The sequence below is a fragment of the Etheostoma spectabile genome, unplaced genomic scaffold, assembly GCF_008692095.1.
Source record: "Etheostoma spectabile isolate EspeVRDwgs_2016 unplaced genomic scaffold, UIUC_Espe_1.0 scaffold00018611, whole genome shotgun sequence".
Classification (NCBI taxonomy): domain Eukaryota; kingdom Metazoa; phylum Chordata; class Actinopteri; order Perciformes; family Percidae; genus Etheostoma; species Etheostoma spectabile.
In genome coordinates this window covers 1-56405 of record NW_022604349.1, presented here as the reverse complement: position 1 = coordinate 56405, position 56405 = coordinate 1, and the positions used below count along the sequence as shown (strand labels likewise).

At 41.4% G+C, this 56405-nt stretch overlaps 2 protein-coding genes, 2 long non-coding RNA genes and 7 other non-coding genes across 11 annotated transcripts; 6 read left to right on the top strand and 5 right to left on the bottom strand.

Annotated features, from left to right (window-relative positions):
• The first annotated feature begins 1708 nt into the window (after positions 1–1708).
• Positions 1709–3047, top strand: LOC116681317 (trace amine-associated receptor 13c-like). Its single transcript, XM_032509604.1, has 2 exons — positions 1709–1881; positions 2231–3047. Exons 1-2 carry the CDS (start codon positions 1709–1711, stop codon positions 3045–3047), a joined length of 990 nt encoding a protein of 329 aa, XP_032365495.1.
• Positions 3048–6024: 2977 nt separating this feature from the next.
• trnas-aga (transfer RNA serine (anticodon AGA)) lies at positions 6025–6106 on the top strand. The gene has a single exon. It is a non-coding gene; the product is annotated as a tRNA-Ser (tRNA).
• A 528-nt stretch (positions 6107–6634) lies between these two features.
• On the top strand, positions 6635–6716 carry trnal-aag (transfer RNA leucine (anticodon AAG)). Its single transcript has one exon. It is a non-coding gene; the product is annotated as a tRNA-Leu (tRNA).
• A 1514-nt stretch (positions 6717–8230) lies between these two features.
• Positions 8231–8302, bottom strand: trnae-cuc (transfer RNA glutamic acid (anticodon CUC)). The gene has a single exon. It is a non-coding gene; the product is annotated as a tRNA-Glu (tRNA).
• A 3575-nt stretch (positions 8303–11877) lies between these two features.
• Positions 11878–11949, top strand: trnam-cau (transfer RNA methionine (anticodon CAU)). The gene has a single exon. It is a non-coding gene; the product is annotated as a tRNA-Met (tRNA).
• A 684-nt stretch (positions 11950–12633) lies between these two features.
• trnaa-ugc (transfer RNA alanine (anticodon UGC)) lies at positions 12634–12705 on the bottom strand. Its single transcript has one exon. It is a non-coding gene; the product is annotated as a tRNA-Ala (tRNA).
• A 534-nt stretch (positions 12706–13239) lies between these two features.
• trnaa-ugc (transfer RNA alanine (anticodon UGC)) lies at positions 13240–13310 on the bottom strand. The gene has a single exon. It is a non-coding gene; the product is annotated as a tRNA-Ala (tRNA).
• Positions 13311–27850: 14540 nt separating this feature from the next.
• LOC116681305 (uncharacterized) lies at positions 27851–28706 on the top strand. The gene is made up of 5 exons (XR_004329994.1): positions 27851–27933; positions 28043–28177; positions 28268–28346; positions 28456–28488; positions 28632–28706. It is a non-coding gene; the product is annotated as an uncharacterized LOC116681305 (long non-coding RNA).
• Positions 28707–31126: 2420 nt separating this feature from the next.
• trnaq-cug (transfer RNA glutamine (anticodon CUG)) lies at positions 31127–31198 on the top strand. The gene has a single exon. It is a non-coding gene; the product is annotated as a tRNA-Gln (tRNA).
• A 1005-nt stretch (positions 31199–32203) lies between these two features.
• LOC116681314 (complement C1q-like protein 2) lies at positions 32204–36277 on the bottom strand. The gene is made up of 5 exons (XM_032509600.1): positions 36265–36277; positions 34280–34393; positions 33947–34018; positions 33240–33328; positions 32204–32517 (listed from the first exon to the last, which is right to left on the bottom strand). Exons 1-5 carry the CDS (start codon positions 36275–36277, stop codon positions 32242–32244), a joined length of 564 nt encoding a protein of 187 aa, XP_032365491.1. The 3' UTR covers positions 32204–32241.
• A 3848-nt stretch (positions 36278–40125) lies between these two features.
• Positions 40126–42473, bottom strand: LOC116681306 (uncharacterized). Its single transcript, XR_004329995.1, has 3 exons — positions 42379–42473; positions 42131–42241; positions 40126–40140 (listed from the first exon to the last, which is right to left on the bottom strand). It is a non-coding gene; the product is annotated as an uncharacterized LOC116681306 (long non-coding RNA).
• Between the last annotated feature and the right edge of the window lie 13932 nt (positions 42474–56405).

The window sequence follows — 56405 nt, the reverse complement described above, 5'->3', positions numbered from 1 at the left end:
CACATGGCGGAGGCCCAGCAGTACCAGAAAGAATGGGATGATAAGTCGGCACGGCAGAGGACCTTTGTTCCAGGTCAGAAGATCCTAGTCATGCTGCCTACCAGTGGCCGCAAACTTCTGGCAAAATGGCAGGGACCCTTTGAGGTGGAGAAGCAACTTGGACCCACCACCTACCAAGTTTCTACTGTCAGCCAACCACGTTCCAGCAGGGTGCTGCATGTGAACCTCCTAAAGGAGTTAAAGGATGAGGAAGGCAGAGGTATTAATGATCAGAGCTGTGGAGGAGGAAGAGGTGGTGGATGACCAGTTTCTGTCCTTAGCAATTCCAGGAACCTGACCTGGACCATCTGCCAGCTGATGGATAAAACTAGGTAAAAGCTTTATGTAATTGTCAAATATTTCAAGAGTACCCAGGTTGCACAAATATGGTGGAGCATGATATTGTGTTGAAGGAGGAGGCTCCAGTTAAACGAATGAGTTACAGGATCCCAGAGCGCCTCCTGGTGTCCTTGAAAAAAGAAGTGGACCTGATGCTGTCTCTGGGGTTCATTGAGCGCTGCAAAAGTGATCCAGTGGTGTTGGTTCCAAAACAGGATGCCACATTACGGTTTTGTATTAATTTCCGATACCTGAACTCTGTGTCAAAGTTTGATTGCTATCCAACGGCACATAGTGATGACACGATTGAGCACCTGGGAAAGCAAGATAACTGGCCCGGCACACACACCTATACCATGTCCTTAGCTTCCAGTAGCTCTGCACTAGACGCTGATTGGCTGATATAGTGGACGGAGCGTCAGCGAATTCACCCTTGGGTTTGACTGCTGTTTTGAAGCTAGCAGTTTGCCTTTTGGCCAACACTATCTTGGTATTTTGAAGACAGAAGTCACCATACTTGGTCAGCTGTGGAGAACGACACAGTTTAGCCACCTTCGTGAATTGTTTCACTGCTGCTTCACTCAGCTAAATGCTAGAGAGGAAACATTGTTGGTCTTTAACTGGCTGATTCGAGTCATTCAGACGAGTTTTCTGGGCCTATTGGTGAGATTGCTATGGAAAAAGTACACATGGTGGTACTATGGTAAGACCAAATGATGTTTAACCGTGTGTCCAGCTTATTTAAATAGCTCAAGTCACTGTATTGTGGGATTTAACTTGATTGTTTATTGTGTGTGGCGTTTTCATTAGCCAGATGCAAATGTTTCACCAAACCAAGGTCCTACTCAAGACTATTTAGCAGAGCCACCGTCTCTACATCCAGATCTTAGCTTCTCCTGAGTTAATTGTGATTGGGTGAAAGAAGTGCAAACAACTCAGAGTGTTGTTTTCTCCTATCCCAGAATGCATCTGTTCTGTAGCCAGACCTTACCCCACATGGTTGTAGAGACAGAGCTGGAAATGCAAAACTTCTGTTTCAGAAACTTGAAAAGATTTAAATAATAGGACAAAGGAAAGAAAACAAGGGTAGAAAATGACAGAAGAGAAACAGTGAAAAAAGGCAGGGTTACAGATGATGTAACCCTGTAATCATCTGATGATGTAACAGATGATGGTGGGATGTGCAGAGTCAGGGAGGAGGGGCATCAGAGTCAAACAGGGACTGAGAAAGAGGAGGGGATGAAGAGAATGAGAGAGAGATAAATCAGTTACATGACTCAGGTTTGTTCAGAAAGCTACCAGAGCTGCAGCTGTCTGCAGACCTCTGCAGATGGAGGTTGAGGACGGAGCCGAGCTCTGCTTTCCCCAGTTCCCAAACACCTCCTGCAGGAAGCCCTCGTCTCCTTGGCCCCAAACACTGCTCATTTACATTGTGTGCTACTCCATCTCTCTGACCACTGTGACTCTCAACCTGCTCATCATCATCTCAATCTCCCACTTCAGGCAGATATTAACTTCTTTGCTTCTCTCTACAGGATGTGTAACGTTAAAATGGGAACAGCTGCTGTATATTTGGAAGAATTGTCTTTGAGTTAGGTCTGAATATTGTTGCTCCAAATGTCTGACTTTGATGCCAAAGACTGTTGTTCATGTCTACTCTCTTACCAATATTATTCATTGCTTTCTTTCCACCGTGACCTCAACCAAGTGATTTTAACTGTCTACTCTTACTGATGTAGGGGATTGAAAAATATTTAACCTAATATGGATTTTATATTTTTAATTTTGAGAACTGGTTAGGGTTGTTCTGTCAGTGTTGTTGGTTTAATGATACTTTTCTCTTTCCATGCAGGCAGCTCCACACCCCCACCAACATCCTCCTCCGCTCTCTGGCTGTCTCAGACCTTCTAGTGGGCCTCGTGTTGATGCCGGGAGAAATCCTCAAAAAAACATCCTGCTGGTTTCTTGGTGACTTTGTGTGTTTTCTTTATAATTATCTTTCAATCATCATTTCTGTATCCTCACTAGGTGACATAGTGCTCATATCAGTTGACCGTTATGTGGCTATTTGTGACCCTCTGCATTACAACACCAGAATCACTGTGAACAGAGTTAAACTCAGTGTTTGTCTGTGTTGGCTCTATTCTGCTTCCTACAGCTTTCTCTTTGTGAAGGATGACCTGACTCAACCCAGGAGGTATATTTCCTGCTACGGAGAATATCTTTTGTTCATTGACTATTTCACAGGACTAATAGATCTTGTTTTGTCCTTTATTGTTCCAGTTACTGTCATCGTAGCTCTGTATCTGAGAGTATTTGCCGTGGCTGTGTCTCAGGCCCGTGCCATGTGCGCTCACATTACAGCTGTCACACACCAACTGTCAGTGACTTCAAAGGCAAAGAAATCAGAGCTGAAAGCAGCCAGGACTCTTGGTGTTCTGGTAGTTGTGTTCCTAATATGTTACTGTCCATATTACTGTGTCTCTCTTCTGGGTGACAGCTTTGTTAATGTTTCATCTGCATCCCATGTTCTCTTTGTGTTCCTTTGTAACTCTTGTCTAAACCCTGTGATCTATGCCTTCCTTTACCCCTGGTTTAAAAAAGCAGTTAAACTCATAGTCACTCTTCAGATACTGCAGCCTGGCTCTTGTGAGACCAGCATGCTGTAGAGAGGCTGTGGAGGGACTGAGATCAGACTCGCCTAAACAGTAAATGAATGAATATGTTCAGTGTGTGACTTATGAAATAGAGAATTGAAGATATACTTTCCTGTCTTTAAGTCTAAACTGTGTATGATCCACTGTTATTCAGCTTTCTCTTGTTGTGTATTGTGTCTCTCTTATGCTGCTGCATTTAAAGAAAGAGTCATAAGCACCATATACTAGTTAATTTGTTTGTGGTCTTGTGTGTATTTTTTTTAGTTTTACACATTTGAGTGCCTTTTTATGTGTGTGACATGTTAGTTATGGTTCTAATGGTTGATAACGGTTCGTTAATATAATATATATTTTTTAATGTTTTTGCCTATTATGTTTAATTTATCACCAATAAAGACGGATTTTTGTTTACAAAATGTTTTTCTGAACACCAATGACATTCAAAACGGTGATAACTGAAACAGATATACAACACATCATGTATGCAGAGTGTACATGTATGTTTACATGATACATGTGTATACACATATGTATTGCAAACAGACCTAAGTACTACACAGATAAGAACATCTGCCTCTGCAACACCAAAGTGAACATAAAATAACTATAAAATATATAAATATGTACATGCATATGTCACTGTTGTCAAAACCTACACAGTCAACAGACAGAGACGACATCTTGGAAGTTTGTGATTAATACTGTATGATGATGTAACCAAGTGGTGTCCCATTGTATAGGGGTATGTTTTCACCCCTACCCTACCCCCTACCTAGCTCAGTGGTAGAGCTCATGCTTTACATGTATGAGGACCTGGCATCTCCAGCAGGTATTATGGTAGAGTCTTTAAAAGAGCTGCAGAAGATATTACCTCCTGTGGTAATCTGCCTGGTAGGGTTATAGAACGTAGTGGTAGACTAAGACCTCCTGTGGTAATCTGACTGGTAGACAGCACAATAAGCACGTTAAACATACATGTTTTACTTGCTATTTTACAGTGTTTATGTACTTGTACTGTGGTATATGTATTGTGTTATGCTGCAGTTTTTATGGGTGTTACATATTATGAGCACTGTAGTTTCCATTTTTATGGAAGAAATAAACTTGACATGCCATTAAGTTTACTCTTCAACAGGTGGAGACATTTCACTTCAGACACTTAACAGATGCTTGTTAACAGCCTGGATATAGACTTAATGCAAATACAAAGCATAGGAACTAGCAGAGGATGGTTTCGGTCCATCGACCTCTGGGTTATGGGCCCAGCACGCTTCCGCTGCGCCACTCTGCTCTGCATGGCTCAAACAAAAGAAATAGTAATTAACTATGATTTTACACGCGCCGAAAGCGGGACTAATGTGCGACGCAAAGTTCTACACAATTCAGTGTAATAATAATCTAATTCAGAGCAAAATACCGTAGGGTGCCTGCCACGTCCACACGTGGTGCTGCTCCTCGGTGAATGAGACACTACTCTCTGAGAGAGAAGCTCCGATTTCTCCTGTTGCCAGAGTCTTAGGTAAGCAAAACAATTTTATCTCGTAAGAGACTTGTTGTTCTTGCACATAACCGTGTTCCTGTTGCTCCTCACACAGAGAGTGAAATCACGTTAGTAAATGTCTGGTCTTGACATGTTTACAACTTCATCGTGTTTTTCAGCATATTATTTAGGTAGTTTGTTTCCCCATCCTGTATATATTCAAATATTTGTTCTTTTAATTATTATTATTATTTTTTCATGTATATTGTACGTATATTTCATTTATATTTTTAGTCTGTGCTGTGTGACTGTTGTACGCTGCTGTAACACTATAATTTCCCTTTTTTTGGATCAATAATATCTATCTATCTATCTATCTATCTATCAAACTCATCGAAGCAGAAGCGAAAATCCAAATGTCACATTCCTTGCTAGGTCTACACAATGTTGTGATGTTAAAACGTAATTTCATTCCTCTTTGGTGTTGCATTGCAATAACAAATAACTACATTTGTGTAAAGTAATCAACAGGCTTCATGTCCGTGTTGAGTAGGGAGGGAAATGTAACGCATACCCCATACCATCTTCTTCTAATATTTATCATGAACGAGGAAGCGGTATAGTGCCCTAGTAAACAAAAAGGGAGAAAAACAGCAGTGAGAGAAACAAATCAAGGGACTGAAGAGCAGGAAGAGGGAGAGCCAGAGGAGTTTGGGAGAGGGCATGTGATGAAAGGGAGGGCTCTGACACAGAGAGGGATATTCCCGAGGGTGAGGAGGATGAAGAAGAGAGTGAAGAGGATGAAGAAGAGGGTGAAGAGCATGAAAAAGAGAGTGATGTGGAAGAAAACATAAATGGGACAGAGAGAGGAACAGCCAGAGGACAGCAAGTGGATCCATGTGGATCAAGTACTGCACCATCAGTTTGTGATGAAGAAGGTTCTTACTATTTTCAAAGCAGTTCAATTACAATTTCATTGTAGGTCTGCTGTGTGTCCTTAAATGGTGCTTTCTGCTGTCAAATTCTTTTTTTTGTGTCAATACGGCTCTGTTTCTTTTTTTTAGTACATACATGGCCTACATTTTGAAATGCATGCAGGTATACATGCATACAGTGGTAAGCATGCGTTTAGGAACCCCATGCTGAAGTTGACTTAAAAGAGGAATTAAAAAAATCATCTTTTAGAAGATCTTAATGCCTTAATTTATAAAAGGAAAAAGCCAACCTTTAAGTATACCAAATGCATTGTCCAGCGATGGTGGTATAGTGGTGAGCATAGAAGTAGTTTTCGTTGTGTGGTTACTTGCTTTATTTGTCACAAAGTAACCAGAAAGGTTACTTGCCCAACCCAATTGGAAAAAATATTAGATCTCTGTCATGGTACAAATAATAGAGCATATCAATCAAGCTGCCTCCACAAGGATCCACAGACACAGGGAGCGCACTACGATTTGCAATTTGTTTAAAGTTTATGAACATTTGAGCAACATATATAGTGCTGCTTTTCAGGTTGTTGTGGCCGAGTGGTTAAGGCGATGGACTAGAAATCCATTGGGGTCTCCCCGCGCAGGTTCAAGTCCTGCCAACAACGAGAGGCATTCTTTAAGAGTGGCAGCAAACAAATGACACCTCACGGTTTACCAAATCACAGATGTGCCTTCACAAACAATTTTGTGTTATCTCATAGGTACTGTGGAGTACTGTGTTACAAGATTTGCAGTGAACGTTGTATTGTCCACTAGAAAGACAGCAGGTGTTTTACTTTTTGACTATGATTCATACCATAGCAGTGCAATTATTTTGCCCAGTTTGATTTCCATCCACCGCAGTTGTATTTACAGGTTTTGAAGCCGTATACAACATTAACATTACAACGTTTTACCCAGGTTTCTTCTTTTATTCAGTGATATTTCAATTTCCTTGCGGGAGTCATCCCAAAAGGATTAATAAAGATAAGTCTAAGTCTATCTCAGAAAAAAGAAAAAAAAAATCGGAAAATCTTCAGGGGATGTAGCTATTGGCTTTTTCCTTGGAACGTTTTTTTTTCCAATAACATTAACAAGCATACCATTAGTTACGGTGCCGGTGTTTGTCACGATGTGGAGAGCTGATTCCTGCAGGTAGTGTGGCCGAGTGGTCTAAGGTGCTGGATTAAGGCTCCAGTCTCTCTGGAGGTGTGGGTTCAAATCCCACCACTGCCATTTGTATGTATTACACAGCTGGAAGCCAACCAAGGTGATGTCTTACAGCTACATCAATGGGCTGAACTTAGTGAAGTAACTAGAATCATCCACAATCACCGTGCTGCCGTTCCTTGTCAATCTGAGGTTCAATGATTGGTGAATGCTTCCTTTCTAGCACTTTGGAGTAGAAAATCAACAATTACTTGTGATAATTTCCATATAGATCAAAATGATCGCAATTATCACTTTGGCCATAATCGTGCAGCCCAAAGAGATCTAATGTTTTATCAAACCAGTTTGTGCAAGTAACCTTTCTGCTGACTTCTTGTAAAATAAAGCAAGTAACATCACTCACAGAAGCTATTGCGATGGCTGGGAATCAAACCCAGGTCAACTACTTGGAAGGCAGCTATGCTCACCACTATACCACCATCACTTGACAATACATTGTTCACTTCAAATCTTGTAATACATCTGGGCGTTGAGACTGTGAAGTGCACTCTATCACTGAGCTACAGCCCTGCTGATTCAGAAATGCCCTCCAGGTGGTCCTGTGTTATCAAATTAAAAAGAAAATGGGAAGTGTGTTCATTTTTTGCCCTTCAATAGCTCAGTTGGTAGAGCGGAGGACTGTAGAGGCATAAATCTGAAATCCTTAGGTTGCTGGTTCAAATCTGGCTCGAAGGAGCAGTCTTTTCCAGAGTTTCCCTCCAGGGATCAATAAAGTCTTTCTGATTCTAATGTAGAGATGGACAGACGACCCAAAAGCATGATACTTCTTGCCAAGACAGAACAAGAAAAAAAATAAGCGCTGGGGGAGATAGAGTTAAGCCCAGACAGAATAGAGAACTACAGACAAAGATGTGAAATAGTATCAAGTGTGACCTGAAAATCGGAAAAAACTAGCTTCTCCTTTCTCCTGTTTTGTACACAACCCAAAGTTTTACAAAACAAAATATAACTTTCCTCGAATCCCTCAGTTAAATCACAATCAATATTTGTCTCACAAACCATCTCAATGTCCAATTTAAATAATTTATCCACCGAATTGAAACTTTAACTTACCCCCGCTGTTTGAAATTGCTTCCTTGTCGTTTGGATTCCAGAGTGGAATCAGCGAGCCCTCCTTGGTGGGAGAAAGCAAAGACATGACAAATTCAGTTGTCTCCTACAAGGACAAGACACTGAGGAAAGATCCAGAAGTCATATACTCTGAGAGGCATTGGAGATCTTATTATGAATAATTGATATGAAAATCATTGTTAAATGTAATTTACCATTACAAGTTACTGTTTGAAAAAATGAAAAGAATTGTTATTGAGATAGAGGCAGATGAAGTGTTTATGACCCATCAATGATGACAAAAGGATACATCCGCTGTCGGGGGTCTGATTTAAAGGAAACAGTACTCTTTTAAAAGTGTTGGGGTTCTAGCGTTAAACTAATGAGGAAGAATTTGACAAATCAACCAAAAACAAGTCCAGGAAGTTGGTCTTTCAAATGTCACACCTGAATCTGTTAAGTCCAGACCATTCCCTGACCGGGAATCGAACCCAGGCCGCGGCGGTGAGAGCGCCAAATCCTAGCCACTAGACCATCAGGGAGTCACATCTATCAAAGTTATCTTTGTAGATGTGAGTTTCCTTTTCACTTACTGGAATGACTCATGTTGTTTTAGGCGAGGAATGGTGCCTGGCTAGAGCTTCAGAAGGCAGGACATGACAGATTACACATCTGTCACATAGTCAGTTTGTAGTCTTAAATACCAAGTCTCTTGCTGTTCCTTGGCTAGTTGGCCATATTGTTGGGTATATTGTTTAAGGCGAGGAACGGCACCTGGCTAGAGTTTCAGAAGGCAGTGGTGCAAAATGCAAAACGGCCTGTTTCAATTTAATTACATGGTAATATTAGAATAACAGAGGTGCAGAGATTACCTGGATATGCTTCTGGTATTTTCCAGGGAATCTCTTCACCTCTGTTATTCTAAAATTACCATGAAATACGTCTTGTCCTGCACGCACGTAACGCTGTGCAATCTGACCAGCAGCTAAACACCTTCCACCATCAAGCACTGGCGACTGGGACCATTGTAACACGTTTATTTGAGTAACAAAGGGTGAAACTGGGAGAAAACACAATGACCAGTTACTTAGATATTAATGAGTCACAGATGTTAATCAAAGATAATGTAAAAACAATATAACTACACAACATTGCAATGCGGTGGGGTATACAGTAGGCTAGCAAAAATGTTAGATGAAATAAAGAAACACGTAATGTATTGTTATCCAGTATAGGTAGTATAACCTATGTTGGGTATCTAAATAAACTAAGATATACTTACATGTGGCATTACCCAAGATAAAAGTGGCAAACTAGCTTACTGAAGTATACCGTCAGTTAGGGCTGAACAATATGTGTTTTAGCCTCGACATCGCGATGTGCGCATGCGCGATAGTCACATCGCAGGACGTGGTGATGTTGACGCTAATACTTTTTTGCTGCTTGATAGAAAAGTAAACTTTCACACGTTTCTCCTTTACATGATTATTACCGTCCTACCGTTCCCCTTTAAGACAGGTAGCCATGTGGGCAATGTGTGTATGTGACATTAGTCCAACGGGGTTTGTTATGGGAAGTGTGTAGAAAAGTACTGTAGGCAGCAGTTACCGCTGACACAGTAATGCGCATAGTTTTTGAAGGGTAGTCAGTGAAGCTACAGTAGTCAGTGTTTTATGTTTTCTGCAAATACAAACTAAATCCCCTGATTAATGCAACATAATCACAACGTCTCCCAGGCATTTCCCACCGCAGAAAGCTGCTATCAGCCAAGCTAAAGCTAATATAGTTAGCTTAAGAAACAAGCAGAAAGCTGCTACCAGCCAGGCTAAAGCTAATATAGTTAGCTTAAAAAAACAAGCAGAAAGCTGCTACCAGCCGGTCTAAAGCTAAAATAGTTAGCTTAAAGAAACAGCAGAAAACTGCTACCAGCCGGTCTAAAGCTAATATAGTTAGCTTAATGAAACAAGCAGAAAGCTGCTACCAGCCAGGCTAAAGCTAATATAGTTAGCTTAAAAAAAACAAGCAGAAAGCTGCTACCAGCCGGTCTAAAGCTAAAATAGTTAGCTTAAAGAAACAAGCAGAAAGCTGCTACCAGCCAGGCTAAAGCTAATATAGTTAGCTTAAAGACACAAGCAGAAAACTGCTACCAGCCGGTCTAAAGCTAATATAGTTAGCCCAAAGAAACAAGGGGTCCGTCTATCCAAATTAACGTTACGGTTCGGAGCTGCAAAACTCTGAAACGTAACACTAATCTACTACAGAAGTCTGTGTCTGATCTAACGTCATTTCCACTGACTGAACTGTTCTTGGATACACAGAGTGTGTTGCTAGTGAGCGTGACGTACAGGTCTGGTCAGTTTATCAACTAACGAGCTGGCCCCGCTAGTCGACCACAACCTGGAATTTAGAAGAAGCAACATGCAGTCACTGTCATTCACGTTAGCCTGGATTGATTATTATTTGAATCCAATAGTGTCGTGCTAGTCAACCAGAGTATTTCTACCTGATTTCCCTCTCTAAAATCACTTCAGAAGAGTAACGTTAGTCACAGCGCTTACTTGCGTTGGTTTTTGTAAAGCATTAAAGTTCAACAAAGAATATGAAGGTAAATATGGTGCAAATGTGAGAGCACGTAGATGTGATGCGAGCACTTGTAGAATATCATTTGAGAGCTTGAAGAAAAAAATTCTATACTTGTACTTTATTTCATTTTTTTCACTTCAGTCACTTTTTCACAGCAGCGAGTCTGCGTCCTCGGCTTTTGCAACACTTCTTGAGATACATTTGATGCAAAACTAAGTTTTCACCTGTGGACTTAGTCTGTGGAGCTCTGCGCCAACAGGATGGGGGGGAGGGGGGGCAACAGGGTTTCTATCCCCAGATGAGGGACGACTCTGTCCGGCTTAGTTATGTAGCATGAAAGCTAGCATAGGCTTACTGGCATCCAACCCGCTTCTAAATACTGTAAATACCTTTTAATTATCTCAAGACTTTTTAAAAGTTAAACTGAAAGACTGGAGCTCCAGGTCCTGCAGACGCAGACGGTCCGCCGTCAGTGGGCTCGGCCAGCGGGGAAACATCGCTAGAAAGCTCCGCTGCCGACTTCGACGTGATCTGATCTCCAGCGAGACACGGAGAGCTCCAGACCCGGTAGCAGTGGCACAACCCCCTGGGAGCCCACCGCCAGTGTTGGTGGAATAGAAGCTAGCGTTAGCGAACTAACCAACCAGCCCTCTTAAAAAAAATACATTTGAATTTAAAAGGCACGCATTATACCCACTAATGGTGGTCCGTCCGTGGCTGCAAGACCTGGAGCTCACCGCCAGTTGTTTGAGTTTGACTGTTAAAAAGTGTTAGGATAATTAAAGTGTATTTATTTATAAGCTATTCCACCAACACTAGTGGTGAGCGGGTCTGGAGCTATCCATGTCCGTCTGCAGCTGCAGGACCTGGAGCTCACCACCAGTGTTTCAGTTTGACAGTTAAAAAGGGTTGAGATAATTAAAAAGTATTTGTTTGGAAGCAGGCTGGCTGCTAGTTAGCTAACGCTAGCTTCCATGCTATATAAATAAGCCGACAGAGTTGTCCCTCACAGAAAAAAACACAAGTAAAATTAAAAAACACTACATAAACTTTGCTACCGTGTTTATTTAAATATAGGTACACCTACATGTAGGATGACGAGATTGCAATATAAGCCTATATATTAATAATAGGAGTATCCATATGTCAAGGGTGTATATTTTCATTAGGCGGTGCAGTACAGCCCAATCCAGCAGGGGAGAGTTCTAGCCCGACCAGGCTCCTCTCTTTACATAGTAAGCCTCACTGGGGGTCCAAACTAAAATGATAAGAGGCAACTTGGTAGACTACTTACTGATGTTTATATCTGTACTCACAATGCCCTGTTTTTAAAAAACACCAGCCAATCACAAGTCTTACATGTGATAATCAATGTGTGAGTAATCAGGAAGCTCACATAAAAGATAGTTGCAAGGTCTACCAAATGTTTAACTTTAAGACCCGTAAGCTGTTGGAGCCTTGGTTGCCACAGGGTCCAAAACCTTCCCTCAAAATATGAATCACAGATTTTCCAGCCCCTTGTCATGAGCATCAGAGCAGAGTGGCGCAGCGGAAGCGTGCTGGGCCCATAACCCAGAGGTCGATGGATCGAAACCATCCTCTGCTATTTCATGTGCTTTGTATCAGCATTAAGTCTATTTCCGTTTGTTGATGTTTAACACAGCAACTGATGTTGCAAGTATCTGAAGTGAATGTCTCCACCTGCTGAAGAGTAAACTTAATGGCATGTTGAGATTATTTCATCCATAAAAAAAGAAGCTACAGTGCTCATACCTTTCATTCCCGCTGTAACACCCATAAAAACTGGAGTGTAATACAGTAATATACTACACTACAGGTAATAAATACTGTAAATAGAAACTGTATAACATGTAGTTTAAAGTACTTGTTGTGCTGTCTACCAGTCAGATTACCACAGGAGGTAATATCTTTACCGAATCAAACCCAGGTCAACTGCTTGGAAGGCAGCTATGCTCACCACTATACCATCATCACTGGGCAATGCAATGTTCACTGCAAATCTTGATACACATCTGGGCATTGAGACTGATTTTGCATTAATTACCATAAATGCAAGGAGGTCACGGCAACCCACAACACTGTGTTATTCAAATATGCACTAATCCTTTTCAATAGTTGAGTAAAGCAGGACATGGGTAAAGTGCACCGAGTTTTTAGACACTTGATAGTTAGTCATCCACTTTATGGCATTTTAATACTCGCTGCATTGTTTCATTTTCAGAATAAAAGCTTCTGCAGCTCTTTGACAGTCTGGACAAGGAATACCTGCTGGAGATGCTGGGGATTGAACCCAGGTCCTCATACATGCAAAGCAAGCGCTCTACCACTGAGCTACATCCCCTGAACGTTTCTAAATTTCTTTTACTTTTTCTAAGATCATGGAATAAGAGAAGAACGCTATCGGAAAACTGACTCGGTCAGTGGAGCAATGAAAAGACCCCATGACAATCTACCTGACCATAGCCTTTCAAGTCAGTGACAAATCTAAGCTGTATTTCCTTTTTACCAAAATTCATTTCCTATTTTGGTAAAATGATTTGTGTCAAAAGTAGTCTGTTGTTCAATATATCAGACAGCTCAAACTGGCAGTGTTGCCATAAAACACTACATGCCAAACAAACTACTTGAACATTGCCCTTCTAGTCACTGACTGATCACATTCCGTTGATGCATTAATGCATTTTGTTTGTTTGTTTTATTTGATCCCCATTAGGATAATGCACTGCTCACTGCAAATCTTGCAACACATCTGGTCTTTGAGACTGATTTTTGCATTAATTACCATGAACACAAGGAGATTGCCTTTTAATACTTTTGTCTTTCAGAATAAGAGGTTTTGTAGCTCTTTTACAGACTGTTGTAACAGAACACTTGTTGGAGATGCCGGGGATTGAACCGGGGCCTCATACATGCAAAGCATGCGCTCTACCACTGAGCTACATCCCCTGAATGTTTCTACAGAAACCCCTACCCGGGAAAAATGTTGAAGTAAACTTGTTTGTTTGTTTTATTTGATCCCCATTAGCTTCAGCATGAACTAAAAGCTTTTCTTCCTGGGGTCCTACAATCCTTTCTTTGACAATACTCTTTGTGACATTTCATTACACACACACAGACATAAATTAGAAAATACTAACCATAATTAAATCTTACAGTTAACGCAATTTATACAAGAAATAAAATAAAAGACACTACTCCGAATAGATTAATCAATTTAAGAAATAAGATAACAAAAGCCCTATAACAAACAAATTTTAAATTACATATTTAATTCCTTTGAAATAATATGTCTTAAGTGATTTTTTAAACCATACAGAGAGTTGTGTTTGATAGTCGTTGGGAGAGAGTTCCATTCACACATCGCTCTGTACCCGACAGAACGCTAAATTGATTTAGTTTCACTTTAGGTAAAATAAAACTCCCTTCTACTGCACGCCTCGTTGGATAATGATGTGTAGCAGTTCTAAAGGATAGTTTTCTGTTTGAAATAAAAGGTGTTTTGTTTGTTATAACGTTATGTAAAAAAAACATTAGCAAATACACAATCTATTTTTAACTTTAAACCATGAGAGTTGTTCATGCATGTTATCAACATTTGATCTAACCAACACAAAAAAGCCAGACGTTCAGCTTTATTCTGAATCACTTGTCATTTTTTCATATTAATTGCTGAAGTGCTGGACCACACCACTGAGCAGTAATCCACATGTGAAAAAAACAAAACCTGAAGGACTTTTTTACCTATCTGTGGTGTGAAGATGTTTGCACACCTTTTAATAACTGACAAGGTGTTGCCCATTTTAGTTGCCAGCTTCTGGATGTGTTTGTCCCAACACAATCTATCGTCAATCACACCCAAAAGTTTAGCCTTTTCTCTTTGCTCTACAGAAGTTTGCTCTATACTGAGTTCAAGTTTCGATTTGGAACATTAAAAAAAGGAGTTCCAACCACTAAACTAGTAGTTTTAGATCCATTGAGATCAGTTTGTTACTTCTGATCCAGTCCACCACTGTAACTCTCTCTGTAGTTTAGTAAACAGATAGTAAATCGTTAGTAAAGATTGTGAAGAGGAGTGGCCCAAGAGAACTTCCTTGAGGAACTCCATGTTCCACAAGCCTGAAAATCTTCCATTAAAGTAAATTAATTGTCTCAGTCCAATAACTTTCCTTCCATAATGTGATTTGTGAAAAACTATAACATTCCAATTTTTTTAACAGTAAGTTGTGGTCAGTTATATCAATGCTGCAGTAAAATCAAGCACCACAACACCTATTATTTTTCTCTCGTCCATATCCTTAAACCAGTCATCAACCATCTGAGTCAGGGCAGTGGCTGTTGAGTGTTTTCCTCTGTGTGCATGCTAAAAACTGTAATAAAATTATTTAAAAAATAAAACTGAATCTGTTCATAAACAATTCTTTCCATTATTTTACAGATAATTGGTAATAAGCTTATTGGTCTAATGTTTGATCCAGAGAAAGGCATTTTCTTATTCTTTGGTATTGGCATAACTTTACATATCTTCAATGCTTGCAGACATACATTTTCCATAAAACACATTAATTATATGAGCAATAGCAGGAGCAATGATTCAAACTATTGGCGTAATCCACCTATTTTCGATATAGTCCACACCAGGTGGTGTTTTACAATTCATCAGAAGTAATTTTACTTTCAAAACACTTACACTCTTAAATTTAAAACTACATGTTTTACTTTCCACAATCTTATTTAACAATGTTTTTGACAAAGCCGTGTTGTGTAGCGGTGTAGTATTTTTAAGCTTATTTATTTTATTGATAAAATAATCTTTGAGACAATTTGCTATATCACTTCATTTTTCTAACTAAAGGTCTATCTATGTAGGGATCCAACCCATGATGTTGTCACACACTTAGTGTGTTTTAGTGGATGGAAACGTTCTCTTATCAAGGAGTTTAAACACAGAAACGGCAGGAAGGATAAATCCACCATATCAAGTCACAAATAATCAGCATGAGGCCTTGTTTAATTTCTTTTATTTTGTATTTAATTGATTCACATTGCAAACTGTTTAAAACATTTCAGTCATTGATGTTATTCTACAAGTCAGATGAATAAATCAGCTGTTGGCTTTCTATTTCTGATTTTGTATGACATCATCAGTGTCTTTACTTTCAGTCTGAACAGACCTCAACAGATTTAAAACCACATTCAGTCACAGAAAATATGAAATGTCAGACAAAGATTATTAAATGAAATTGCACAAAGTAGGACAACATGTTAAACTACAAAACAAGAATTACTTGAGTGTACAATTAAAAATGGACAACTTCCAGTATGTTGGTAATGATGAGAGGACCAATTTACACAAATATTGAATTTGCACTTATGAAACTCACAATGCTCAAAGGTTAGAGTTTTTGCCAACTTTTGGGAGTTTAGAAATATATAAGGGTGACAAAAATGTATTCCAAAAATGAAAATTATACTGACTTACTGTCAGCCAAAAAAAGTTGTAAGTTTCTAGAGATGAGAAGAAAGTTTTTACAAATTAAAGTTTCAAACATGTCTACGTTTTCCAACCAAAACATCTTTAAACGTCTTAATGTTTCTCCTTTGGGCCCCCTCCTTCCCACGGTGGTACATTGTGGTTAGGGTTGGGTACCAAAACCCGGTGCTAGTACGGCACCGGTGCCTTAACACCCTTATCTATCGGACCGAATAGTAACGGGGATTTCGGTGCTACTGAAACACCAGCGCTGCCTTTTTCCATCTAGTGGTTGTTTTGTCATTTAGCAGCAATTTACTGGAGAAATATGTTGCTAAATTTTTTTATTTAAATTTGGACCATATAGCAATAAACAAGCCATTCTTAAATGTTGGTGACTGTCTTTTGTGCTCCTTCAATTTTAAATATATAAATTTAAAAAATGTATTTTTAAAAGGATGGGTTCAGGCACCGTTTCTGGTGCCTAAATGGTAAAGGGTTCTGAGGACAGGCAGAAAACAGTCCAGCTTATCCACAATAACATACATGTTGAACAGAAGATAAAGTTACTGCTGGTCAGCCTTCAATGTGGAGAGAAGATCAGAATATAACAACACAGCTATCAGGGCATGAGGAGGAGGAAACAGCTTGGCTCTGAAACATGTTCACAACGAGGCAGTGTGAATGCGCTGGTGTCTTTTAAGGCTACCACTATGAGAAAAGGTTTCCCCACATTGTTCACACCAGTACGGCTTCTCTCCAGTGTGAATGCGCTGGTGTCTTTTAAGGTTACCACTCTGAGAAAAGGTTTCCCCACATTGTTCACACCAGTGCGGCTTCTCTCCAGTGTGAATACGCCGGTGAGTTTTAAGGTGACTACTCTGAGAAAACGTTTCACCACATTGTTCACACCAGTACGGCTTCTCTCCAGTGTGAATGCGCTGATGTTTTTTAAGGCTACCACTACGAGAAAATGTTTCCCCACATTGTTCACAGTTGTACGGCTTCTCTCCAGTGTGAATGCGCTGGTGAGTTTTAAGGCTACCACTACGAGAAAATGTTTCCCCACATTGTTCACAGTTGTAGGGCTTCTCTCCAGTGTGAATGCGCTGGTGAGATTTAAGGTTACTACTCTGAGAAAACGTTTCACCACATTGTTCACACCAGTACGGCTTCTCTCCAGTGTGAATGCGCTGGTGAGTTTTAAGGCTATCACTACGAGAAAATGTTTCCCCACATTGATCACAGCTGTAAGGCTTCTCTCCAGTGTGAACTCTCTGATGAATCTTTAAATATCCTGATGTTGTGAAGGATTTGTCACAGTGCTGACAGCGGTGACGTTTGACTCCTCTTCCTCTCCGTTTCTATCAACAGAGAAAAACCAAGAGAGTGAGTTAGTGAGGTGCCATGCTGTAGAGCTCTATCTTAACCCGTTTGCGCCGGATGCTTCGCGACGACACATCTACCGCCGGTTACTGCGTTGCGCAACTCTGACCCTCCTGCCGGCTGCTGCGTGGCGCAGCATTTTGTACTGGTCGGTCTTTCCATGACGCGTGCGGCAGAGAACGCACTGTCATTGGTTCAAATACACATGAGGCGGGTCTTGTTGGCTATTCCAAGCCATGTGACCACCAAAATGTACCGTAGTTTGCTGAAAATCACGTCAATCAACCAGACAAACATGTGCGTTTGTTTATGGAGTTTTGAGAGACGAGTGAGAAAACGGCTCCGACAGAGGAAGTGGTAGATTATGATGAAGACATTCTCCCTCCCAAACTCCTCACTATCTTCCACCTCAACGTCCCCGCCCTCGCTGTCTAAATCCTCCTCTGATTGCCTCGTAGCCGTTTTCTCGCTCGTCTCTCAAACATTCATAAACAAACGCATATGTACGTCTAGTTGATTGACGTGATTTTCAGCAACCTACAGTACATTTTGGTGGTCACATGGCCAACAAGACCCGCCTCATGTGTATTTGAACCAATGACGTTCTCTGCTGCACACGTCATGAAAAGACCGACAAATACAAAATGCTGCGCCACGCAGCAGCCGGCAGGAGGGTCAGAGTTGCGCAACGCAGTAACTGGCGGTAGATGTGTCGTCGCGAAGCATCCGGCGCAAACGGGTTAAACTAGAAACAAATTTATGTCTATGGAACATTGTTTGACTGACGCAATACTTTTCTTAACCCTTGTGTTGTCTTCCCGTCAAAATTGAAAATCAACACTTTTGTTGAGGCTTTGTATGAATGTTTTAAATTTTCTTCAGTTTTTGTCACTTTTTTGACGTTTAACAATACATTACACCAACTTATTAACTTTTACTTTGTTACAGTTATTTTTGGAATTTATGGTAAATAAACCTCATTTATAGGAAATTATAACTAATGTTTGAGTGAGAAAAGCAGAAATTAGGAATTATTTAGAATAAAATTAGAGGAATGGATGTTGATGATAATCACAGACTGGAATATGTCAACTTTTACTCAAAACTATTTAAAAAACACTTTGTTTTCTCCAAATGCTATAAAATTGAATAAGACACCCCAATATCAATGAAAGTAGAGATTTGTACTTGGCAAAGAGCGTTGTGTGGAATCAATCATGTTATTTTGGGTAGTTAAAAAGAACACTGATGTCGTCCTCGGGTCAAAATGACCCGAGGACGACATGAGGGTTAATTATCTGCCAACATCACTATTATGGAGTTGCATTATGGGAATCCATGCATCCATTGTGGTTAGTTTGTGATAAATAAACTACTTTTGATCAATTTATGTGTGGCCTCCATTTTGTTGCCAGCCTTTAGCCAGCCAATAACAAATTGGGGGTCATCCGGGACTCTTTGTGCCGGGAAAGTTGTAAATGTAACATTTTCCCACAGATTTTTAGCTCTCACTGGTATCTGAAGGGGTTACCGTGTTGTCTTCATGTTGCTGGAACAGCTCTACTCCAGTAAAGTAAATTGGAACCATTGTTCCTGATGGTATTAGCAATGAGGGGCACCAGTTGACCTTTGACCTTTTGTTTTAGGTTGTTGTTTTTGCTAAATCAAACTTGTATAGCCAGCAGTATTGTGTAAGTAAGTAATATGGTAGTGTAATGTGGTATTGTCCACACAAGCTCCATTTCCTCAAACATTTCTGAAGCTCAGCAGAGCTTTCTGCTGAGCTCTGGAATAAAACTGCTGAGCATCACTGACGCCTCTGAAAAACACAGGCGCATATGTCGTGGTCATGGATGTTTAAAAAATAGCTTTGATGTACAGTTGTGTTCAAATAATAGCATCACTAAACTCATGAATCATTTTTTGGGAAAAAGTGATATTTCTACATGGCAAATAATTACTAGTAAGTGTTGCTGAGTACAAGGAAACCAACAGTCAGGACATGCATGCTGCTCATTCTGTAGAATTTAATCTGTAATTGAAAGGAGCATGTTCAAAATAATAGCAGTGTTGTGTTCAATTAGTGAGCTGATTGATTCTGTGAAGAAATAAGTGTCAGTTATGGCCCATATTAATCTATATACTGTATATATACATATTTAAGGAAGGAAGGAAGCACATGTTGCGCATGCTGGTTATAGTGCATTTCACACTGAAATACCCAGCAAAATGGCTCGTTCCAGACATTGCTCTGAGGAACAGAGGACTTTGATTAAAAAGTTGATATGAGAGATATATAAGCTGCACTTAAATTAAGCCCCAGTCAAGACAGTAAAGTATGGTGGTTATGGGATGTTTCTCATACTGTGGTGTTGGGCCTGTTTATCACATAGCAGGGATCGTAAATCAGTCTCAATACATCAGAATGCTGGAAGAGGTCACGTTGCCTTATGCTGAAGATTATTGGGCAGTAACAATACTAGTTTAACTACTTCTCAGTAGCATCACTGGTTTCTGTTGATAGGATTTAATATTGACGAGATATGCAAAAGGTTTGTCTGGATCTCTTTTTACAAAAGTCACATCTACTTGGGTTGGGATTTCTTTTACAAAAATCGTGAAATGTGCAAAACATACTTTTTTGTCCGGGGTTTTGTGACCAATCTGCCTGAAACTTGCCATATAGCATCTTAAGATGTCAAACAAATCTGTTGAATATCGGCCATTAGGGGACGCTACAGATTTAATTAATGAATGGCTCATGTGATCTGAAAAATACATACTGTATGTGTCCATTGATCTCCGTTTCTCTAGCAACAGACAGAGTGAGTGAGTTAGTAAGGCTCTATGGTGAAGCGAGCTAAGTAAAACCAGAAACATCATTCACAGCATGTCTGTGTTTACGTTGGGCTGATTCATTACCTGATACATAATCATTGAAAAAGCGGTTTATCAACAAGTCAACCATTTCTTGTCACTGAACAACAGTTTGATACCTTTCAGTCTGGTTTCCGACCACACCACAGCACTGAGACGGCTCTTGTCAAAGTATTTAATGACATCCACCTTAACACAGATAGTATCTAAATTTCAGTCTCAGTATTACTTAATCTCAGTTCTGCATTTGACACGGTTGACCATGACATATTACTAGACTGATTGGAAAACTGGGTTGGACTTTCTGGCTCAGTACTAAACTGGTTTGAATCCTACTTACAGAATAGGGATTACTTTGATACTTTAATAGGTAATTATACATCTGAGCATAAAAATGCGACGTGAGGAGTTCCCCAAGGCTCCGTTCTGGGGCCTCTTCTGTTTAACATCTACATGCTTCCACTGGCTCAGATTATGGAAAACAACAAAATAAGTTACCATAGTTATGCGTACGACACACAAATTTACATAACCTTATCGCCAGGGGACTATATTCCAATACAAAAACTGACTAAGTGCATTGAACAAATTAACGGCTGGATGTGCCAGAACTTTCTGAAATTAAATGAAGGAAAAACTGAGGTGGTTGTTTTTGGAGCAAAAGAGGAACGATTAAAAGTCTGCACTCAGCTTCAAACAACATGTTAAAAACAACAGACAAAGCCAGAAATCTTGGTGTAGTCATGACTCTGACCTGAATTTTAACAGCCACATTAAGACAATTACAAAGTCAGCCTATTATCACCTTAAGATATATCAAGGGTTAAAGGACTGTGTCAACAGGATTTGGAAAAACTTGTCCATGCTTTCATCTTCAGTAGACTTGACTACTGTAACGGGGTCTTTACAGGTCTCCCTAAAAAAAAAAAATCTGACAGCTGCAGCTGATTCAGAAGGCTTCTGCTCGAGTCCTCACTAAGACCAAGAGACTGGATCACATCACTCCAGTTCTGAAGTCTTTACACTGGCTTCCTGTGTCCCAAAGAATTGATTTCAAAGTTCTATTGCTAGTTTATAAATCACTTAACGGTTTAGGGCCAAAATACATTTCTGATATGCTAGTGCACTATGACCCCCCCCAGACCTCTCAGGTCATCTGGGACAGGTCTACTTTCTGTCCCCAGAGTCAGAACTAAACAGGGTGAAGCAGCTTTCAGTTTCTATGCTCCTCATAACTGGACAAACTCCCAGAAACCTGCAGATCCGCTGCTACTCTCAGTTCTTTTAAATCAGTGCTGAAGACCTTTCTTTTTGATGTTGCTTTTCTTTAAATGGTTGTTCATTTCTTTAATGTGTAATTCTTATACTGCACTATACATACTACTTGGTAGTGCTGGATCTAGTATCTGAAGGGTTATCAGCCTCTCCATCTCAGGGGATTGGTTCTCACTCTGTTTCTTAATTATATAAAAAAAAAATGTGATCACTAAAAATATACTTTACATGAGGAAGAAAAGCATCCGGGGAAATCAGATTATCCAATCTGATTTCCCCCGGCCTTTATTTATCCGTGCCCCCCCCCCCCCACCGACCACTATCAGAGGGCCGCAGTTTAATTGACTACCGGTTTTTCTTTGAGGAATTATGGTATAATACATAAATCCTAAAAAACATTTGTGAAGCCCTCTGTGTGCATTCATTAATATTGAGATTAGATTTCTGGGACTCTTCAGTTTGGAGTACCCGCTTTCCTTAACTCACCTCCTCCTCCCTGACACCTTTCCTCTTGCCCTCCTTCTTCTTCTTCTCCTCCGTCTCCTTGGTTTTCTGCATGTACTCGGTGATGAGGTCCAGGTCCAGGTTGTCTTGTGGCTCCCATGTGTTATCCTCACTGGAAAGGTGAGTGCAGACAGAAGAACATCTCCTCACACTTTGTTTTAGACAATCCATTCTCACGCTAATTATCATTCCTATTATTCCTTTTTCTATTGCCATCTTGTAAGGTTATTTGTGGGTCTGCAACGTAGTGTCAAAATACCAAACCTTCAACTTTGAGGGCATGATACCATGCTGACACTTATTAACAATATGTAAATATATTATATATCTCATGACCAAAAACACCAAGCATTAATAATCTAGACTCATACTTACTCTGAGAACCCCTTCCATTTCAGCAGAAACTCTACTCTTCCCTTCACCACTCTGCGGTCCAAAACCTTCTCCACCACATACTCCTCCTCTTCTTCCTCCTTCACTGCTGCAGGCTGCTCCTCCTCTTCCTCCTCTTCCTCCTTCACTGCTGCAGGCTCCGCCTCCTCTTCCTCCTTCACTGCTGCAGGCTCCTCTTCCTCTTCCTCCTTCTTTCCTGCTCCGGTCGCCAGCTTGACGTCTGCCCCAAGGCGGTGGTTTCAAATCGAGTAACCGGGGTAACAAATGATTTTTCTTGATTGGGGTTCACTACTTAACTCTCAGAGGAGAAACCCTGGAAGCAGAATCACGGAGTCAGTGAGTGAGAGAACCAACCACCGTCCTCGTCTCAAACCTCTGTTTATTACAAATTCTCCCAAACACAAAAGCATAAAACAGTCCTCAACAACAACATTCCCCTCGTGGAAACATGTTTCACTTCAATTTAAGAACCGTGACACTATTTTCTTTACTCCCCATTTTTCAGTGGTAAAATCTTCCTCACTCAAATTCCCAGAAATAGTCTCGTCCTTACCAAAATAAATATCACCCTCACTGCACCGTTTCAATAATAATATATATCTCTTCTTTCTACCTACAAAACTCCTCCATTCCACTAACATCATGGAAATCAAAAACCCTCTTTGGCTGGGAATAAATATTTAAACAACGTCAGAGTCAAATATGAACCATCATACACCTGGGGATAATAGTTGAACTTATAATACATTCCTTTTCTAGTACTCTGTAGAACGTTTAGGAGGAACTCCCCTTTAAGAGTTAAACAACATTTTAACAGTAACAATCCTGTCAGGATACGTAAAAACCACGAAATAACTCATTACCAGGGAATGGAAGCACCAGCACCCTGAATCACACACACAACCCTATGTTAACTAGCATGTTAGTTAGCAGTAATTAGCCTGTGTCTATGTTAATGTTAACTAGCATGCTAGTTAGCAGTAATTAGCCTGAGCCTATGTTAATGTTAACTAGCATGTTAGTTAGCAGTAATTAGCCTGAGCCTATGTTAATGTTAACTAGCATGTTAGTTAGCAGTAATTAGCCTGAGCCTATGTTAATGTTAACTAGCATGTTAGTTAGCAGTAATTAGCCTGAGCCTATGTTAATGTTAACTAGCATGTTAGTTAGCAGTAATTAGCCTGAGCCTATGTTAATGTAACTAGCATGTTAGTTAGCAGTAATAAGCCTGTGTCTATGTTAACAGTAACTAGCATGTTAGTTAGCAGTACTTAGCCTGTGCCTATGTTAATGTTAACTAGCATGTTAGTTAGCAGTACTTAGCCTGTGCCTATGTTAACGGTAACTAGCATGTTAGTTAGCAGTACTTAGCCTGTGCCTATGTTAATGTTAACTAGCATGTTAATTAGCAGTAATTAGCCTGTGCCTATGTTAACGGTAACTAGCATGTTAGTTAGCAGTACTTAGCCTGTGCCTATGTTAACGGTAACTAGCATGTAAGTTAGCAGTACTTAGCCTGTGCCTATGTTAATGTTAACTAGTATGTTGGTTAGCAGTAATTAGCCTGTGTCTATGTTATCTCCTTACATATACCTACCTCTCCGTCTCTGCTGATTGGTAATGATTGAGATTTCTCTTGCACATCTACCAGAAGACTTACAGCTTTCAGACAGGTTGCTCACGTCACATCTACGTCTTCAAGCTCAGTTGGAGACTGCGCAGTAACGCTCAGCATCACCGGGAAAGAGCTTCTAATAGACTTCACTGGTCTCCATGGAAGCAACGGGACCTGTTGGTCCATTTCTTTAACTGTCTATGATACCACCCCGATACACACCTGTTAGCTAGCCGCGAGCTCTATTGTTTACCAAACCCGTTTCCCGCGGTTACAAACGCGGCTCTTTAGCTCGCCTTTACATATCATAAACTCCATAACTAACCCACCACCGCTTCAGTACACCAGACACACGGCAGAAGGAAACCGTCTGTTGTCATTTTTACCGAGTACCAACCTGGAAAGCAGAATTACGGCATCAGAGAGTGAGAAACAAACCGCCAGCCTCGTCTCCAAAGAGGAGGAAAGTGTCCGTCTCCTGGGCACCGGGGTGTACTGACACCCGCACATTGGTTCCGCTTTCTTTGTTTCCCCGCTACGTTAATATTGCTTACCAATACAATTTGAAATTTGTACTAAACGCTACGCTGGTTATTATGTTATCCCTTAAGGGTGTATCACACATTCAAGATTAAATAAATGTGGAGATATGCTGCTCTATGCACGCTAAAAGTAGTGATTATTTCCCCACTAACACAGAACGTTTAGGGAACGTTAGTTTTTGGTTCTCTAAAGGTTAGTTCGAACGAAACCAAAAGCTAACGTTTAGGGAACGTTCCCTCCTGGTTATAACGTTCTCTAAACGTTAAGAGAACCAACCAACGGTAACGGCAGGTTCCCCTGCGGTTTGCGCCGTACCTTCACACAACGTTCCCGTTTGGTTGTTTTTGGTTGTTCTGAGTTAGAAGTAGCATGGTTTGCTGTCACTTGATTTATTCACTCAAAAATGATTCGACTTATAAAATTTAAGAAAGATAAACAGCATAGCATTTATTTTAAGGCTGATATCAATTTAGCTTAAAACAGTACTTTTGCTTGACTTCGGTTTTTTAACTGTCTCAGTGAAACAACTTAAAAGAGGAATCTATCAATGGGACGATTTTCACAACTAAGATAATTCACTTCTTTATTCAGTTTGAAAACCTAACCGTTACAACCCCCCACCCGTAGGGGCCGCTGCTCTGAGCAGAGCGATTCCTCCGTTAGGAGGAGAAGAAAAAGCCACAGGACCGACCAGGCCCGGCCCTAAACAATTTGGTGCCCTAGGCAAGATTTTAGGTGGCGCCCCCTTGCATCACTGTACAGTTAACTGATGTTAAAACTAACAGATAGCGCTCGCTATTTATTGATTAGCCAACTATGTCATGCTAACGGCTGATGCAATTATCGATCATTGTTCTGCAACAGCAAAATAATATCATTATTATCATCAACTTTACTGTAACATTACCTCTGTCTTTGTCACGTTTTTCCTCCTCTACTTTTCTTTTTTCCTCCCCTGGCACCAGACAGTTTAGGACGCTTTGACATTATGAGATTTAGATGCAGGTAAAAGAAGTCGGCTTGTTTTTTTAATTAAGGTGACGTTATAGTAAGGTGACCAGATTTCTCAGACAAAATCCGGGGACATTTTCAGCTCAGAAGCGTATTTACCTCCAAAACAAGTATGTTTTTTATTTTTGTATAACTTAAAACGGGGACACTAGACCTAGAGCTGTTCTCGGGCTGAGCCCCCCCCCCCCCCCAGGGTATCATCCTAGACTCACCCCTGCTGCTACTTCCTACTCCACTACACTACACCTCAAGATAGAAAGTCCTAATATTTCAAGATAAAAAGGCCTGAATATTTCAAGATAAAATTCCTGATATTTCAAGATAAAAAGTCCTAATATTTCAAGCTAGAAAGTCCTTATATTACAAGATAAAAAATCCATCCTTATACTTCAAGATAAAAAGTCCTAAAATTTAAAGATAAAAAGTCCTAATATTTAAAGATAGAAAGTCTTAATATTTCAAAAGATAAAGTCCTAGTCCTAATATTTTAAGATAGAAAGTCCTAATATTTCAAGATAAAAAATCCATCCTTATACTTCAAGATAAAAAGTCCTAAAATTTAAAGATAAAAAGTCCTAATATTTAAAGATAGAAAGTCTTAATATTTCAAAAGATAAAGTCCTAGTCCTAATATTTTAAGATAGAAAGTCCTAATATTTCAAGATACAAAGTCCTTATAGTCCTAATATTTCAATATATAAAGTCTTAATATTTCAAGATAGAAAGTCTCAATATTTCATAATGTGGTAATGTTTATTGAACTACGTTTATCTGACAGCTTTTGCTTTACTGCTCAAGGCTTGTTTCTGCAACAGCTCATTGAGAATCAGATACAATAAAAACTATTGAGGACATATTTTCCTTTGACAGTGATGCAGTATTAAACCAGATCGCTGCAATGTAAGTTAATAGGATAATTGTCCAGCTTGTATTTACGTTCATAAAAGTGCTTGTTTAGCTGCTAACAGACTCAGATTAATATTCTAAGTGTCTGACAACATTTTGGGAAGGATTTCTAAGGAGGTCGACCTTTCTGTTAAAGATTAAGATCTTTTTTAAAACATAAAAGTCCGCGAAATTGCGTTCGCTAAACGCACCAGACTCCATGTAAATAATCAGTTATTTTTAACATCGTAAAATACGGCTTCTAAAACATCTCTGAGCAGCGCTGGCTCTGGCGGTCTGGAGCCTGTGTTGGTGTGCGATTATCGGCTACGTTTTTTCTTTCATTCCAATTTCGTGTCTTTCAGTCACAGTGAAAACCGGGGACATTTCCGGGGACAGATCCAGCCGGGGACAGGTAGCCAAAATAAGGGACTGTCCCCGGAAACCGGGACGTCTGGTCACCCTACGTTATAGGTACAGCACAGGCCGGGCGCCCCCTGGTGGTTTGCGCCCTTAGCATTTGCCTATACTGCCTAAGCCACAGGCCGGCCCTGGGACCGACCATGCTTCACGGCTCACGGAGAGGTAAGCGAAGATACTTTGCAGTTAAATGATGTTGTAGTTGTAATGGGAGGGTTTGTGGTTTAACATTAAACTCTTTCCCTCGTATGGCTTTGTTATATTCCGGTTCTTGTCAGGTTGACCAAAAATAAAAGTTTGGCTGAAGTCAACAACTAACTTTAGTTAGTTTTTCAACGTCGTCCGCCATTGTGCTATGCTAGTCATGCAGTGAGCTGCTCCAAATCTTTTCTTTTTAGTAAACTATTTGTGCACAAACCATGTTCTCAATGCTGAGTTTATGTGTTGAGCCCCCAGGTGAGACTTGGAGTAAAGTTTCATGTTGTGTTGAACCTTCTTAGTGTTTAAAAATGTTGATTTTGATGCTATCATAGAAGGGCCCGTAGTAGCACTCCCATTCAAAAGGGCGAGGCCAGAGTTGGGCTTTAAATGGATTGCTTAAATCTTGCACTTTGTTTGCTGCTGTGCATGACGTTTCTGCTTTGTTACATTGTATGTTTTGTGTAATCATGTTAAAATGCTTTCGTTTATGTTACAAATAAGATATCTGTTTTCGGTCTTTTTTTAATTAGTGTAGTACAGTACATAAATAAAGCCAAAATAATCAAAATCCTTAGTCCAGGTAGATCGGCAGCCATCTTGCAACGCACTTTAGCCAGTTATCGGCAAGCTGAGTGAAGGATACAGCAAGGGACGTAATGTGTTGCTACACAGCTGCAGTACTGGCTTTACACTATGCATTTCTCTGGATGCTGTGTCTCCCCATTACAAAGTATCTGGGGTACAATGCAGAAATCTTGTCACGTACAATGTTTACACTGACTGTATACATTTAAATATTTTGGCAATCAGTACAATTGTATGATCTGTTATTTCAGATGAATCCGGATGGAGACATTTGAGGAGAAGATGGATTAGCTGCTCATGCTCTACAGGAGCTCCGTCACCTCCCTCTGCTCCAATCACAGCAAGCCATTTGCCCAACAGCAGCTGGGCCAAATATCCAGTTAAAAAAATATGGCTGTGTACAGGTAACCTATTGCTGCTATACTATATGTAAATAATAATTTTCTCTGTATGGAACTGCTTTTCTTTCTTCTTTTTTTGCACTACTGGATCACAAATGTTCTCTTAACATAGATTCCTACGCCAAAGCTGTGGACCGCTGTCGGCGGCTGAGGGACACGTCCAGCATCGAGACAGAAGATGAAGCAAGTGTCCAAGAAAGGCAGCGCCGACGCCCAAGGAGGTTCATGACAGATTCTTCAAGCGATGGTAAGAACTTTATTATAGACTACATTTTTTCACATATTTCAAATCACAGATTTTGCAATGGGTACACGCTATATGGTCTCTGTATTACAGATGAATCTGTAGCACGACCAGATAAACTGTCCAGGATGGAGCGTGCGTCTGGAAGCCCTGTCTGTAAGTTAACATGTATGTATGCATATAAGAAACCAGTCATATTTCTTCACATGGAACCACTGACAGTCAACATGGTGCATATCATGTGATTGTTCTGATGTTTGTCTCTTCCTGTCTTTTTTCAGCTCAGCAGATAATACTTCCTCCACCACCTGCATGTAAGTTTTTTTTTATATATATATTTTGTCTAATATAAAAGAATATGTTCATATTTTGTAATGGCATGTGCAGGCAACCTATCAACTTCATCTTATATAAAAATCATATCTAATTTATTTTTATATGTGTCAACGCCATGCAGGAAACCGGCTGGTTGCCCAGAGCAGGATGAGTCTGTAGTGACCCCCCATGGACTGCCACTTCATCTTGGGACCCAGTTGAAGGTACAGTTGCTTTGATTTTTGCGTTTGCAATGAAGTACAATTTAATGGCAAGGATCACTACAGTAACACAATGTTTTTGTTTTAAACAGAAGAACTCACACAGAGGGAGGTGGCTCAGACATGGAGATCAAAATGAGAGGTAAGACTCAAGTTGCTCAAATGTTTGTATGTATGTATGTGTGTATGTATGGAGAGGAGGAACAATATGGTAATTAAGTGGCCATAGTTCTGCCCTAAGACAAACACAATATAATTGCATAAAATCTAATATCTTAACTGAACTGACTTCTCTTACAAAATGAGATTGTACAAGCTCTACACTATATGTATACTTTGTTACGAAATGTGTTACAGTAACTTTTCCTGTCAACCCTAGGTGGTTGTACTGGAGGTGATGCCATCCGCCGCATGCTGCGGCAAGTTGCAACAAATGATGTGCTGAGACAGTACAGCCTGCGGGAAGAAAAACAAAGAAAACCTTCCAGGACCTGACTGTATGCAGGTTATAACAGGCAGGTGTTATTTTATTGTTCACATTAGTATTATGCTTAGCTTGGCTGACAAGAGGTTTTAATTTGACTTATAACTTTGCTTCATTTTGACTTCTACTCTAGCGGCCTGCCAGATAACTTCCCTGCGCTGACTGCTGCAGAAGCGGAGGATTTGATTGGGCAAGTTCTGAAGTTTGCCCCACACAGACGGTAATTGAAGTTCTTCTGCGTGATGTTCATAAAAAATGCTTTTGTCAATGTGTTCATTCTTATTATTACATGTCTAACTTTTGTTTATTTCTTTATAGGCCAGCTGAGAAGGACTGACCGTGAAACCATGGAGCCCCTTTTTTTTTATAAATTTATATATATTTTCTTTTTTTTATTGACTTATTTTGCACACACTTTACAAACACATCTTTATACATCTTGCACTACATTTACACTACCCATTATCTTTTTTGTATTTTTTGTTTGAATATTAAAGTTTTGAAATGCCATCAAGTTGCCTGTTCATTCATCATTCCTACTAATATAACTAATTGATGTATGTATGTGTATATACGTACATACACAAAATTGGTATGGGTGGTTGTTTTTTTTTTAAAGTTGGGGGAATCTAAAAGAACGTTAAGGGAACGTTCCCTTAAGGTTAGGTTTGGTTGTATGTTGGTTACTCAGAAAGGTTTTCTTAACGTTCTGGGGACATTTGTTTTTGGTTACATCGAACGTTCCCCCAACGTTCCCTACAGGTTGCAACCAAATGTTAGGGGAACGTTTGCTGTCATTCCTATTACCTTAACTTTAGCATTGACTTGACTGTTGAATTCAGTAAGTGCTACTTGTTGGGGTAGTAGAACATGACAATGCTACAGACTAACTGAAGATGGATGTCATTGTAATCACATTCAGATCATCTCAAATGGAGACACTGATGATTATTGTGTTCATAAGTGCTTCTCTTTGGGGTTGTCTTGGTTGTGAGTTCATCATTCATCAGACACTAACACATGCAGAGCAAGTACTTTCAGCAGTTGTCCACCGCTGGCTAATTAAATAAAGAATGGGAGTTTTGGAATAGATATTTAGCACTAACTGGTACTTTCTATTGCTGAATGAGCTCTATCTGGAGGAAAAAGGAGTTGCACCAAAGAAGTTATTGGACTCTAATTGACCACTCATAGACTGTTAAGGGCATACATTGGATGATGGTTGTCTATTCATGAAGCCATTCATTACTTACAATAGACAAGACCACTGAAACTTGAAAAATAAGGTGGAGTTGAGTGGAAATGGCTGCATTCAGTATTTAAGACGGCAAATCTGTGTAAGAACTACTTCCACTGCAAGCACATTGCCACCCTGGTGACTTTCTTCCATGTCTCCATGAACGCCCATATATTTGGGCTGACAGTTGAGAAACTTTCCCTTGGTAACTATGACATTAATGACTGAGAACCTACTACATCATGACATGTTTGATTTACTATATCATAATTTTTGAGACAGGTCCTACGGGGTATCTGTTGGATCGGTCCGGATGGCCGAGCGGTCCAAGGCGCTGCGTTCAGGTCGCAGTCTCCACTGGAGGCGTGGGTTCAAATCCCTCTTCTGACAAGTAGTGTTTTCATCTGGAACTAATGTCTGAGACATGATTTTGGGAATAAAGAACTTCAACAGATGTAAAGTTACCGTGTGTTTGTACACAGTAGACATATCTACTGCTGTATTCACTGTCTGTGGCAAGTCCTTTAAAACCTGTTCTTGACTTGCTTTTTCCCACATCCTCTGAACGCTTAGCTAACTAAATGACTTAAGTTTGCCAATAATTTTTGCTTTGTTGTGATTGTTGTGTGCCTTCATAGCATACATATGGATATTATGAAAGAAATTGTAAAGTAAACACTTGCATCACGTTTAAAGGTTCCATGGTGTAATGGTTAGCACTCTGGGCTCTGAATCCAGTGATCTGAGTTCAAATCTCAGTGGAACCTGTTTTTAAACCACAGCACAGGTGAAAAAGATCAACCTTTCAACTTTCCACATCTAGTTTAAAGTAAGGTACGGGTTTAAGAACATAAGCTGTCTTGTCTAGTGATGGTGGTATAGTGGTGAGCATAGTTGCCTTCCAAGCAGTTGACCAGAGTTTGATTCCCAGCCATCGCAGTAGTTTTCCTTGTGTGGTTACTTGATTTATTTGTCAAGAAATAAACAAAAGGGTTACTTGCCCAACCTGATTTGATAAAATATTAGATCTCTGTTATGGTACAAATAAGGGAGTATATCAATCAATCAAGCTGCCTCCATGAGGATCCACAGAGACAGGAAGTGCCTTGAAGACACAGTTCTTGTGGTCCAGGTTTCTGTTTTTGGGCCAATGGCGAATGAGGTTTGCCGGTCGAGACCTGATGAGGTTTTGGTTGCTTGGCACAAACTTCTTGTTTTTAGGCAGCGCCTTCTAACGGCGACCAGTATAACAACAATTTAAATGTTACATATTTAAATATTATAGGCCACTTGCTTCCAATCCCTGTGAAACCAACTCTTTGACATGTGGAAACTGATCTGCGGTTTGAAGTGAGGGTCAGCTAATCTGGAGACGTGATGTTTACTGGGAAACAGGCACCGTTTGTTTAGGGTTAGGAACCAAAACTACTCAATTAAGGTTAGAAACCTCCTGTTGTGTGCTTCATGTTAGAAAGAGACTGAACCACACCAGGTCCAGAGAATCTCATGTGGACGTCGTGTAACAGCTTAACTCTCTGACCTTGAGTTTGATTTCCACAAGTTAGAAACTAGAAGAAAGAAACGTTCACAGATGGTTGCAATAAAAATGTTCATGTTGATTTCATTATTTGATTAAAATGACAGAAACAAGAGAGAATCAGAAACATTAACCACTTTATATTTGAAGGAAAAAGACTCCTGTCTACAATTATTACTCATTATTATTATTTGGATGCAGGTGAAATCAGATCAAATCTATGAAAACGTGTCTGAGACAACAACAACCTGTCACAGAGCTGCTGTGTCTGTCTCACATGGGGAACAGCAGGTGTCCACTGAAGGTGGTGTGGTGATTGAAGTTGTCAAACACATGACTTGTAGCCGCCAGACGCACAAACACCTTGTCTCCCACCTCCAGCAGCAGGGTGACGCCGTTAGAAGAACTCATGAAATGGGCCGGCTGGGACTCGTGTGCCGCAAAAACATTCTCTGAGTTCTTGACCAGGAAAGCTGCTGTACTGCGGCTGTTTGCTGAATTGATATGAAACTCAAAGTGGTACGCTCCTCTCACCGGGGCAGTGAACACCCTGGAGGACGCACAGGACAGATGTTCAGCATCAGGTCGAAACAAGCTGTAATGTTACCCTACAGGACAGATGTTCATCATCAGGGAGAAACAAGCTGTAATGTTACCCTACAGGACAGATGTTCAGCATCAGGGAGAAACAAGCTGTAATTTTACCCTACAGGACAGATGTTCATCATCAGGTAGAAACAAGCTGTAAGTTACCCTACAGGACAGATGTTCAGCATCAGGTAGAACAAGCTGTAATGTTACCCTACAGGACAGATGTTCATCATCAGGGAGAAACAAGCTGTAATGTTACCCTACAGGACAGATGTTCAGCATCAGGGAGAAACAAGCTGTAATTTTACCCTACAGGACAGATGTTCATCATCAGGGAGAAACAACTGTAATGTTACCCTACAGGACAGATGTTCATCATCAGGTAGAAACAAGCTGTAATGTTACCCTGTAACCCTAAATAGAATATATATCTTTTACATATTCAATGTTCATGCTTGTTTTCATATAGAAACTTGATACATACAGACCATATCAACAATGCTAAATATTGGCATTCTGCCAATACTTTAACCTTAAAATGTGTTGTTAAATCCTAGTAAATGTTAGTTTGTTAGAATATCAGAGCTACCTGTGGTTGAGTTGATATTAAATATATTATAGAATATCAGAGCTTCCTGTGGTTGGGTTAATATAAAATATATTAATAAAATATCAGAGTTACCTGTGGTTGGGTTGTAGGCGTTTCCGATGTTGGTGGGACGTGTCTGTAGATCAGGGGAGTGTCCGAGGGAACAGGTCCAATATGTAGTTCACCTTCGACCGCTAGAGAGGCTGAGAATGCAACCGGTTGGACTGAGAGAGAGACATAGAGAGAGAGAGAGAGAGACAGAGACAGAGACAGAGAGATTTTGATTTTTCAAGGAACTGTCAATCTATCAATGTTCTATCTCATTTTTGACAGAATAATATCTTTTCAACAGGCCATAAATATCGTAATACATACATATACACTTAAATACATGACACCACCTCCTGAGAAGAGATGAGTGGCTCTCAATAGAGCACAGCACAGCCCACATCCTGATTCTGGCTCTCCTTATGCGAATGAACAGCAGACTCACAATAATACCATCAATACGTCCACCTTCCTCTTCCTGCTCACATACACAGCGAAATATAACTCTCCATCTTCTGTAAAATGTCTTCCTATGGAGGCCCTTAAGGACAAATGTTGGTTTTGTCAGTGTCACAGTCCACGTTGTGTGTATAGAAAGCTTTTAGTTTGCTAAACTGTGTCTATTACTGTGTAGATTTCTTCTGAATTCACCTGAAGTTGAAAGTGTTTGGCCACCATATTTTTTTTGTAAAAATTAAATATCTGAATTTAGATCTCTCAGCAGCAGAACGAAAATGATAAGAACAATACCTGGCGGTTGTTCCTTCATCTTGTCCATTTCAGTCTTCATCTTGTCCACTTCAGCCTTCAGCTGGGCTCGTTCTGCAGGATCAGAGACAGTTTCTTTGTTAGCTTCATTTTTCTGAACCTTCAGTTCATTTAGACATGCTGTACAGCTGCATGGATCAGTTGTCATTTATCAAAGGAATCTCAACTATTTTTTATAATCGATGAATTGGTTTGAATCATTTTTCAATGTAAAATGGTAAAACTTGAGTGATGTCAGTTTTTAAAATATGAATATTTTCTAGTCTCTTCTCTCCTCTGGGACAGGAAACTGAAATTTAAGAATATCAAAGTTACCTGTGGTTGGGTTGCAGGCATTTCCAATGTTGGTGGGGACTTGTCTGAAGACCAAGGTCGTTGACGTGAAAAATGGTCCGATATTTTTTGGGTTACCTCCCCCAACCAGCGATGCTGAGAAGGCAGAGACAGAGGGAGAGAAAGAGGGGGCGAGAGAGAGAGAGAGAGAGAGACAGATAGAGTCGGCCATTTTGAAACACTCTACGAGCTATTACCAAGAAACCCTGACCCAAATCAAAACCAAATTGTAACTAAACTGAATGAACTAGAATCAGCTGTAAAAGACAACCAGAACCCTCTGGACCCCCATTATGAACAGGAACTAAGAGACAAACTCGGGGCCCTAAAACCCCGAAAGGCCAGTGGGCTCGATGGCATCATGAACGAGATGCTGAAATACACAACCCTCAATTCCACCTGGCCGTACTAAAACTCTTTAACTTGATTCTGAGTGAAGGTTACTTCCCTGACACCTGGAACCACGTCTCATCACACCAACACACAAATCTAGAACCTGGAACCACGGTCTCATCACACCAACACACAAGTCTGGAGATACATCTGACCCAATAATTACTGAGGCATCTGTGTGAACAGTAACCTGGGGAAGCTCTTCATCATCATCATCATCATCACTTCCAGACTCAGAACCTTCCTTACCAAACACACGTCTTGAGTAAAAGTCAAATTGGATTTGTACCAAACACCGCACTTCAGATCATATTACACCCTCCACACCCTGATAGACAAACACGTTCACCACAACAACAACAACATCTACGCATGTTTCATAGATTTCAAAAAGGCATTTGACTCTATTTGGCACACGGTCTATTCTACAAAGTTATTGAATCTGGTGTAGGGGAAAAACATATGACATCATTAAATCTATGTACACTAACAATAAATGTAGTATTAAAATTGACAAAAACAGAACAACATTCTTCAGTCAGCAGCGTGGCGTGAGACAGGGATGCTGTCTGAGTCTCCTCTATTCATCATCTATATTAACCACTGGTAACTATGCTGTCTGAGTCCACTCAGAGAGAGAGCAGTGCTATCTGACCCTAAAGAGAGAGAGAGAGAGAGAGAGAGAGAGAGAGAGAGAGAGAGAGAGAGAGAGAGAGAGAGAATACGAGTGGCAGACTACCTGACCACAGTTACTGATGTCACACTAAAAACTACGTTAACCAGGTACAGACTCAGCAAGACAACCTGGCCATCGAGACAGAGAGAGAGAGTCAGAGAGAGAGAGAGAGACCAAGGACAGACTAAGTGAAACAACTTTACCATTGACACAGAAAGAGAGAGAGAGAGAGAGAGAGAAAGAGACCAAGGACAGATCCAGTTAGACAACCTGGCCATTGAGACAGTTCCCTACTTTGATGGATTAGGAGGAGAATGACCCACAAGCCATCTCTCTGATGAACAGCTGACTTCTGACCCACAGTGTCCGGTTCAGTTCTGGTCCAAACCCAGTAACACGGTCTCTACAGCACCTGTTCACTGGTTCCACTTATTATTCCACTTATTTAGTATTATTCATCATTCTCATTCTCATATCTCTCTTATTTGTTATTCATTCATCATTCTCATTTTCTATTTCAGAACTGTCCATAATGTTCATATTATTCATATTGTAATATAATAACATAATACTATTTATCCCAGTATCCTTGCACTATGCTCCATATTTAAATAATTGTATTGATCTCTTCATTGCACTCATGAGCAACAATGCTCCAAAGAAAAATTCCTCGTATGTGTCCTCATACCTGGCGAATAAAGCTGATTCTGAGAGCTGCAGTCTAGCAGTCTAGTGTGTTTATATAGAAGACTACAGCAGACAGGTGTGTGTGAACACTTACCAATCATACGTCAGCATGAAGAACAAAGACAGGAAGTAGATAATGTTGAACTTATTTCCTCACAGCAGAAACCTTCATATGAATCCATTTGAAAGGGAAACTTCTGGATTCTTCTACCTTCACTTCCCATGTTGGGGTGTCTGGTAGAGCAGTGTGGAGATGTGTGTGTGGTGTGTGGGGGGGGGGGGGGGTATTATTATTATTATCATGTACTAAACACAGAAGCAATGCCAAAATCATATTTCACTATGGTACAACTATTTCCTGAAGATGATCTGTTTCCATCTTGCCTTGAAGACACAGTTCTCGTGGTCCAGGTTTCTGTTTTTGGGCCAATGGCGAATGAGGTTTGCCGGTCAAGACCTGACGAGGTTGTGGTTGCTTGGCAACAAACTTCTTGTTTTTGGGGAGCGCCCTCTAACGGGGACCAGTATAACAACAATTGAAATGTTACATATTGTTGGAGCTAAATCCTGCTCCATTCTCAGGGTTCTCAGGGGATATCCTAGAGACAAATACAGAGTCAACCTAACACGGCTCAACCCCAAATTTGTCTGACTCTCTGCTCCTGGACCCCCTGGTCTTATTCACAAAGGGTGGGGTCTCTTGGCCACAGTGGTGTGTGTGTTTGTGTGTGTGTGCCTATTCGTTATCTTTCATTGGAATGTGACTGAGTTTATGACCCTCAGTTCAGGACTGGCAAAGCAAAAGATCAGTGGGCCATAAAGAGGGACTGGAACCAGAGACAGGATGTGTCTCTCTAATATCATCAATTCTGCTTCGGACACGATAGTAGAGCTGGATTACAACAAAATATACCAGAACATCTTATAGTATACAACAGAAGTATTGCAAAACAACTTATGTAACAAACAACAAACTGTATAATTATGACACAAACTTAATGCATGACCAACATGTCTTCATTTATGCTGAATAAGGCCTCTACCTTTTAGCTTGACTGAAAATGCAAATCACACACAATTTTTAAGCACATATAACATTTAAATTCCAACACAGCCTAATCACAGCACCCACCTGTGTCTCATCATCATCACTACCAGCTCTTATACCGTGACCTGACATCCAGTCCTGTCGGATCGTTAGTCTTCTTCGTATGTTGTTTGGCGCCTCATCTGACTTTTGCTAGTTGTCTTTTGCTTTGTGTCTGGTAACGTCTCTCTGTCTAACCATCATAGTAATTCTCCTATGGACCATCATCACTTGTCTTCACCCCCTGCCGCCATAGCATTTCCCCCGCTACACCTTGGTTGGTCATCTGGTTCACGGACTATTGTCAATAAACTCTCGTTGATCTACTCCCTTTTCTGCGTTGGGTTGTTTCTGCCAGCCGGGTCTGCAAGACAGGTCCAAAATAGTGACAGACTGTAAAGGAAGACTTCAAAAGTCTCAATAACCTGAAAGGAAGGAAGGAAGAAAAGGAAAGAACATGTCCAGGATTTGAGTGAGCGTCCAGACTACTTTATTTGTCGAACGTTCTGCCATTGTTTCTTTTCATCTTCTTCTAGTCCGTTGAAATAGCACTGTCTGTAGCCTTTGCTCATCAGCTTTTCAGGAGAAGACTGTAACTAGTGTCAAGACCACCACGCACGAGTATTAACAGTCACAACGTCTCATGACGTCACATTTGCTTACGCCAGCTGGATGTGGCTACTGTAAAGCGCCTATAAAAACGCCATCTTCTCCGCCTTCTCTGTGTGTTTGATAGAGAGCGAGGTTCAGCTCCGACACACACAGCTATTCCACAGTCTGAGGAAAACAAAGGGGGACCGTGCCTTCTCTGTTGTGGCCCCGAGACTCTGGAACAAACGTCCCGTCCATATCAGGTCCTCCTCTACTGCCGAGATCTTTAAGTCTCGTCTTAAAACACGTTTTATTCTTTAGTGTAGGATTTAGTTTAGGGACATTTCTATAGAAGTGTGTTGTTCGTCTTCCTTGTTTTTATAACATACTATAACTTTGTCCAGCATGTTGTTCAACCTAGGTTGGTTTTAAATGAGCTCTATAAATACAATGACTTGACACAGAGCTGCGGTGCGGACGGAGCAAACTATGTCACCTCTGCAGCTTCAGGTTTAACATTTAATAGTTAGGTTAAGGTTACAGTGCAGCGTTAAAATAATAATAATGATTTAATTGTTTGAGGGGGACGGGTTTGGGAGGGAGATGGAGATGGGGGGTTATTTCTAAAGATCAACTTCTAACTAACTGATTACAAACGTTATAAATACTACATAAACGTAGCTACACCTGCTAATCCATGTTGTTATTAGCTTTTTCTAATAATCCTGTAGGACTACAGAGTCAGGACACATGACTTCTAACCAGATTGGGCACTATGAAGGGCAGAGGAACAATATCTCTGGAATCCAGGTTACTTAGCAACACAGAATAAACAGCTGAGCCATGTTCGAGAATTGGTTTAATTTGACAAAGCTGATCCAACACTACCCCCACCCCCCACCCCCCATCATCAAATAGTTCAGATCATCTTTTTCTCACAGATCCAGTTCTTATTATCAGAATAATAACTCTGTGTCCATTTCCTTGTTGATCGCAGAATGCTGCAGCGGACTGTAATCGACATTGTGAGGCAGTCCTGGTCCCCAGAACCTGTCAGACAAAAAAAAAGTTCTTTTATCAAACAGCTGAAACTGCTGATTGTTGTTCATTTGAAATAAACTGTTTAATTTCACTTTAAATATTTATATTATCTATTAATGATCACATTATTTCAATAACTGATTTAAGATTAAGCTTTGTAAATGAATGTAACCTGTAACAACTGCTAATGAAAGAATGAAACCTTGTTCATCTCTTTCTCTCTCTGTGTGTGTCACTGTCTCTCTCTGTCTCTGTGTCACTTTGAGGGAATTGTGATGAAAACCAAAATATATAAGAGATGAAGGATGTGATCTGGGTCCATGGGGATGTGTTGTGCTCTGTTGAACGAGACCAACTCATCTTTTCTCAGGAGGTGATGTCATTCATTTAAGCGATATGAGACATTTATTGAAAGAAGTCTCTCTCTCTCTCTCACTCTCTCTCTCTCTGCCGGGGAAATCAAAATCAGCATCTTTCAATAATCATTTGATGGAATTATGATGAAAACCAAAAACTTTAAAATGTCTCACGTTTCTATCAGTGTTGATCCGTCCACACCATTCCCAATCTTCTTCTGTCCATACACCATACCGTAGACCAATCCAGGACTCTCCATTGTTACTCAGCTCAGAGACAAACTTCTAGAAGTGGACGAGAGACAACAATCATTTCTCTGTTCCCACTTCAGCATTTCTGTTGTAGTAAAGTCATCTTGTGACTTCATCAGCCACAACAAACACAAGAGGGATCCTCGGTCCCCCCCACACTGAGGACTGGACCCAACAGCAGACAGGAACCACACATTAGTAACGGAGGAAAGAAGAAAGACATTTAGAATCAGGAGAGAAACAGAGAACATGAGGTAGTTCCCTGTTAGAGCTCAACACAGCTAAAATTAACACAAACATTTTAATTTCTCTTCATATTTACATATTTCTATTAAATGTCTTTTTTCTCTGAGATCACTCACTCAGAAACAAACACACTCACCTGTTCCTCATCGTTGTTAATGGCGACCAGATCTGCTCCTCTCTGCTGACAGTCAACTCTGCTGTCCTCCCAATTCTTCTTCTCTTCAGATTTAAAGTAACAACTGCGTCCAGTCTCGTCCATCCAACAGGACAGAACAGAACTTTTAAAGACAGATTTCACATTGTTCAGTGTCAGAGTGATAAGACTTGGAGTTGAAACAGTTATAATCAACGTAACTACACAATCAAGGTCTATGATGTGAATGTGTATAATACAGGAGTTCACTGGTTTTTAACTTTTCTCACCTTCAGTTCTGTTCTTCAGCTGCTTTACTTCATCCTGTAACTGAGTGTAGTTGTTGCTCAGTTGGGTCGTATCTGATCTGCAGCAAAGTGACTGAAAGATGATATGAAAACCATAACAAAATTAAAAAAGACCAACAACACCATATTCATTCTGCTTCAAACTAAAGACAATATTCAGGACATAAAACCAAAGTCTTTATTTTGTCCAAAAATGAGCCAAGCTTGTATGAGGTGTCATTAGTCTGACTTTCCCAACTGAATATGTCTTTAGTACAAGTTGCTCTCTTCATGTTTCCACTGACAGGGTTTCCTTGCTGAGTGGTGGTATAAAGGAAAGTAGGTAGTCAAGGGTTGTGTTGATAAAGTTTCTGTTGGGGTTTGGGTTTTTTGTTTGGGCCTGTTTCCCGTTTCGGCCTCCCTGTGTATGTTTCTGTGTTTTCCCCAGTCCCTGTGTGCTTGATCCTGTCTCGTGTCCCCGGTAAGCGTCTGTTTGTTCCGCTTTCTGTTTAATTTTGAACTCTGTTTTCCGTCTTGTCTCTTTTCCAGATTTGCTCCCCGTGTTTTCCCGCTCCTGTGAGTACCTGATGTCTTCCACCTGATTCCCTGCCTTCTCATCACCTGCCTCTTGTTGTCTAATTACCCTGTGTATTTAAAGTCTGTGCTCTCCTTGTGCTTTGTCTGATCCTTCCGTCTTGTCAGTGTGTTTCAGCCTGGTTCCCAGCGGCTCTCAGTGTGTTCCCCTGTTTGGATCTTTGTTTGGACTCCTGCTTCTCCCTGCGCCGGTTGTATTTAAGTTTGGTCTTTACTTTCGCTGCCCTCTGTGAACTGTTAGAATAAACCTCTGTTTACCGGCTTATTCCTGCCTCCTCGTGCTGCGTTTGGGTCCTCCCTCCGCCTCCCTTAACAGTCTCATCTGAATGTTAACACAGAATGAAGACCCTCGTATGTCTTACATTGGGATTGGGTTAGGAAAGGGATCTCTTGTGTGTTTTAGCTTCAGAGTGGAGGCATCACACTTCTGTTCCATGTTTTTTGGGAGTGGTACAAGCGCAGTAGCTAAGTAAGGACTAAGGCATGCATACCCGGCCCAAGCCCGACAGGTTTGGACAGATATTTAGAAATGATGTTTGGGTCGGGCTCAGTCACATCAGCGTGATAAGGCATTTGTTGTAAAATGGTGCTGCAGCTCCTTTAAGAGGGCTCTGTGTATGTGTGTGAGAGAGAGCTCAGTGTGTGTGTGTGTGTGTGCGTGTGGAAAGTGGGCAGAAAAGAGAGACATAGGCAGACGTGTAGATTTGACTGGAGAGCTTAGTGTGTGTGTGTGTGTGTGTGTGTGTGTGTGTGTGTGTGTGTGTGTGTGAGAGAGTGAGAGAGAGAGAGAGAGAGAGAGAGAGAGAGAAAATGCGACCAGAGCAGAGTTGGTGGAATAAGTTGAAGTTTGTACAAAGTGTGTGCAGTGTCTGAAATAACCCCAGTCTGAAAGCCAAGGTCATTCATCTGCTCCCAGAAACAGGACTCTAACCCCACGTTATTCATTTTATGAAGTCAGCACTGGAGGAAACCAGTGTCCCCTGGTTTTCTTGTTAACAGTGTTTCCTTTTGGTGATGGTATGTCACTGGCGGGGGGGGACTTTGGGCTTTTTTCACTTTAGAAAAACATGCTCAAAAAAGATATGTGACACAATAAGGAAAGGCCAAAAAGCATAATATGAGCACTTCAACTGAAGTATCAAGTGTGAACAAGAGCCAAATCCTGTTTTATTGCCTGTCTCTTTAAGATCACTCCTGTAAAAGCCCAGTCTGCTCTGATTGGCTAACTTAAAAAGTATGGCGCAACTATGCACAGGGTGGTTGTGAAGCTGTGGGTGGAGATACTTAGAAAGGGGAAGTATATTCTAATGAACCTGACTGTGACAGAGGAAGAAGAGTCAGATGTGAATAGCTTGTTGAATAGTCTTATCTCCCAGTTGGGGGGTTGGTAGCACCCCAGATGCCCAAATGTATGTAAGAATTGGAAAAGTATGTTTTTATGACATGTCTCCTTTAAGATATGACAGTTTTTTTAAAACACAAATACTCACAGCGAATGAAGAGTGCAGCCAATATCAGAAGATAAAACCCTCCCAGAGTCACTGCAGCAGCTTTGAGACGCCTTCTGTTGTTGGCTGCAGGCTTGTTTTGAGTGTGTGGTCCTACGGAGACAAAACACATCCAGAACAGCATTTATTATGTTTGTTTGAAGAAATATTATTCAGTATGTAATTGTTCCAAAGCCACACGTAAACTGAGATGGACTTCCTCTTTACAAAAATTATCATTTCCGATTTACCGGCTCTTTGTGACCCGAGATCAGCGTGATGCTCTTCCTCCTCTAAGATCTCCACTTGACTCTCCTCTTCCTCTCCGCTGGTCTCTTGGATATTTCTGTTATATCTCACATTCAGGCTCAAACGTGGCGCAGCGACAGCGTCTCCAGACATCTTGACCAACTGAAAAACTGAACTGAATGTATTCTCCGTCTCATGGTCTTTCTTTAAGTTGGTCACTCCTTTAACACAGAAAGTGGCTGCAGCATGAGCCAATAAGACAGATGCAGGAAATACCCTTATACATGTGTTATTGTTGGACTTAGCATGAAAGATGACTCACACTGCAGGAAATACTGTAAGCATGTCTATGTATATCTATGCATATGCATAGCTGAATTCAGACCTATCTGACACAGGAACTGTTCTTATTCTTGGTCTCTCTGTTAGAGGAAGTGCAGAAGAGGTGTACATTTCAATGTTGAGTGAAACAAAACACATGGTAGGCCATTTTCCTTACTAACTACTAATTTACTAAGGGTCTGTGATAATTACCTTAAGTTCAGCTGGATGGATCATGTGTAATAGTTTATGCGTGTGTGTGTGTTAATGGCTAGTTATCTGAAGTACCTACAGTTATTTCTCTTGTGGCTCTTTTGGTAAGTTACAGCTTCAGGTGCATTACCACCACCATCTGGATTGGAGTAGTACTGACTCTCATTTGCTGTAGCTCTGGAGAACTGACTGCAATCAGATTAGTGACGTGGCTAACAGAGACTCATAACAGTATGTGGCAAAGTGGATTAATCCAGAAATTAGACACTAGAAATGATTGTAAATGAGACCTTGGTTAAAGGAGCTCTAAGTGATGTCAGTGGTGACGGCACTTCTTGTTGATGTTAGAAGTATTTTCAAACAAAACAAGACCAGCTCCCCCTCGCTCCTCCTTATCCTATCCCCTCTCCCACCCTTCTGTGCTTCCACGCACTAAACCCCCACAAATCCTTCATGATGGTTATTGGCTAGAATGCTGGAGCTCTGTTTCTGTATGCTTCGTAGAGCAGGTGGGCGCAGTTTGTTTTTGTTGCTATTTGTAGATACTGGGCTGTCTACAGAGACTGCTTTTTTTACAATGTGTAGGCAGCTAGCAGATAGTGAGGAGATGTTTTTTATAGTGTGGTCAGGGGACAGGCAAATAGCAGATAGTGAGGAGATGTATTTGCAGCAGAACGGCGTGTCCGGGTGGACGCGAAGGTGGAGCTCCAGGCTCTCCGTGTGCTCCAGGTGCTTCCTGCTTAGGCTGCAGTCTCTCAGGTGCGTTGGAACGTGCGTGGTCAGGTGACTGATCCTCCTGAAGGACTCGCCGCTAACATTGCAGCCAAACGCCGGCTGAGCCTGGTGTGACAAAAGTCCTGCCGCTTCGTCTTTTTGATCCGAGTGGAGAAGACGGCATCTGTTGGAAATTATCGAATATTTAATAATTGACACCTTATCCATTAATCTCTGCAGCTCTTTTAACTTTATTAAGTAAGTATTTAAAGAGGGAAGGAAAGAAGAAATGAAGTACGTATTGGGGAAAGAGGTTTGAAGTTAAGGAGGGAAGGATAGAAAGTAAGGAAAGTATGGAAGGATGAAATAGACTTGTCTGACATGAAGACATGGTTGTGGCCGCCACAAACCTCGAAGGACAAAGGATTTGTGCCGCAGCCGGCAAGTGGAAAGCCTCACGGACCTGCAAGCTTACCTCGGGCAGATGATCCTCGCGGACGTGGACTGGCGTGGACCCTGGTGCCCTTTCAAGGTGTTGTATTGCTTTGTTGTTGATTTGTTTTTGTTTAACATTGCCGTGTGTGTGTGTGTGTGTGTGTGTGTGTGTGTGTTGGTATTTGTGGTTTACGTGGACAAAATACCTGACATTTCACCTGGGCTCCGAGGACCTAAGGGGATTACAGGGACTATGCCAAAGTCCCCGTAAACAAAGAGCGGAATTGCATTTTTTAGTGTCTAAACAAAGTGCTTTTTGTGTAAAGCACTTTGAATTGCCCTGTTGCTGAAATGTGCTATACAAATGAAGCTGCCTTGCCTTGCCTTGCCTTGCCTAAACAACTCAAATCTCTTTTTTTCTTCAAAGTCCTAATATCCGTTAGACCTGATTTTGAGTGTATCCCAGTGTTTCGGAAGTGCGCCGCCACTGCTGAGTATCTGAATTGCAGTTTCATACACATTTCATACACACACGGAGCATCTGGCCGGGCTGACTTGTGATTGGCTGGTTTTCGCGCGTCAGCGGTACCAACCAGAAGACGACCGGGAGCTCTACCCAGACATGTCGAGGCTGCAGTGAGAGTCGGTGTTTTAAAACTTATATGGAAACATTTGGAAAGTGGCAGCTAGACTACATGGACGTACTTTAGGATTAAATATATACAGGTAAGATTTATATTTAATATTTTTGCAAAACGGTAAAATTATATATTTACAAGTGTAAGCAATGTTAGCTGAGCTAGCTTGAGTGGCTATCAACATGTCCTGCTCCTTAAGCCTTGACTAAAGAGGTGGAGGACATCAGTTAGACATGCGGACAGCAATGAGACATGAGGACTGGAGCAACATTGTCAGTAGGTCAAATTTGGTCATTTGTAAAATGAAAGCTAGCTAGCTCGGTGGCTGCGGCGAGTGGCGGCATGCTGCTCGTTAAGCCTCGTTTAGCATCTACGTGACTGGGATCCTGCAAACATGTCTGGTCCCTGACTTTTCCTAAAAGGCTCTATATTTTATTTAAAATAGTTTTTATATACATTACACACTAGGCAAAGAAAATAAAATCACTTTTAACTATTTCGGCCATGCACGGTCATTTTGACCGCTCGGATTTTCGCGGTATCATTTTTAATCTTTCGCGCGGTTGAAGATGCAAATTGGTTGCTTGGTTACTATCAGCTGTCATAAGGCAGCGCCCGGCACCCGGCGCTCGCTCTGTGGAAGGCTCGGTACACGGAGCTAGATGGCCGGGGCTGCCTACTTGTTTATACAACTTTATACATCCTCAATTGGCTGGAGTTGCACACATCCTCTCCAAGGAGGGCACCAGCAGGGACATTGTCTGGAGGAAGTTCAGGCAGCAACTGGCAGAGGAGCTGAGAGCAGGTTTAGAGAGGAGGAAAGGGAGCGGGGCGCGGTCCGAGCAGCGCTGCACACCGTAGCAGACACCAACACGGAGGCAGTGACAGGTTACGTTAGGTTATAAACAGGGGTGTAGTGGGAAAAAAAGAGGTGGGTAAACTATAAATTTGTGATCAGGTAGTAAACTACATTACCCACAATCATTAGCGTAACAGCAACGTTTCTGATTGGTACAACTCGCTGTTACCATAGAAACGTTTACAGGACCCGCAATGTTCTTAATGTTCTAAGCCCCCACGTCGACTTCAAGGCAGCGCTGCAAACGTGACTTCAAGCACACAACTACCGCTCAATCCTAGTACCTTAGAGGCAGCGTTGCCTAGAAGGCAACGCTGGGGGCAACACACACCAAACACCGCAAGAGACTGGTCAACAGTGACAGTAATGCAGCGCAATATGATAGACTTCGTCTTAGATTTAACAACCTATGAAACTAATAATGAACAATATGAAACTAAAACGACATAAGCTTAATTTATAATGGCTTTGGGACGACAGGTTATTCAGAGGTGGATAAACGCACTTTCCGAATTTTGAGAGGTGCATCAACGGCGTTTACGTGCGTTTAGCCTCCACTACATAAGTGTTCAAATAAGATTCTTTTAGGTGTTATTTGCATGTTATAAGTAATGTTGAATGAATTTACATACCATATTTTTCAGATGTGAATGAAATAATTACGTTTTACTATGCCATGATATGAATTATTGAAACACCTGGGCAACTCAAGTGTATAATTAAACACGTTAAATTGTACATTTTGATGTTATTTCGATTTCTAAAGACACCCTAACACAATACCTGCATTAAATTGCAATTAGCTATTTTTCATGACAGATTATAGAGTTTGGAATCTGGCGGTCAAAATGACTGCTCACAGCAGTTCTAGTAGTTATGGAATCCCGGCACTTCTAGTTCACAAGTGGATGTAACTGCCTGTCTATGTCCACCTGTAGCTTTAGTCTGGACCTGGAAGCCTTAACTTTTACCACAGACATTGGGTTTGTTTTAGAGAATTAAATACTTTATATTGAAAGATATGTCTATTTTGAATCTAGTAAGGTTGTAGTGGATGCGACTGCCTTTTCTCTTGTACATTTGACCATTCTTTGACCGGTCAGTTGCATGTTAATTATTTGAATAATTATAAAACAGCATCACAGTGATAACATTTCATGTCATAATAATCTGTAATTCATGTTGACCAAAGAAACCAAATTTAAAAGGACTTTAAAATCCCAAACACAATGTGAATCCCACTACTGTTACATGAAGAAAGAGAAGAGAATCAGACAGAATATTTATTATTTTAAGATTTTATCCTGGATAACTAAACACAGCTGCTGTTAGTTAAAACCTGTTTTCTTGCTACCTGTCTGTTATTTTTGGATGATAACACTAAGCAGCATGGTCTATGAAGCCTACTAGAGATTCACTCCATTTGGTTTTTGATTAGAGAAATTTTCTGATGTGGTCATTGACTTTCCATCAGTTGGAGGCCGGATGAAGTTTAATCTGAATGTGGTCCAGCACAGCTGGAGATTAAAGCAACGGTCATCCTCCTGTTATGTAGTACAGACTCCCACCAGCCTGGTACTTTGTGTTGTTTTAATTATGCATGGGGCAGTTATGAGCACATCATTTGGCTTATATCCAGATGTGAATTTTACATTACTAATTTACCCAGACTTTTGTTTTCTGATCATGCTTGTCCCAGTGACCATTGTAATACTGACAATCACTTTTGTTAATTTTGGCTGTGACCGCGGATAACAGGAAAAATGCAGCGGCGTAGACGCATTAATCCATATGATGATGCAAGGCTTCATATGGCTGCAAAAAGAGACAAAGTAGGACTTGAAAACAACTACATCAGTGCTGTAAAAGGTAAGTTAAATCTTCTGACTGTCTAATCACGATTAAACTTTAATACATATCACTTTTTTGCCACTCATTTGTTGTTTTGTCTTTGATGAATTAGGTCGTGGCATCTTCACCTCTGTTCCCTTTAAAAGGGAGACTTTCTGTTGGAATACAGAGGTGAGCTGATATCTAAACAAGAATGTGAGAGGAGACAGAGAACATACCATGATCACCTTAAAGTGTTCATGTTTGAGTTTCGTTTTGATGGAAAACTGTGGTGGTAAGTATATGTCACTGGTTAATCTAATCAGAATTATAGGACTCTTTTTCTCCCTTCAGGTTAATTTACATTGCATTAGTATAAAAACTGATTGTTTAGAAAATGTAACTTGTGTGTTTGTAGTGTTGATGCAGCAAAAAAGGATGGATTGTTTGGCAGACTTGTAAATGACGACCATATAAACCCTATGCCAAGATGAAGTACCTCGCTGTGCAAGGGAAGCCCCATCTCTGCTTGTTCGCAGTTGGAGACATAAATCCAGGAGAGGAGATAACCTATGATTATGGTGACTCAGACTGGCCATGGAGATGCAAATTGTCAAAATTTGACTTTATGAAATTGATAGTTCTCATGACAATGCTTTAACCATAGAACATTTCACATTTCACCAAAATCCAGTACATTTTTATCTAGCTTCAGGTGGAACATGATTTTTATAGCTTTTATTAAAACCACCAGCTCTGATGCTGCATACCCAGCACACCATAGCAGAGATGATATTGACCATTACAGACTGGTAGAACAAAAACAAAGAAGTCATTAATGCTATATTCATCAGAGTATAGTTTTCATGCTCCACGGTCTACATATGTTTTGTATTTTTTTCTTTTCAATCAATCAATCAAGTTTATTTGTATAGCCCTTTACAAATGTTGAAAGGTACCTAAAGTGCTTTACAAAAAAGCCATAAAACAATACATAACACACACACAACATACAGATACAATTAAAAGTGCTGTAGTGGTGCAGTGCTGCCTGACATTAAAAGCCTTCCAGAAATGCACAGGAAGGAGCAGACAGAAGGAGGAAACCTAAGAGACAGTATTGCCCTAGTCAGAATTAAATGCTAATTTGAAAAAGTGGGTCTTAAAGCCCATGTTGTAAGTTAACCACCACTGTTGATTATTGGGTACAAAAAGCACTCAAGATATGTATATCATTTTTAAAAATGTCTCCATATAGTTTTAAAAGAGAGTTTTTGGTCATTTTGGTATTCGCGGGTTTATGGAGTCAATTCAGCGATGACGTCACAGGAGGAGTTAAGTCTCAGCTTGGCACTAGAACTACGGAGACTGAATGGGATGAGGAAGAGGAGAAAGGCCAGCAGCCGAATAATTACCAACCTGACAGACGTGAGAGGGCAAATGAGGAATTGTCAAGACTGTGGGGAAGTCTCCATCATTTATCTCCTTTATTTAGCAACGCAGCAGTGCATACAATGACTTTACTTTTACTGTCAGTGAATAGCAGCGAGTGAACGTCAACATTCTTTTGATCTAGTGACAGGGATCATGTCGTTAGTTCAGATAAGTACTGGTACACTTATCTAGATATAGGAATAGAAGGCATCCCAGAGTGTTTTTTCTAAGCGTTTACATCTTCCGCCGGTGAAAACGCGTTGCTGTTTGGCCGGTGCGTGTGTGTGGCGGCGAAGCTGCGGTGGAGAGCGGGTGCTGTAAGGGACAAAACCTCCGGTCGGGAAGCTCGCCCCGCGATCAGCTGATCTGACGATGCCTAAATCCGTTTGACATTTCAGACCGGATCATGGTCCCCCCCAAAACATTAAAGTTTGGTTAAACAACAATGGAAAGAATTAAATTTAACATATGTTTTTTTTATTTGAGAAAAAAATCACTTTAAAATAATCCATATGGAAGTTTTTAAGGAAGGAGCAGGATGGAGCAAAATCAATATCTTACAGATTACGATTAACTGAGAACTCCATAAAACATGTTCACAGTATACTCAACGATACAAGTATTTGTACAGCTTTGCATCCTTCAAAAGTTTTTTAAAGCTTGTCCGAGTCCGTTGTCTGTGAGGTTGAAACATCCACACCAGTCCAGGCTTTGGATGAATCACGGAGCTCAGACTCTAAACTGAGAATCTGAACTTTATTCCCCCGGTCTGCAGACTGCTCGCCGCAGATGGAGCTCGGCTTCCACACTCTTGGTAGGACGCGTCCCTTCAGGCCGCTGTGTGGTAGGACGCGTCCCTCCAGGCCGAATCGTGGTAGGACGCGTCCCTCCAGGCTGACTCGTGGTAGGACACGTCCCTCCAGACAGCGCACACTCGGGCTACTCTTTATTTAACGTGACGTCATGAATGAAAATAATGTCCAGGATCTCCGGGAAAAGAAACGATATGCGTGTCCATTTCAAACATCACTGCAGGTTGATTGTGGGCGACAACGCTCTCGTGGTTAGCTTACCGAAACTCTACTGCCAAAGTTGGTGGCTGGCTACGCAACGTTAGCTATATCCGCTAGCATCCGTACAGGCTAACTATAGCCACTTAGCTTTGTGTGTAACGTAACCAACCATCTCGTAGGAGCGAAGCTTACTATTCCGTTAAATACAGTTATGGTACAAAAGGTGCACTAATGCCACATGTAGGATGTTGACAACATGGACGTAGGCAACACCAAAGGCAGTCGTAATATTTACCTTGCAGGCTAGGCTAACGCTGTTGTGCTAACGTCCGGCGGCGTAGCATTAGCTAGCGGTTTAAACTTGTGAAAAGCCAAACAACATCCCCGTCTAAGCTGTGCTTTACTTTCCCTCCAATATTAGTATAGATATAATAAAGTCACCTGGACTCGTCGAGACCATAGACTGTTAATTTAAAAGACCAGAAGCCACATCAGGCCAGACCAGTGGTAAATACAACGAAGGCTGCTCTGGTTTCTCCCAACGTGACGTCATGCAATGTATTGTGGGGGAAAGAAGGAAACACTGTAAAATTGTGCCTATGTAACGGGTTGTAAATAGGTTGTAAATTCCTGCATATATGGGAAGAGCGCCATCTGCTGGTGTCACTTTCTCAATGCGCCGCAGGGTTAAAGATAGGGAATTATGGTAATCCACAGCAGAACTTCTGATAACTGCTGTGGTAAGTTGCATGTTACACGCTGCAGAGACAATATTAGCCCAAAACGTTTTAAAGCCACTACACAATGTTTAATTTTATTGTATTATTTTTGTATTGTACTTTAGTGCTCAATGCCGTTAGTTTGGCGTCGTTTGAAGCATTCGTTTTGAATTTAGAGCCAAATGTTAATTAGCTAACTCTACATTGCTTCTGGCTAACTCAATGTGTGTGTGTGTGTGTAGGGTTTGTCTCCGTGGTGTCGACGTGCTCGCCCTGATTTCACTTTATTTTCCCATGTGCAGGTAACGGTTATTGAATTTGTTGTTGATTTTTATGTATAATATGTAATGTTAATGTAGGCACTGCATTCTAATGTTGAGAGACTGTAGCCTATTGTTAATATACTGTATTTGTATTTAATATAATGCCTTTTGGGAGTTTAGGATTTTATTTAATTTTAGATTACTGTGAAACCATTTTTGTTATAATTCTTGTAAACAAATCCACTATACGATCACAGACATTTAAGAATAAATGAGCAGAACTTCTGATAACTGCTGTGGGTTTGTCTCCGTGGTGTCGACGTGCTCGCCCTGATTTCACTTTATTTTCCCATGTGCAGACGCAGACGCAGCCTCACATACACAACTCAGCGAGACTGGCTGTAGAGGACCATTAGAGTAGTCCCACAAACCGTCACATGGTGCCGTGACTGCCGTTAAGTGAGTGGACGTCTGCCTGCCGTCGACGGACCGCGGTGGCTACGTTTGGACATCGTGGACTGTGGTCTCGTGAAGGACATCTCTCAGCGTTATCCTTTACACGTTGGAACGGACTCTAGCTCTGCTCTAGTTTTGTTTTTATTTTGGGTCAGTTTATTCTGCTTTTGCTCTTGTTAGCCTGTAGTCATAATGAGTGATACTACACTTGATTCGCCAGCTCGTACTCTAGTTTCTGTTGGTAGGGGGAGGGGTGTAATGCAGATACCTGCTTCCTTTCTGGATAGTCCTGTTATTAACAGTAACGCTGCATTAAGTGTAAATAGGGTTGATTTTTCGACTGGTCCCCCTGACATTACTGATGTACGTAACCCACATAGGCAACCAGTCACTAGTTCAACACCACACACTGACCATGTTGCCCCTGACTTATTAGATCGAGTTGGCTCAATTGCCCAAATGATTGGAGAACAAATTGCAGACAGTATTATGTCTCGCCTTAACCCATCTAGCCTGGGTCAGACACACACAGCAATCTGCATACTGACAGTAACACGCTGACTCGACCTTCCAACGCTGTGGACATATCCCAGACTCATTTGGTCACACACAGAAACGTCAAAGAGCCTCCTTCCTTCAGAGGGGACGCATCTGACTCAGTTGACATCGAGGAGTGGGAAGATTTTATGAGGACTTTCGTTAAGAAGGGAAACATGAATGCTGACGAACATGTTGAGGAGATGCTTGTTCACCTGCGGGGTAGAGCAAAGGACGTAGTCAAATTTTGGATTAGAAACAGTGAGTCTAACATCCAAATAAGCCCCAATGCTATTTACAGTCTGCTACGCAAGCATTTCAGTTGCAGTCAGTACTCACCAGTTCCCCTCTCTGACTTTTACACCACTTTGCCTACTGAGAATGAAGAGCCTTACGATTACTGGTTGAGGCTGAACAAGCAGCAGATGTAGCCTCTGAATGTCTAAGGGAGCAAGGCAAATCGTTTGACAACCCAGGGACAGAGGTTGCCCATATGTTCATCCGCCATTGTCCCAGTAAGATCTGGCCTTGACCTTCCGATCCAAGTCCATTGACAAGTGGTCAGCCCATGAAGTGCAAGCTGTGTTAAACGCCCATAAATCAGAGTCCAGCTTCAGACCTGCTAGCTCAACGTGTTGTGGCAGGACGGATAAAGTAAATGCTTACAAAGTTGATGTTAATACAGCTTCTGTCGCTTGCCATGACTCTGGATCACAGCAATGTGGTTCTTCAGACCAAGCTAATCTGGAGAAAGTGATTGACATGCTGGAGAAAGTTTTGATGCGCAGTTCAAGCGTACGGCAGCCTAACTCAAGCCGACGCAACTCCAGGCTTCCGAGAATCGAAGGCTTGGACGCTTTACCCTGTGCTGTCTGTAACGATGGAGCTCACTCTGCCCTAGTCCACTGCCGTGAGCATCGCCTCTGTTTTCAGTGCCTGTCACCTGGTCATTCCCGACGCAACTGTCCAGTGTCACGGTTACTCTACCGCCATCTAATCAGGGAAACTAACAGATCTGCGCGAAGGGAGGACAGTGCAGATCTAATTAGTCAGCCTCCCATTTGTGATACTGAAGATTACGAGTCTGTGTATGAAGTACATAAAAGTATTGCCCCTTCTGATAAGACTGTTATTTTTCAATGCTTGCAGCACGTTCCCATGACTGACAGTCTGTTCTATACCTCTGTGTCCACTGAAAATGGCCCAACACTGAAAGCACTGATTGACAGCGGGTCTATGGCATGCACCATAAGCAAAGCAGTTGAAGCTGACCTGTTAAAAGCCAATCCTAACCTGATAAAGACCTCTGCAGATCAAGTTGTCGTTGTCGGATGTGGTGGTCACCAAGTCACCCCCACAGGGATATATGATGTCACAGTCTCTGTTTATGGATGTAAAATGATGATTCCTGTTTTGGTTGTGCCAGGCCAGACAGAACAACTGATTCTTGGCAGCAATGCAATCAAGTCCCTGTTGGCCCTACTGAGGACCACCGTCGGCTACTGGAAGTTGATGACCATGCCAAGCGGAGATGGGGTGGATGAGTCCTTCCAGTTTTTGTCGTTGCTTTCTAACACAGTGAGATGGAAGGGTGATATTGCGCCTGAAAAAGTGGGTACAGCCAAACTTACAGGCAGTGTAACGTTGCAGCCACAGAGTGAATATCTAGTTTGGGGTAAACTCCCTAGCAAGGCCATAGTGTCTGTGGGTAGTACTGTAGTCATAGAGCCCACTCAGTCTAACTCCAGGCCCAAACAGCTCTTGGTTGGCCGAGTCATCGCACCACTATTTGGTGATGGCTTAGTCCCAGTTAAACTAGTCACCCCACCAATCGCCCTGTGACACTGAGAAGGAATGCAAAAATCGCTGATGTTTCTCCGTGTGTTGCAGTAGAGGATTTCCAAGATGTTGAAAGTGTCCAGTGTAACGTACAATCGACTTCCCAGTCCTGTCACATCCCGGTACAACCTCTTAAGTCAGAGAAAGAGATGACCGACATTCTGAGGGACCTGGGATTGACCGATTTGGACGTAAGTGCATGTGAAGTGTCTCTTGAGTGGAAGAACAAACTCCTCACATCATCACAGCACACCAGTCCATATTCTCAAGGAACAAGATGGATTGTGGTATGGCCAAAGATTTTGTACATAGGATTCGTCTGGTGGATGATAAGCCGTTTCGTCTCCCTTACCGCATGGTACCACCAAGTCACTATGAGAAGCTGCGGACAGCCCTGAATGACATGGAGGAGAGTGGCATAATTAGAAGTCTACCAGTGAGTATGCCTCTCCTCTAGTACTTGTGTGGAAGAAGAATGGCGACCCCAGGATCTGTAATGATTTCAGATGGCTCAACGCCAGGAGATAAAAGATGCTCATCCTTTACCGCACCAGTCAGACGCCCTTGCCGCCCTAGGTGAAATGCTTTCTTCTCCACTATGGACCTGACATCTGGCTTTTACAACGTGCCACTCCATGAGGATGACAAAAAGTATACAGCATTCTCGTCTCCATTCGGACTCCACGAATACAATCGCATGCCTCAAGGTCTCACAAACAGTCCCCTCCGTTCATGCGGATGATGATGTCGATCTCGGGGACAAAAACTTCACCAGTTTGTTGTGTTACCTTGACGATCTTTTGGCTTCGCTCCTACAGAGCAGCGTCGCTCTTGACCCTGAGATGGTGTTTTCTCGATGAAACTCACAATCTGAAGCTCTCGCTCAAAGAAATGTACTTCCTGAGAAGGTCTGTGAAATTCTGGCCACATCGTATGTGAACGGAGTTTGCACTGACCCAGAGAAGTTCAGGCCATCTCTGATGTGCAGGTGTCTGATTTGATGGACTCCGATGGCATCACCCTTGTCCTAAGAAAATCAGATCATTTTAGGATGGTCTTGTATTACCAACTTTTCATTGAAAAAGTTCAGCTAAGGCCAACCCCTCTTCAAGCTCATCTCCCGCCAGACACACCAGTGCTCCAAAAGAGAGGAAGACATCCTAAAAAGAAGTTTTACATGTTAAGCTCACACAATCAGACTGACTGAGGAATGCAACTGTGCATTTGAGACTCTAAAACATGACTTTGCTCACGAGTGTGACGTTAGCTCACCCTGACTCGATGACCATTTCATTTGCTGTGGTGCGTCCTTTGATGGGTTGGGAGCAGTACTCTCACAGATTCCTAGAGGCAGCAACGGCAAGGCCAGTGGCTTTTGCGAGCAAGACACTTTCACGCTCTCAGATGAACTACCCCGCGCACAGGCTCGAGTTTTTAAGCCTTAAAAGGGCGTATGTGACAAATTCCATTACTGGTTGAAAAGTCGTCACTTTACCGCTTGGACTGACAACAACCCGCTCACATACATACTCACCAAACCAAGACTTGATGCATGTGAACAGCGTTGGGTAGCAAAACTAGCATCCTACAGTTTCGATCTGAAGTATGTGCCAGGAGCTAAGAATGTGTGGCTGATGCACTCAGCAGGGAACCCTTGTGTCCAGTCCACTGTCAGTCATCGCCTGTGACAGAGCCGTACCATGCTTTGTTAAACCAAATGAATGGTGTGATGGATGAACAGTTCAAGATGCTTTCAGATACTCAATAACTGTCAACTTGTAAGCACAGATGTTGAACCAAGCTCTGATCACTCCCACCGGCCTTCCCCAGGGCGAGTTAGCGTCTCAAGAAATCTCCGCCCTCTTTGATGCTCATTGCTCTGGTGGGACGAGCCGTGTGATGGGACTGGAGTCATCCCTCATCTGGGTACAGAGGATTGTGCCACTGCTCTGCCTAAAAGACCTTCTGACTATGCAGGAGCAGGACAGCACAGTGAGTAGAGTGGTTCACTATGTCCAGAGACACAAGAGACCTAACAAACTTGAGCGGCGAAGGAGCCTCGTATGTAATCAAGTTGCTCAAACATGGAACAAACTCACACTGCGAGATGGACTGCTTTTTAAAGTGAAAAGAGATCAACAACATACAACAAGCTCTACCAGTTCATCGTACCAGATAGCAATGAAACAACAGTGCTAGATGGTATACACGATGCCGCAGGTCACCAAGGACGTTCACGTACACTCTCATTGGCCACACAGGTTGTTTTTGGACAGGCATGACACATGACATTGTGCATTATGTCAGAAACTGTCAGCGTTGTTATTGTTGGTAAGACGCCGGAGCCTCATGCTCGCGCTCCTCGGGAGACATTCACACCACAGAGCCCATGAATTGATCTGCATTGATTTCTGGACAGCAGAGCAGGGAGACAACAAGTCTGTAGATGTCCTCGTAGCAACGATCATTTCACCAAGATGGCATTTGCTTTTCCTTGTAAAAACCAGTCAGCAAAACAAGTTTGCTCCCGCTTATGGAATGATATTTTCTGCATATATGGCTTTCCAAAGCGTGTGGCATTCTGATCAGGGTGCTAATTTCGAAGCAAACTCATAAAGGAGCTGTTGGACATGGCTGGATAAAGAAATCACCCCTACACCCTTACCACCCGATGGGTAACGGGATCACAGAGCGTTTCAACAGAAACCTTGGGGAGCATGATCAGAGCCTTACCCCCCAAGTCCAAGCAAAGTGGCCC

Bases quoted from the DNA above. Each gene is read 5' to 3' on its own strand.
- LOC116681317 (XM_032509604.1), top strand. From the start codon at position 1,709: ATGGAGGTTGAGGACGGAGCCGAGCTCTGCTTTCCCCAGTTCCCAAAC. The intron at 1,882-2,230 runs GCAGATATTAAC...CTTTCCATGCAG, and splicing joins ATCTCAATCTCCCACTTCAG to GCAGCTCCACACCCCCACCA.
- LOC116681314 (XM_032509600.1), bottom strand. The intron at 33,329-33,946 runs GTATTGTTCTTA...GTCGAAGGTGAA, and splicing joins GATGAAGGAACAACCGCCAG to CTACATATTGGACCTGTTCC. The intron at 32,518-33,239 runs AACTCTGATATT...GCGTCCTCCAGG, and splicing joins CCTACAACCCAACCACAGGT to GTGTTCACTGCCCCGGTGAG.